We start from the raw sequence: 72,089 nt of genomic DNA, 5'->3' as shown, positions 1-72,089 counted from the left end.
ATGCAGCACCAGCTAACCATCTAATAGAAATGAATCAGAATTAACTGGGATCGAATTGACAAAACAATTAAAGGAAATTTATACGAACAAAATATTAAATCTTTGGACAATCTTAAGGTAGATCATAAGTAAATGTTTTTTAAAACAGAATTTTCTTATAATTTGCCAAAATGAAGATTTTACTATGCTTTTTTCAAAAATATAATAAAAAGTATGGGTCACCGTGCTATTTTGCAAGCTATGAGTCGTTGAAAATTGCCTAAATTTGGTTAGTTTGTTCACAAATATATATATAAACCTTGACGGATGCTGCTCTAAAATGTATACTTGCTAAAACAAAAGAGAAGAGAAGGAAAACCTACAGGTATCACTGTTGACAGGCGGATGATGGTAACTGAAGTTACCACGATCCCAATATGGCGGAGGGGAATCCCCGTATTGGCCGTAAGATCTTTCCCTCCTAACTGTTTTGTTTTAACATAGATGTGGATAACATTACTAAGCCGTCGTTTGGTTTTTAACATTTGCAATGAGTCTGTAAAATAACAGTTGTCTATTACTTAGAAAATAGAAAGTGAAAAAGTACGTACGTTGATGATGGTAACTGTTCATGTTATTTTTGAAAGATCGGGTTAACTTATTTCTGGAATGGTGGTAACTTGCCAAAAGGTTGTATAAGACGACAAACTAAGTACAAAATGTTAAGCAAAGTAAAATATACAAATAAATTGTATATGAACATGCAAAATTGTCAATTGACCCCTCTAGAAGTTCTTGCCCTTAAAAGACAACTTTACACATCATCTAGTTTGCTTACTTTAAAAAAAAACTCTCCTTTACAACTGCTGAATCAATTTTCAGGCAAACTTTGGCCGAATGAGCTTCAGAGTATACATTTTGTATTTTATTTCCTTGTACGTCCAAGAAACATAGTCACTAAGGCTAAAATGGACCATAGTGGTAAAATGCATTTTTTTTTTTTGCTTCTGAAGAAAATATGACAGATACAAAGAACATTCACATGTCATCTTTAAGCTACTCATTATTTATAGACATAATCATTGATGAAAGATTTAAGCAAAAATAACAGGTGAGTAATTCAGGCTCTTGTGTGAGCCTCCTGTTATAAATTAAGCGTTTTTTTTTTTATACAAATAAGAAGATGTGGTATGATTGCCAATGAGATAAATCTCCACAATTAAAGATCAAATGACACAGAATTAACAACTGTATGTCATACACCGTACGGCCTTCAACAATAAGAAAAGCCCATACCGCATACTGTGGCTTCACTTATTTTCATGGGTACCAATTTTCGAGGATTACGGAAAACTTGCCTGTTCGTGGAAAAGTGAGTTCGTGGTTGTGCCAAAGTCTTCATACAACCTAAAAGAATTTTGTATTTCGTTGAATATTTAAATTCGTGGTTCACCTGTACCATCGAAACCCACGAAAATTGGTATTCAACGAATAATAATAAATCCACAGTAGTCTGCTAGCTATCAAAGGCCACGAATTGAAAAATGCAAAACAATTCAAACGAGCAAACCAATTTATGCACTAAATAATAACCGACACACAAATACGTTACACAGCATCACACGACAATGTATGTTTCTCAGATAGTTTAAGGAATAAACAAAACCAATAGCCAAATGAGGTTTTATTTTCAAACTATAACATGATACCACTATGAAATAATAAATGTGATTAACCCACATGTATTATTGGAGGAGTTGGTGGTGTTTTAAAACCAAATATGATTGCACCAGTATAATCACACATTGTGGAATAGCATTTATTACTCTGTATCGTCTCACCAAAGCGATACAATTTTCCTTCGAATACACATCCAGACCAAGCAGACGTCGGAGTGAATGGTGTTAGAGGTGTTAAAGGTGTTTGAGGAGATTCAAGTTTGACTGTTGTTAGCGGTGTTGGTAGATCTCCATTTAAAGATAATCGACTAAAACAGTATTCTTCCCGATCTGTTCTAAGGTGCCCGCCCTCTACGCACACCAGTGCAAACCCACACCCCTCTCTCGTTGATCCGCTTACCACTACTTCTCCTATTTTGTACATTTTGCGATCATATAAACAGTCATACATTGCAGTAGCTATCATTTCAGCAGTGGGTGACATTGCAGTAGGTATCAGCTCGGTAGTTGCTTTCATTGTAGTGGCTTTCGCAAGAGAATATCCTGCTGTGTTTTGAACAACTCGTTTTTTCAGCAAGGTTTTTAGAACAGTTTCCGCTCTAGCATCTACAAAATCAACGTACTAAACGATACATTTATTAACTGAATTCCCTATCTATATAATATTACTGCTATCCTAAGAGATGTATGCCATTAATATTGAAATAACTAACAGTATGCATGATTGTGGAAGATTTTATGAATCTATGTTGGCAGCTCGATGAAGATCGATAAGACCCCTTTGGCTAAAATTCCCCAAAAGAATGGACACTTTAGTTCGATTCGCTTGTCTGTAAAGTGCATGACGTTATAAACAATAACGTGATGTTTGTATACATACCACTAATAAATGTATTAGTCCAGGATTTCGTTTACCTTTACTTAATTATTTCGTAGAAATAAAGATTCAAATTAAGCCAACTTAACTCTCGTGCTTGTTCATATATTAAGTGTAACAAAATCAGAGAAATAGATTGGAGTCAAGTATGCTTCAACTGATTTTTACACTGTGTGCATGCTTACGTTGAACTGAACGCCATTGTCGAGGTCAGGATGAGGGAGTCACGGTTGGGCTACCGCAAATCTAGCAAACATGCTAAACCCCGCCATTCTGTATGTGCATTTTCCTTTTGTAGCCATGGAGTTTTCAGTATATTTTCTACTTATGAGTTTGAATGGCCCTCTGGTATCTTTGGCCTCTCTTTTACTTTCAAGGTCTACCAAATTATCAAATAACACTTTAATGAGCCATTGCCCTTTAAATGACGTTTTTGTGATATTTTTTTCCTATCATCTCAATCACTATATTAAATAGGTATAACCTGTCAGAGACAAAAATTACCAGCAATAGAAAATGCTAATCTGAACTAAATCATTTTTATAACAGTATATTATTTGTGTAAAATAAGTTATTTTAGCTTAAAAAGTCATATACGACATTTTGAAAGCCCAGCGACGATATTCATATCCGTCATATTCTGCAGGAAAATTATCAGTAAATGCGCTCTTGAAATAAAAATCCAGTCTTGTATAATTACGTAGTTATTATATCATAAATTGTTTTCGCATAATATTATGCTTACTACTGAGAAAATTACATATGTACCTCCACTTTCCACTAGTGTGTGTAAAAGTCCAAAGTATAACATTAAAAAATGCAGTTGACATGGTTGATAGTACATGGTTTCCAAATATATGTTAGTAATACCACTGTCTTATCTATATATATGGTGGTGTTTAACGACCTTGACTGGCTATACAGCTGTCTTATCTTAAAGTTACATACACTTTAAATACTGACAGAAACGAATAAATGAAAGATTGCATTTGAACTGTTCCATTTGAAGAACAAGGGTGAGGGAGAGGGGGGTAAAATGATTTATTTTCATACATTGGATTTATTTTCATTTTAACAGAAAAAGAACGGGGAGAAGGAGAGGGTTGTCGTAAACGGATTACTGTTAATTATAAAATCAGTGGTAAAAGACAAATGTTAATTAATTACTCAGCCTCAAATTTCTGCATCGATAAACAATATATAAACTATGAAGCATTTATATTTTGTATCCGTTTTAGTAATTTTAACACTATAAGTATCTCGTTTAAACATCTTAGCTAACTTGTTGTAACGAGCTAGATTAGCAAAGTTTTTATAACAAGTTAGCTAATATAAAAAAGAAGATGTGGTATGATTGCCAATGAGACAACTGTCAACAAGAGACCAAAATGACACAGACATTAACAACTATAAATCACCGTACGGCCTTCAACAATGAGCAAAGCCCATACCGCATAGTCAGCTATAAAAGGCCCCGATAAGATAATGTAAAATAAGTCTTTATTACGAATTAAAAATAAAACTTCATCCTCACACTAATATGGTTTATCCCATTTATAAGATAAGCCAATTTACTGAAAGAAATATGATGAATGCATAATTCGGATCCGTATCTCGTTTCCCGCTGATCAACGCCACGTGACTCTTCAGCATTACAATGAACTAGCCACTCTTGTAGACATGTAAAACGTTTCAAAAACACACCCACCTCCCCTTGCATTCTACCATCTAATAACAATTTCTTTTGTCTGTTGTTGTTTTATTTTATTTTTTTAGGATGACCAGAACAGGCCAGATCTATAACATTATTGGACAAAATAGAGGAGACAAACAAGCCGATGGATTTGCTTGCTGAATCATACTTTCGAGAACTATATATGTTAATGCTAATTTTCATGAATGGCTATTACTTTAATCAGAATATTCAGATACCAGCAGTGTGAAAATGGAACTATCAATACGTGCTATTAGTTCGTTCGCCTGGAATTCATTTAACTTTTGATTTTCCTTTGTTAAATTCAGCATTTATCTTGATTACTTGATTTTTATTGTTCATTATATTGTAATGAAATCATTCGTCACAGTCAAAAACGTATGACATAACCACACAGCCTCCGTTGACTTCTTCGTTAAAACTCGACAAAATTGCAATGTTAGAAAATTTTGTTCTTCCCTCTGCTGTGCTTAAACGGCTGTGGGTAACTTTTAAAGTTGCCAGCCAAAGATGGCCGGACTATAAACTCGTTGAATTTAATTGATACAAAATCTACTTTTTGCGACGTTTTTTTTTGCACTATGTTAATATTTATAGGATTCTTGAATAAAGAAATCAATTACCATTACCACAAATTTGTTAATTTTGAGTTCATATTAATGTATTTGTTATACCACTGAGGTACATGATATTACTTATTAAGTCAGTTTCTCTTCCCATACCAGTGTAGAAGCGGATTTAGGCGGTGGGGTGTCCCCTTGAAGTTGTGGGAAGAAATGGTTTATTATATAAGGAATCACTGAGGCATGACTGGAGCGTGTCCCTCTTAAGGTAGTCAGTGCACCCCGCCCTGTTATCAAAATTTCTGGGTCCGCCACTGCACTGAGTTGAAAAAGACTCAAAAGTTATTAGCCGTCTACTAAATTGTCCTTTTTTTTGGGTATTTTTAAGTAATGAACTATTGTGACGAAAGGCTATGGGACGACTATGCATTAAAAAGGGCGAAGTCAGTAGTTACTGTCCCCTTTCCTATTTGAACCCTAAACATCAAAACATTGGAATTAAAAGGTACAGTTACAATTTCTTTATTTGTCTTAATACTTACCTTAAACTTCATCGTATTAATAAGTTACATTTTATTAAAGTTACAGTGAGGTTAATCATTTGATTATTTCGGACTATATTCTACTAGTACTTTCCAATTCAAGTAGTTATGCATATCTCTGACTATTTTATAAACTGGCAAATGAGTTAACTTGTATGAAGAATCCTCAGCGTGAGATGTAATAACAATATAAATGGTATTTTTATGGTCATCGGGTACCGTAATATCTTCATTGAGATAAGATATTATCGTTTCATTACTTTACATCCCTTGTTACTATGATATGCTCAATATGGCACAGTCCAATAAAGGTTGACTCATCCAGGGTTGATACACCCTCGTTACTAGGCAATATAGGATAATGGTATTGTCCAAAAGTGGTATATTCCAATCATCCAGGGGTATATAAACAGCCGTCAGCAGTCAGTCGGGGTCGGTATTACGATCAGATCACAAGTATAAGTGATAAGATAAATACCTGCTTATAGTTCCAAACATTGGATTCACTGCTCTAGTCTTTCCAATAACTGAAACTTAGCAGAAGTATTACCTTAAGCTATAAGTGAGCTGTATCGAGAGAAACAGAAGAGCTAGAGAGCTTAGAGAGCTTCGTTGATAAAGATAAAGCGGAAAGAGCGACAATTTGTGAGCCAGTGGAGCTACAGCGCTAGTGAGTCTGTTGAGCTAAGAGCTACAGAGCTAGTGAGCAAGTAGATCTTGCTATTTAATTGACCTATAGAGTCAGTAAGCCAGTAAGGCTGAATAATCATTGAGCTGGAGGAGCTTTAATGAGCAGAGAGAGAGTAAGAGAGAAATTATAAACAATAAGAAAATATACAAGTCTCAGATCTCGAGAATTAACTCGGGTACGGACCCCAGACACGTTACATAAATTGGTGGCTGCGGTGGGATCTGAGAAAACTTAGTACATCTGAGTTAATCAATACGATTCGGAAAAATTAGTAAGGAGCCAAAAGAGCTTTCTGAGTCAATTAAACGCTCAATAATATTTAAGATAATAAAATATTTAAAATACTGTTGTTGTTATTTCTTGAAAAATCAGAATGGCAAAACTATTTCCAGATGAAATGGATGAATTCATGAGCAAAATGAACGGATTAGAAAATCCTAGTCAGTCTACACCTAGACTACCTTCGCATCGCTTATCTTATGATTTCATGGAAGAGTCCGGGTATGCTTCTGGTCGACCATCGACAGAATCTGAACTTATAGATTGTGATATAAGGAAATTGAAAGAGCAGTTGGAGCAATTAGAATCCTTTAAGGAACCAACTGAGGACAGACTGTATCCAAATTTGCTTGATGATAATAAGGATTATGTACCATCAGGGGTAACTGTAAGATCAAAATATCGCTCTACAGATACTAAGAAAAATAATGAACCCATTATGAAGACAGATGATAAAAACTTGAGACAAAACAACTCTACATCAGTGCGAGTTAAACCTGCAACATATGAAGGTACCTCATCTTGGTTAGATTTTAAGTCCCATTTTGAGGCTTGCTCAAGTATTAATAATTGGTCTGAACAGGATAAAGGACTGTATTTAGCAGTCGCATTAAGAGGGCAAGCTCAAGGCATTTTGGGTGATTTGCCGATTGATAAACAACAAAATTATAAAGCGTTGGTTAATGCTCTGGAGCAGAGGTTTGCTCCACCAAATCAAACAGAGCTTTATCGAGTACAGCTTACAGAGAGGAGACAAAAAACATCAGAGAGCCTGCCAGAGTTAGGACAATCAATAAGACGATTAATTAATCAAGCTTATCCAACGGTTCCAGAGGATGTACGAGATACCCTTGCAAAACAATATTTTATTGAGGCTTTGGCAGACTCAGAAATGAGAATCCGTATTAAACAGTCAAGGCCTCATGGTTTAAATGACGCACTTAGAGTAGCAGTTGAACTCGAAACGTATAACAGGGCAGAAAAACAACTTAAAGACGGCCGTTCCTATTTAAGACAAGCATCACAGACTGAAGAAAAGGAGAGTCATATTGACAAAAATGAAAACTCTGATCACATTGCATTAACCGAGTTGATGTCAAAGATGGAACAAAAACTTCAAGAGCTGCAAAAGGACATGCGTGAGCTGAAGAATGACAGTAATAGTCGCCAGACAGAAGAACCTAGAACACAAAATAATAACGGACGTGGACGATTTAACAGAGGTGGATTTCGACAAAGAAGAGGTCGTTATAATAATGGTGGACGTGGATTTTATGGTAACACAAATGGGAATAGAGATAATTATTACAATGGACAAAGTAATTACAATTCTTTCAATGACAGTAGAGGTAGAGGTACAACACGCATGCTAAAAAGTTCACAGAACCAGAAAAACGGCTTGCATGGTAACATAGGTGTCTCGACAGCAGCTCATGCAGCTGGCATGTATGTTGACACTGACCTATATGGATTATCAGCTAGTTTGATGGTAGATACAGGAGCCACGGTAACTATTATTTCTGAGAAAACATATAATAGAATACCTAGGGCAAGACAACCAGATTTGATGAGTTCAAATCAACAAGTCTTCACTGCCAGTGGTGATCAACTTAAGATTGTAGGTAAAGGTAGTTTTCATGTGGTTTTCCAACACGGGAAATCTGTGGTTGTTGAGGCCATTGTGGCTCACATCACAATTGATGGTATCCTTCGACTTGATTTTATGAAGTCAACCAAAGGCAAGATTGATCTTGAGAAGAATAGTTTTGAAATTGATGGTACTCAGGTTATATTGAAATATGAGGGAATATTCGGTTGTTTCAGAGTTATGCCAAAAATAAAGACTACACATAGGAATCAACATCAAAAGTGTCCTTACAAAACACTTGATACAGATAACTTAAAGGAGCACTTAGTAGAGTGTGACATGAAGGTCACTAATAAACGTTATACGTGCACAGAAGGGGGTTGTTCATATATAAGCAACAGAAAAAGTAATGTTAAAAGACATAAGAAAGTGCATGTCAAAGATGAACCAAAAGGTGCAGACATAGTACCTGACATAGACTTGTCATCAGATACAGATGAATGCCTCAGGAAAGATCCGGGACAGATAATTGGTCCAATTAGTACAGGAGAAGAAACCAATTCAGATGAAAATAACAATGAAGATCAGACCAATAAGATTGATCCTATAACTGAAGCAACTAAGAAAGTTAAGGAAGATAACGTAGGTCAGTTAATAGAAGGGATGAAACAGGCTGACAATGCAGCTGTACAGGAAAACAATAAGGAAGTTAAATCTTCTCTTATAGTTAGGAAGGATGTAGAAGTTGGTAGAATAATAAGAAAGCCGACAAAACCCATCATAATGGCAACAAAGAAGAGACCTTTTCATGGTCTTTCATCTACAGAAGCAAATAAATTGAGTCCGAAGGATTTAAGACATGTGATACCAAGAGCCCCTACAAAAGTTGTTAATAGCGGTAAAGGAGTCGAGATTGGAACGCAGGCATCTGCTTCAACAACTGTTAGAAGAACAGTTACCACCAAAACAACATATGAGGAAAACGGAAGAAATGTTGAAATAATTGAGGTCGTTGAACAGGTCCTTTAATTGAGCGACCAATACAGTAGTGATTAACACTTTATTGAAGCAAGGCATGCTTAACGGATAAAGTACTTTTGGAAAATGAATAAATATATCAAAACATGTATTAATTTTATTTTATAAATATGTATGTGTCCGGTCGGATTGGGGACGTTAACTCCAAGGCTGGTGTACATTGAATGTCACACCTTGTGCACCTTAAAGATCCCTTTGTAGCAGCAGTGTCTTTTGGCATCGTGTTCGATAAGAGTAGGCTTCTTGTGAGCCGCTACATAGGCAAAATTATTTCATACCGGTTATTTTGTTATATCAGTATTTCCTGTGGCAGTTAAAATTATTGGATCCTTGTATCATCATTTGATCATTATCCCTTTGTCGGGAAATGAATGTGTCGCAAATTTGTTAAGGTTGGAAAATGTATTTCTAAGAGTTCAGAAGGTAATCCCTGTTAAAGGAATGATTCTGTCTTTACAAAGAAAATTCTTTTCGACTGACAACAAAATGCGAGGACGCATTTCTCGGAGGCGTGGGTAATGTGACGAAAGGCTATGGGACGACTATGCATTAAAAAGGGCGAAGTCAGTAGTTACTGTCCCCTTTCCTATTTGAACCCTAAACATCAAAACATTGGAATTAAAAGGTACAGTTACAATTTCTTTATTTGTCTTAATACTTACCTTAAACTTCATCGTATTAATAAGTTACATTTTATTAAAGTTACAGTGAGGTTAATCATTTGATTATTTCGGACTATATTCTACTTTCCAATTCAAGTAGTTATGCATATCTCTGACTATTTTATAAACTGGCAAATGAGTTAACTTGTATGAAGAATCCTCAGCGTGAGATGTAATAACAATATAAATGGTATTTTTATGGTCATCGGGTACCGTAATATCTTCATTGAGATAAGATATTATCGTTTCATTACTTTACATCCCTTGTTACTATGATATGCTCAATATGGCACAGTCCAATAAAGGTCGACTCATCCAGGGTTGATACACCCTCGTTACTAGGCAATATAGGATAATGGTATTGTCCAAAAGCGGTATATTCCAATCATCCAGGGGTATATAAACAGCCGTCAGCAGTCAGTCGGGGTCGGTATTACGATCAGATCACAAGTATAAGTGATAAGATAAATACTTGCTTATAGTTCCAAACATTGGATTCACTGCTCTAGTCTTTCCAATAACTGAAACTTAGCAGAAGTATTACCTTAAGCTATAAGTGAGCTGTATCGAGAGAAACAGAAGAGCTAGAGAGCTTAGAGAGCTTCGTTGATAAAGATAAAGCGGAAAGAGCGACAATTTGTGAGCCAGTGGAGCTACAGCGCTAGTGAGTCTGTTGAGCTAAGAGCTACAGAGCTAGTGAGCAAGTAGATCTTGCTATTTAATTGACCTATAGAGTCAGTAAGCCAGTAAGGCTGAATAATCATTGAGCTGGAGGAGCTTTAATGAGCAGAGAGAGAGTAAGAGAGAAATTATAAACAATAAGAAAATATACAAGTCTCAGATCTCGAGAATCAACTCGGGTACGGACCCCAGACACGTTACACTATAGAATTAATATTATATCCACATGTAGCAAGCCAACCAAACAAAAAAAAGCGACTGCAGAGACTTGCAATTGGTTAATATAATGGCACTGGCTACTGTAACATGAAAATGTAACAATAACAAAAATATTAGTGTTACATTGTAGACTAATTGCCGGATAATTATAATAGCAATATAATTGTGTTTAGATTTTCTTTAGTGTCTTCTTGTATTGCTTTTGAAGAGTTCTGCGTTCAATTCACCTTGACAGTCACACATCACAGATTCAAGGTTTAGTGTTTTCGTCAGTTAATTTCTCTCAATTTATTCAAGGATTTGCTATACAAATCCTTGGTTTATTTAGGTACTTTTTTGTAGATGTATTTATGATGAATTTTGGTTCTAAGTCATATCTTTTTTTTAAAACGAAAGTAGAATATTCATTTGATTTAGTCTATAGAGTGACTTGAGTCGATTATAGTAAATCAAGTTGACACAAAGTAAGAAATATTTGTTAATCTTTTGATATAAATATTATTTTATATTCACCTCACAACGGTTCCTTTTACATTATTATTTGTTTTTGCTCACTTTTGTCAGAGACATCTATAATACTAAAATTACGAGGTCCAATTTGTCAGCCGTCATCGGGTAAAAACGACAAATCAAAGAATTCAACTCTATATATAACTTATATAGGACAATGGTGTAGATTAAAAATTACACCACTCCAGACCCTTTTGTTTTCCACATAATTAATATTGCCAATAATTAACAAGTTCCGGGTCTAATCCGATACCGATACCAATAGTATATTCACCTGTTAGCTATAACCTAATTATCTTTACGTTCCGCATTTGACAGGCGCACCACCAAACGGTGTATTTAGGATTTTGCTATATACACGAGTCATAATCAAAGGGCTGACACTACTAAATTCAATCATTGTCAAATTTTTCCCTGTTGTAGCTTTATTCAGCAATCAGAAAGACTTTCTAAGATAACTAATATAGGACAATGCTGTTGATTAAAAAATACCCCATTCCTGGATAGCCTGGACCTTTTGTTTTCCAAATAATTAATATTTCCAATAATTGATAAGTTCCAGGTCGACGGGTTCAAACAGAAAGATTTGAAAGTAGAGAAAACTGTGTATCTTATAATCGACATGACTTTATCAGATAACAATACCAATTACTAAAATAAGACTTAGGCATAGTTATATACTTTAAGGGAGCTACCATTTGATTTTTAGGGGGGGGGGGCTAGGATGAAATTTGAAAAAAATAGGCAGGACAGGAATTTTGAGTAAAAAAAAAGGCAGGATGAGACAATTGCAAAAAAAAAAAGTCAGGATGACAATTTAGGTAAAAAAAAGTCAGGATAAACTAAAAAAAAAAGGCAGGACCGAATAGAGTGAAAAATAAAAAGGCAGGACAGAGATTACAACTAAAAAAAAATGCAGGACAAAGTTTTTCCTTCTAGCCCCCCCCCCCCCCCCCCCCCATAAAAATCAAATGGTAGCTCCCTAATTCAGTCACGGACCCGCGATATCACGGGTGTGTACTTGTGTATACTAAAGAGATTAGCGACTAGTAAATCTTGCTGACTTCACGCGTGTAAACTCGTACCCAGCATCCTCTAATCATATGATAACGAGATTAGCGGTAGTCTAGACAATCGATAATAATCACTCGGAACACCTTGTTGTTTTTCTTTGTATTAAGGACCAGGACAAAGACTTTCAGAATTAAAATCTTGTATTGTAAACAAATTCGCAGGTGAATAATAATGACGCTGTTTACATGTAGCATCAATCGGTCTGTTAATTAGGGGGTCCCATGATTAGGAGTATGTGGGAAATTATTATCTTTGCAGGAAATAACTGTGTAATGTCGAGAAAAAAAAAATTAAAAAAAATTATAAAATTTTATATTAAATTAACTTTCATCTCAATATTTATATCTATATTAAAATTGATGCTTGGTGGCTGTTGTGATATTCACGATGTCCAAGACAGATTTTTTATCGTGGGACGACAATTTAGATTTAGATATATTGTTCGGGGAATACACAGACACTGACCCAATTGTAGATAGTGACGACGACTTTGTTCTAGCGACAGGTGTGCACCCCCCCCCCCCCAAAAAAAAAAAATGTCAAGGAAATTGACAAGAGTTTAAGTGCAGATGTTACTGCTACTGATGGTTACAAATGTCTTGACTGTGACAAGATTCTGAAATCTATCTCTGGGTTCCGTGGACACACATCAAGACAACATGGAAAACAATTGAAAGGTAATTTAGGCGAAAACGTTATTTTTTTCTCCATCCTTTTAACAAGGACGCATTTGTTAAAAAAAAAAATATGCAAAAGTACATGTCCTTTAAAAGTATTTAAGGTCCTGTCCATGCATGCTATGTTAATTTTGTAATATTTCCCTAAGAAAAACTTTAAGAATCATCAATTCCGCCAAGATTGAATAATTATTGTGAAAACAAAATGTCAAAGTGGCTTGGTATTTAATTAAATGGCTTCGTGGTGCATATATGAACAACTTGACAAGATATGTTGGGCTACTTTACACGGTTCATTCCCTCTATTCCCACTTTTTATAAATCTGGAAAGAAAAGGTAAAATTTAATGTGGGAATAGAAGGAAAACTTGTGCAAACAAAGGATTATACTGTACAAACATGTTTTAATCAACTGTTAATTGACCAGTGTTTTTTTTTTATTAGAACAGGTAATAAGTTATTTTTGCATCTGTATGAATTCTGTTTTTTTTTAAACAAAATAAATAATGAAGTAAAGTTAACAGTTTTCACCCATTATTTTATATCTTTGATTATTGGTCCAAGTAATTATGTTTTAAGGTATACTTTTATTCCACATCTTAAGCCAACAGGAATCACCAAAAGCATTAAATTATCGTTAATTTAAAGTTACTTTGGAGTTTGAGAAATATTTATTTTGGATGAATGGCAGATATCCTTATTTCTTAAATTTGGAACTTTGAACATGAAATCTCCAATAGAAACTGGAAGATGGCAAAACATAGAAAGAGAAAACCGAAAATGTGTATTGTGTTAATATTCAGATGTCATTGGTGTTGAATACCATTACATTTTTAATTGTTCAGCTTTCGATAATTGTAGAAAACAATGTTTTGCATTTTACAATAGAAATAGAACAAACACATAGAAGTTTTATGACTTAATAAATTCCCCAAAATGTACAGAACTGAAGGAACTTTGTAAACTAATAAAGGAGATCAATAACAAATTGAACTTTTCTGGGTAAACAATTGTGAATGCCTCTATCTACTTTCGTACATTATATATTTATGTAATTGTATTGAAATATGTAAAATTATCTCTATACCTTTCTGTTATTTGGTTTGTGAGAATAAAGATATATACATGTATATATAAGATTATACTTGGTTATAATATTATTTATATCATGATTTATTAGTAAAGCAGACAATTTTTTAAAGTTACAAATTCAAAAATTTTAAAATAAATCTGACTCCAATCTATTTATCATAATTTTTCTCTATTTTTAAGTATTTATTTGATGAAAAAAGAAACATATTACAAATAAACAAGGTATTATACCTAAACAGTGTACCAAATATGTTATGCTTTAAAAAAAAAGTACAGGTAAATTTTAGGTGAAATTCTAATTAACCCTGATTGTTATAAAAACAAATTATTTATCAAAACATCTATTGTTATTTGCAAGTGGGAATAGAAGGAATAGTATTTTTAACAAGTGGGAATAGGAGGAAGACACCCTTTACACTGTGATAAAAAGTTTCAAGTTTTAACACCACTATATATGTCTCTGCTTTTGTACACTATTTTTATTTTTATTTTATAATATTTCCTGGTTTAATAGACACTCAAAGTTTTTTTTACCATGGCCCTTATCTTTCAAATAGCTTTCTTTGATATTGAATATTGATTTTTTTTTTAAGTTTTTGAGATCGGAAAGAACTTAATATGATTTCAAGCGAAGTCATTTATAATTATATATACAATGTTAAATATAATTAGCTTAGAGTTATAACAACAATCGTATAACAGAAAAGTTAACAATAACAACAAAGTAAGACTCTTTTGTCATTTGTTCAACTTTTGTTTGATAATAGAATTAAGTGTATCCTCAGTGTTTTCTTCTGTGTGAAATTGGATGCCAGTAAGGGAGCTACCATTTGATTTTTATGGGGGGGCTAGGATGAAAAATTTTGTCCTGCATTTTTTTTAGTTGTAATCTCTGTCCTGCCTTTTTATTTTTCACTCTATTCGGTCCTGCCTTTTTTTTATTAGTTTATCCTGACTTTTTTTTACCTAAATTGTCATCCTGACTTTTTTTTTATGCAATTGTCTCATCCTGCCTTTTTTTTTACTCAAAATTCCTGTCCTGCCTATTTTTTTCAAATTTCATCCTAGCCCCCCCCCCCTAAAAATCAAATGGTAGCTCCCTAAAGATGAGATTGGTTTTCATTGAGCCCACTTGAGCTCGATCCCATCATCCTCCATATTAAGTGAGACCGGTTTATCCTGACTTTTTTTACCTAAATTGTCATCCTGCCTTTTTTTTTTGCAAAGTGTCTCATCCTGCCTTTTTTTTTTACTCAAAACTCCTGTCCTGCCTATTTTTTTCAAATTTCATTCTAGCCCCCCCCCCTAAAAAATCAAATGGTAGCTCCCTAAAGATGAGATTGGTTTTCATTGAGCGCCACTTGAGCTCGATCCCATCATCCTCCATATTAAGCAATTTAGAATCTATTTTTTCACTATAATCTTTATGTTGTAATGCTGCAGTTTTACCAAGTTAAATATAAGCTTTTTTATGTGACAGCATAATCAATACCTTGAAACGATACATTTTACCAACAAAGTCATGAAAGTATATATGCCAATACAATATGTTATGGATATTTTCTTTTATTAATTTATAGTAATAGGTGACCCCATTCATAGGTGGATTAGCAGTTAGAGTTATTATATAATATATTAAGCATGATATGCTAAGGATGGTTGATATAAACACTGACATTTTATTTCCATAGAAATTTCTGTAGAAATAAAAACTATAAATCTGTGATCCACAGGGTCTGTTAAAACATAATTCTTTGTCAAATCATTGTACCTACCGGTACTGGTAAACCACAAAACAATAATCAGAAATTAATGCCTTTCTGTTGTGTTAGTATACTTAAAATAAATGAAAATAGACCTTCATCCCGGTTTGTATACACATGCACTGCTAAGTGTTTAGTTTCAGTCTGTAGAAACAGATTTAGCAACTTCATCTTACAAAAAAACACAACCAAAAATTTATTTTCTTTCTGTATTTTTGTTTTTGTATTCTTTATGTCTATTTGCAACACACATTAAGCATTGCACCCCATAAATGATCATAAATATAGATTCAACAGCTGCATCAAGTGTGTTACAATACTGTAAGATTCCTAGACGTCGGGCTAATGCTGAACTTTTATTTTTTTTTAAATTTAACTGAAGGTTAAACCCCCATCCATAATCTTGATCAAAATTCAAGAGAATAATTATAATTTGAAGTGAAGGGTAATACTATAATTACCCCAAAGTTTATAAATAGTAACATTTCTGAATTATACATGTTATATATTAACAAATTGTAAAATCTTTCCATATACATCATGTACATTGTTATATGACATGTATGATACTAACAAAAAAAACTGTGACGAAGTTTTTTGCTATAATTATATAATTTTCTGCTATATGAACTGTTGGACTATTAGCCATGCCAGGTCATTTATAGCTAACTATACATTATGTTGTTTCTTTATTATTGAAGGCTATTACAGTGCCCTTTAGTTCATTTGATCTGTAGTAGATATTTGCACACCATGTCAGTTAATAGGGGTGTTAATTATAATTGAAAAAAACAAATATGAGATACACCATTCAGAAAGTACTATTAAAAGATTTTCTAAATTCATGTGTTACTGAATTGTATATAGGGGCTCTTATAAAAATAAAATAAATAAATAAATAATCTTTATTTCAAGAGGATGATCCCATTAGTTTAAACTAATCTTCCTGAGAGTCCTCAAAATAATAATAACATATTTATAAGTACATAGAGTATTATAAAGTTATATTATACACAATATACAATTGTATTTAAATAATAATGAAAAAGCATATTAATTTGCACAATTGATGAAAAATGTGTAACATTTTGTTTTAAAAGATACAAGTGTATTACTCATTTTTATTTCATTTGGTAAACTGTTCCATATTTGAGAACCTGAATATGTAAATGTTTTCTTTAAAAAATTTGTTTTTGGTTTTGGAAGTTTGAATAGTTTTTCATCAGCTGAACGTAAGTTATAATTTTGATTATCAGTAAAATGAAAATTTTCTTGTAAATAGTTAGGAACCATACCATTTAATGATTTTTAAAAATACAAGTATTGCCTTTTGCTCTTAAGGGCATACAATACAGTTACAGGGGAGTTAATCCTGTTGCTATAGTAAATTGTTATTTTCGCGACGTCAAACTGTGACTACTGGGGAAAAGATGCAGTTTTCGACTGATTTTATCATTCAAACCGATTTAACTTGAAAACGAGTTCATGGACCTTTTTTAAAATGACATTTGGTTTGATTACATTAGAAGATTATATGTACCAAATTTCATGAAAACCTAAATAATGTAATTTTTTTTAATTTGATTAGAATACAGCAAAAAATTACGTTTTTTTTCTACATTCATGAACATTTGATAAATTTTTGAGTTATTTGTAAAAATAAAATGTACAAATTTATACAATATTTATATAAAACATAAATTACAAATAATTTAACAAAAAACAGCTTGTGTTTATCTTTGAAAACAAAAAAGTTATGTATTTCTGTCGAAAAGGAAAAATACGTCCACAAAACTGTACTTTGAGGAAATATTTGAAATCGGAACCTCAATGTACTCAAAAAGTAGCACATGATGGTATATTTTCATAACATATTTAATTAATCAGGTAAAAAATAGCCTTTAGCTAAATGCAAATTTTCAACAAAATTTCATTATGGGATCAAAGCTGTATCGTATGCCCTTAAAGTACCAATACTATTCCTTATATATATACCGGTAGTCTTTCCCAATTGAATGTTAAGCAACCATAAACCAATCAATTATGTATATTTGTTTGCAATATATATTCATACTTTATTTTAATCAGATAATTTCGATAATTGATAATCAGACAGGTCAGTCAGGGGTACTACTTGACTAGTTGTACAAGTAATTTTTATTTACTTGAAGAACTCTTGTATTTATGTAAATTTGTTGGATACAAGTGTATTTTGTACTTGTATAGGTAAATTATTTTTTGGCTTAGTTATGCCCCTTAGACATTCAGATCGTTTTACTTATACAAGTAAAAATGTCATGCTATCTGACTTCTTTTCTTGTACTCTAAGGACTTCGTTGCTCAAATAGAATTTTTAATTGTCTGACTCCTTTGCAAATTTCTTTACTAATTATTTAAGTGTAATTTCATGGACAATGAACATCTCATTTGTCTTTACCTTCAGAACACTCAGCTAGCATGCTCAATTTTTGTAGGCCTTGTTCAAATACTTAAGATCTTTGCGCAATCAGTTTCTTTGTTGAATTAATGAGATGAAACATTGAACTCTTATAAAAAATTATGATCTTATATGAGAAAAAGGCATGTTTTATCATCTCAAAACTTGAGAATTTTTGTGGGATTGCAAACAAAATTTACTTTTTTTGAGAAAATTCAGGGAAGATTATTCAAACATTATTATCAAATTATGTAAGTATGATATTATTTAAATAAAGATTACTTTGTAGTTCACCTGACTACTGGTACCGTAACATGTGTCTAACTGCTCTAAATATATGTTTATTGAAAGACACTAATATATACAATGCTTATTTTCATGTGGGAATTTTCCAGGTCTTAAATGGCCAAGGCAGCAGCATGTTACACGGACATTGATCATGGTGATGTTGAAAGCAGCATAGAAGATTGTGATCAACATAGTGTTAAATTACAAAATGTTGTGGCAAATGAGGAGGGTGAAACTTTAAATGACAATAAAAACAATCCATGCTCTGTTCTAGTTGAAAATGAACTTGAATCATGGCAAGAAATTACAGATAGTGGACATTATGGAAATGTGTATACTTTCACTCACAAAAAATCTAATGTGAATAAATCTGAAGTTCTAACTGAAAATGAATCGTCTATGCCAATTCAAATTCCAAATGTGAACCAGAAACAAGTTACAAATTTTAATGAATCAACTGAAAGAAGACATCTTGGTAAAGATGTAAGATCAATTTCAAATTCAAAAGAAGATGAATTATGTCTACCACATTCAAATGTTAGCCTAAACCGTGCCTTGTATGTTGCAGATACAGTTCATCGACAATTATCATGCACGTCACAGGAAGGTAAGTCTACTATTATAAAGGCATTAACCCTGGAATTCTTCTTGTTAAATTTGAAAGCCCTGATGCTTTATAGGAGCACATTCATACTCTTCCTTTAAAATAGTTAAACAAAAATACTGAATTCCAAAGAAAATTCAAAAACAGGAAGCCTATAAAAACAACCGAAATCAAATGTTATGAATCAACAGATGAAAAACAACTGCCATAGTTATGATTTTGTAACAGGCATTTTTCCAAAAAAATGTGGGTTGTATCATTTTTTTATCGCTAGCTAAAAAACCTCCCACCTATTTAACAGATATTCATAGTTCCTTAACATTGACAGAATTGGGTAAGTAACCAAAACAGTCATATTGGGATAATATGACGATAATTGGGACCCAGCAGTAAAAACAATGTAAATTTACACACAAAACATCTGCGCATCATGCTGACTTAAATAATCAAACAAATATACAAATTAATCTAACAAAGACAACAATGACATAGGTATAATATATAGTAATAACTCATCATAGACTATGAAATATGCTATATTATTATAAACAAAAACTGTGTAAGCAAGACACTGGTTTTTCATGTACAAAACAGCATGATCAACCAGGTATATAAGATAAAGTAAAACTTAAGTAAATAGAACTAAAAGTATAAACAAAATGAAACACCAATATTTCTTTATTGTTTTGTGACACATTAAGTTATACAGTGACCTGATATTTATCTATCAAAGGAACATCAGTAACCTGATATTTCTCTATTGTAGGTACATCAGTAACCTAATATTTCTCTATTGTAGGTACATCAGTTACCTGATATTTCTCTATTGTACTATAGGTACATCAGTTACCTGATATTTCTCTATTAAAGGTACATCAGTAAGTTGATATTTCTCTATTATAGGTACATTAGTTACCTGATATTTCTCTATTGTAGGCCTAGGTACATCAGTTACCTGATATTTCTCTATTGTAACTAGGTACATAATTATAAGTAACCTGATATTTCTCTATTGTAGGAACATCAGTAACCTGATATTTCTATATTGTAGGTACATCAGTTACCTGATATTTCTATATTGTAGGTACATCAGTTACCTGATATTTCTTTATCAAAGGTACATCAGTTACCTGATATTTCTCTATCAAAGGTACATTAGTTACCTAATATTTCTCTATTGTAGGTACATCAGTTACCTAATATTCCCCTATTTTAGGTACATCATTAACCTGATAATTCTCTATCAAAGGTACATCAGTTACCTGATATTTCTCTATCAAAGGTACATCAGTTACCTGATATTTCTCTATCAACAATGATCAAAGGTACATTAGTTACTTCATATTTCCCAATTTTAGATACATCAGTTTTCCCTATCACAGATACATCAATTATCTAATATTTCTCTATTGTAGGTACATCAGTAATCTGATATTTCCCTATTGTAGGTACATCAATTTTCTGATATTTCTCTGTTGTATTAAGTTAATCAGTTATTTCTCTATCAAAAGTTCATCAGTTACCTGATATTTCTCTATCAAAAGTACATCAGTAATTGATATTTCTCTATCAAAGGAACATCCAGTACCCGATATTTCTCTATGATAGGTAGATTAATTACCTGATATTTCTCTATCAAAGGTACATCAGTAACCTGATATTTCCCTATCGTAGGTACATCAATAACCTGATTTTTCTCTATCATAGATACATCAGTTACCTGATATTCCCATATTGTAGGTAATCACTTACCTGATATTCCCCTATTGTAGATATATCAGTTACCTGATATTTCTCTATCAAAGGTACATCAGTTACCTCATATTTCTCTATTGTAGGTACATCAATTTTCTGATAGTTCTCTATTGTAGGTTTATCAGTTATGTCTCTATCAAAAGTACATCAGTTACCTGATATTTCTCTATCAAAGGTACATAAGTTACCTCATATTCTCTTTTGTAGGAAGATCAGTAACCTAATATTTCTCTATTTAACATTTGAAGGTACATCAGTTACCTGATATTCTTCTATTGTAGGTACATCAATTACCTGATATTTCTCTATCAAAGGTACATCAGTAACCTTATATTTCTCCATCAAAGGACTTAGGTAGACCAATTACCTGATATTTCTCTATGATATGTAGATTAGTTACCTAATATTTCTCTATCAAAGGTACACAGCTACTTTTGCAGAGGTACTATTTCTGTACTAAAAATATGTAGTACTGGAAATTTACTTTTAATATTTAGTACTATTTCTTTACTTTAAAATTATTGTAATATTTAGGTATTTGTATTTTACAGTACTTGATTTGTACTAAATATTTTCGTACAGAAATAATACAATATTCCATGCTTGAAAATCATAATTTTAAGAGATTTAAAATAGAAAAACTTTAAAAATGCTGAAAATGTAACGGTAGTAACCAAAAATCTGTAGTACCTAAATTTCAAGTACAAATTAAGTACTGTAAAATACAGGTACCTAAATATTACAATAATTTTAAAGTAACAAAATAGTACTGAATATTAAAAGTAAATTTCCAGTGCTACAGATTTTTAGTACAGAAATAGTACTTATGCAAAAGTAGCTGTGTACATCAGTAACCTGATACTTCCCTATCGTAGGTACATCAATTACCTGATTTTTCTCTATCATAGGTACATCAGTTACCTGATATTCCCCTATTGTAGGTACATCACTTACCTGATAATCCCCTATAGTAGATATATCAGTTACCTCATATTTCCTGATTGTAGGTACATAAATTTTCTGATATTTCTCTATTGTAGGTTAATCAGTTATTTCTCTATCAAAAGTACATCAGTAACCTGATATTTCTCTATCAAAAGTACATCAGTTACCTGATATTTCTCTATCAAAGGAACATCAGTTACCCGATATTTCTCTATAATAGGTAGATTAGTTACCTGATATTTCTCTATCAAAGGTACATCAGTAACCTGATATTTCTTTATCGTAGGTACCTCAGTTACCTCATATTTCTCTATTATAGGTACACCAGTAACCTCATATTTCTCTATTATAGGTACATCAGTAACCTCATATTTCTCTATTGTAGGTACACCAGTAACCTGATATTTATCGCTCAAAGGTACACTAATTACCTGATATTTCTCTATTGTAGGTACATCAGTTACCTGATATTCCCCTATTGTAGGTACATCAATTACCTGATATTTCTCTATCAAAGGTACATAAGTTACCTCATATTTCTCTATTGTAGGAAGATCAGTAACCTAATATTTCTCTATTTAACATTTTAAGGTACATCAGTTACCTGATATTCTTCTATTGTAGGTACGTCATCAATTACCTGATATTTCTCTGTCAAAGGTACATCAGTTACCTCATATTTCTCTATTGTAAGTACATCAGTAACCTTATATTTCTCCATCAAAGGTACACTAATTACCTGATATTTCTCTATTGTGGGTACATCAGTTACCTGATATTTCTCTATCAAAGGTACATCAGTTACCTGATATTTCTCTATTGTAGGTACATCAGTTACCTGATATTTCTTCAACAAAGGTATATCAGTTATCTTATATTTCTCTATCAAAAGCACATTAGATACCCGATATTTTTCTATCAAAGGAACATTTATTACCTGATATTTCTCTATTGTAGGTACATTAGTTACCTCCTATTTCTCTATTATAGGTACATCAGTTACCTGCTATTTTTCTATCAAAGGTACATCAGTTACCTGATAGATCTCTATTATAGGTACATCAGTTACCTTATATTTCTCTATCAAAGGTACGTTAGTTACCCGATATTTCTCTATTAAAGGTACATCAGTCACCTGATATTTCTCTATCAAAGGTACATCAACTACCTGATATTTCTCTATCAAAGGTACATCAACTACCTGATATTTCTCTTTTGTAGGAGTACATCAATTACCTGATATATTTTTTATTATAGGTATATAAATTACCTGTTTATTCTATATTGTAGGGACATCAGTTACAAACAATGTTACTGTATTTCAGTCTGAGAACATCAACTTTTCTACAGGTATGTATGATAGGCATTTTAAATTATATGAAAAAAAATTGATAACCGCTTTTATGTATAATCATCATTATGGTGTGCTATATATTTATACTCTGCAGTTTTATGGATATATGGATATATATATATCCTTTCAGTGGGATTGGAGAATTTTTTTTCAGACATACTTAAATGTAAGGCTTTGAAAACACATTTAATATATTCAAGTCTATTTGCATTTCTTTAAGCACTAAATTAGTGGTCATGAAATCAACAAAAATAAGTACCATGCCAAAAAAAAATTGTACCGTGTGTAATAAGAGAGAAGAAGTTGCTTTAACATTTTTGGTAAAGATGAGTTTAGCAGAAAAAGAGTTTTTTTTTTCTTCATGACATTGATATGTGATTATATCAATGTCAAAAATGTACATGGACAAATGGCATTAACTATTTTGGACAAATTCCAGCAGACATTTTGGCTGCAGCGTCTAACTAGTGGCAGAACACTGAGTCTGTCATTGAATATGGTTGTCCCCATTTGGGCTTAAAAAATGTGCAAATATGTTTTTTTTATCAGGTTTTAAGGCATTACCTTTTATCTTAGTTTGATGCATGATATTGTATATATACAATGTTTTTTATATCTATTTGAAAAAATTCTTGCCTGAAGTAAAGTTCACTGAACTCATGTTGCCTGAATGGTCCAAAAATTTCAAATTTCTTATCGTAGTGGTATTGTTTTGCTTTGAACATGCTGAAATTGAAAAAAAAACATTTAATACCTGCAAATTTTTCATAACATTACGGCTCAAAGGTGACGAAAATCACACTGAAATGAAAGAGTTTTCATTTATCAGAGTCCCTTTGAACTTAAAGAAAAAATGCCATTGAATTCTGCATATGAACAGTTCTAACTTATTTAACATAGAATGTTTGAGCTAGAAATCCTGACCAATCTCTACTAACTTCACTTCAGTTAACAACCAGGCATTGAAAAATTAAAATGACCAGATGCATCTTTAGCTTTCCTGACCTAAAAGGCCAATGTGAGCTTTCCCAATCACTTGGTGTCTGTCGCATGTCGTCATTGTCAATTTACTTTAAAAAAAAATGTCTTTTCCTTTAAAACTACAAACCTAAATTTAACCAAACTTGGCCACAATCCTTACTTGGTTATCTAGATAAAAAATATTTGTCAGATGACCCTGCCTGACAACCAACATGTAGCTGTCAGGGCAAAACACAGAACATATGATAAAATATAAGTTTTGTCGATTTCTTGAAAACTGTTACATTTATAGAGTTTTCTCTTAAACGGATCATATCACACACTTAACATGTAAAGGATGCAAACCATAAGTCAATGGTCAAGGGCTGAGGGGTAAAGAAATTAATTTACATTTAAATGAGATGTGTCAATGCTAATATTTCTAGAGGGTGGTAAAGGGTTATTTTCGTGCAACGTTTTCGGCCTTTTTATTTCACGTATTTTCGTGTTTAAACGTTTTATTTCTCGTTTTCTCGTCTTTGGCTCGATTTGCGTGCTTCGTGTTTCCCCTTACTTATTTTCCGTGTTTCGTGTCAGTGCTCTTAATTTCTCGTGCAGGTCCCGAATTTGATTAAAAAGTCAGTGTGTTATAATACCTTCTGAAACTTGTGTAAACTTATATAAATTGATGTATATATTGTTACCATTCTACTTTTGCTTTTGCAATATGTATGGTATTAATCGGAAGTCCATCAAATTGCTAGCCTATGAATTCAATTTTTTATCAAGTAAGATGCAAGTAGCGGACGCTAAAAGGTGACCGCAAGGTCTTCATGTTCATTACTAATGGCTGCCTACAAGAACGAGTGGATATAACTTCTGGTACTTGTTTCCTTAATATTTACGATCTCATTTATCGTGCTTCGTTTTTCTCGATTTTTATTTTTCGTGCTACGTTTTTGCGATTTTTATTTCACGTGTTTCCGTGTTCAGTACCCCCCTTTACCACCCTCTTTCTACATACCAAATTTCATTGACCTACCACTAATGGTTCCCCTTTAACTGACCTAATCACAAAATAAAACATCTAAAGTATTATAAAATTTCAAAGTCATTAAACCATGACTAAAGGAGTGGGTTGAATAATCTGCTAAAAAAATTAATACAACTACATAGACCTAGATGTTCTTCTTAAACTGGCCTAATCACAACTTTATACACTGTTTACTTAGCTGCAGATGCTGTAACAGCATACATAAGCCGAGCTTTTTGACTTGATCAAGGTGAGACAAAAATAAGAAGATAGTTTAATTCAAGGCTAGTCTCGTAAAGTTCTAGTTCAAACCAGTGTATAAAATGCAGTCACTGAAGTGTAAAATTATATGTATCATATATTTGCTAATTAAATGATTTAAGCCTTAAAATAAACCAAAGGAGTAGGTTAAGGGCCGATTTTATCCTTAAACTTCAGTTCCATTTGATGAAAATTTTTGGAAACTTTTTAAACACTTAAGTGTCTACTTTTAGTAGATTTAATTAGTTTATGAGAAAGATTTGAACTGATTTAGACGCTCAAATGCAAGCTTAGATATTAAAAATCTATCAAACGTGTCAAATATGCCATAATAGGTCACTTTCCAGATGTTTTTTGTCAAAAATGAAAGTGGCATCTGTGTTCATCCTCAACCTGTAGCAAGTACTTCGGTACTGGCATGAAAATACGGATTTTTTGTGTTATTAAAATTTGCTGTTACAAAATGTTAGAAATTATTATAAATTAAGGAATGTATCTCCCTCGTGCAAAGCTCTGATTCCTTTCACGGATTTGGCTATACTTTTTGGACCTTTTTGATTATAGCTCTTCATCTTTTATATAAGCTTTGGATTTCAAATATTTTGGCCACGAGCATCACTGAAGAGACATGTATTGTCGAAATGCGCATCTGGTGCAGGAACATTGGTACCGTTAATGTTATTATATATGTTATGTATTTCCATCAACTAACTTGAAATACAACTTACATTTAAATATTATTAAGAATGAATACAAATGTGGCCACTTATATAAAATTGAGAATGGAAATAGGGAATGTGTCAAAGAGACAACCCAACCATGAAAAGACAACAGCAGAAGGTCACCAATAGGTCTTCAATGTAGCGAGAAATTCCCGCACCCGGAGGCGTCCTTCAGCTGGTCCCTAAACAAATATATACTAGTTCAGTGATAATGAACGCCATACTTATAAATCTCCAAATTGTACACAAGAAACAAAAATTAAAAATAATACAAGACTAACAAAGGCCAGAGGCTCCTGACTTGGGACAGGCGCAAAAAAGCAGCGGGGTTAAACATGTTTATGAGATCTCAACCCTCCCCTATACCTCTAGCCAATGTAGAAAAATAAATGCATAACAATACGCACATTAAAATTCTGTTCAAGAGAAGTCCGAGTCTTATGTCAGAAGATGTAACCAAAGAAAATAAACAAAATGACAATATAGTCTTCTCCCATAACAATTTATAACAATAGAATCAGTGGCGGATCCAGGGGGGGGGGGGTCCGGGGGTTGGACCCCCCCTATTTTTTGGCCGATCAATGCATTTGAATGGGAACATAGTAAAGGGTACTCTATATATAAAGTATTAGAACTGTGAAGATATGGTGTGTGATGATTCCATTTAAGACAGAAACCGTATAAAAATTGTCTCAAATGCTAAAATTGTGAAGATTTAAGTAATTCAACATGAACGTAATGATGCTAGTACCTGATACTTGCATGTGCATTGTATTGTCAAAAACAGCCCATATTTATGTAACAGAAGTATTCTACTTTCCAATAAATAGCGGAAAGTTTACATTTTAACAATTTTGTAAAACTGCTATATGTCATGTATTTTAAGGGCCAAAAGGTGGCCTTACTCGACCTACTGCTTTGGCCATGTTTCTCTTTAGTCACATTTTTCAATTCCTTTTGCTGAACTTTTAAAACAAAATACTAAATATCAGCATAAAATCATTTTCTGTAATCTTTAACATTGAAATAAGCACAATTGTAACATTACAGGACAATTATACACAATTATAATAAATTGTATAATTGTGATACATCTATCATGTCTATCAGAGGGTCGTAATGGGGGTACTTTCATGACGAATAACGGTAAAAATTCTGGCCAAATGACGTTTAGTTAACGGTAATTTTTGGAGTTTGCCGATAAAATGTACAGTTTTCTTTTAGACGATAAAAACATCGACTCTCTGAATTTGGTGAATCACGTTTGAATTATTTTTTTTTCTCAAAAATGACGGTAACGATAATTATTTGAGACCTGTGACGAATCACGATAAGGATATTTTGACGAATCACGGTAAAATTTCAACCAATTTGACGCTAACTGTAGCCGAAAATGACTGTTTGACGCCTGACGGTAAAGGGCATTACCACTCTCATATAATATTGATCAGATTACTAGTAGAATGGACAGTTTTTAATTATTTCTTTTTATATAATTCAATGTATGTCATGTATATATGTCCATAATAAATATACTGATGATGAATAAAATATTCTTACCTTCTTAATTCATGTAATTGTTATAGGAACAGCTGCTCCTGTAGGAAGAACAGACAGTCATACGAGTGAGACTTTGGATAATTTAGATTGTAAGTTACACATTTTTGTGGAAGTAAATACATTTTTTTGCCCTTGGTCAAAGTCACAGACAAATGAAAAATAAAGATTGGGAAATACTACGTAACTTATGTCTGTCTGCTTGTAACAAATTTCTGCCATACTTTCTCCGAACTATACAAGTCATGCAGTTTGTTTCAAAATAATTGGAAATAAAATGACGATCTTCATGGAAGGGAGACTTACATGTGCATCTTAAACATTAGCTATAATGGATTAACTTTGTGATAAGGTTACACATACAAGACATAGCTTTTGTTATTGATCTAACAGTTTATTATTTATATTGGTCCTAGTTTAGTTTTGTTGCATTTTAGTCCTGGATATGTTTGCAAGGGCCAACCATGGGTTTTATGACCCACCTACGATAGTAGTCTACTACTAGATGGGCATTATATTTTGTGGTCTGCACCCGTTCGTCCGTCTGTCTGTCCCGCTTCAGGTTAACGTTTTTGGTCAAGGTAGTTTTGGATGAAGTTGAGGTTCAATCAACTTGACACTTAGTACACATGTTTCCTATGATATGAACTTTCTTATTTTAATGCAAAATTAGAGCTTTTACCCCAATTTCAGGGTCAACTGAACATAGAAAATGATAGTGTGAGTGGGGCATCCGTGTACCGTGGACACGTTCTTGTTTTAATTGTTGGTTTACATATATTTTTAATGTGAAATATTGACATGATTGAGTGGGTTGGTAGAAAACCAAAGTGAAGTTTAAAGACATAAATGTGTATAAAAAGTAAAATCACAAAAATACTGAACTCCGAGGAATATTCAATCGGAAAGTCCTTAATCACATGGCAAAAACAATTGACAAAACACATCAAACGAATGGACGACTGTCATATTCCTGACTTGGTACAGGCATTTTCAAATGTAGAAAATGGTAGATTGTATAGAAGTATAGAAGTGTATTTAAATTTGAATGCAAAAAGTAATCATTTCATACACTGTATATCATCCTCATAGACAAAACACTATATTCTAGTTGGTGTTATATCAATGTATGCATAATAAAATGAATAGCAATACTTTGGTTTGAATGTATTTAAAAAAAAACTAACAAAGAAAACAGCCTTCTTTTCTCTCACACATAAAATGCATATCGTTCCTACATTAATTTTCCTCAAATACACAATGTATTATGTTTTAGCAAGAACAAAGGTTGTCATACAGAATCACATTAACACAGGTATAAGAATGGATAAAACAGTTGCTTTTCTAGAAGCCATAAGAAAACTGGAAAGAGTACAATTCCTTGTCATTACTGGAAATTTTGGATGTGGAAAAAAATCTATGGTTAAGGAATTATTGTACCATTACACTCATGAAGAGATAGCAGATAACCACTTGAATCCTGTTATAATATCATCACCCGAGCAATGGAATTCATGTATACATATACATCCAAACGATAAATCTATCATTTGGTTAGAAGGTATGTTTGGATCCAGTGGTACATTTGATAAACATACATTTTCAACAAACTGGGAATGCCCTTTGAAAAATATGTTAGAATTCATACAACGTTCTCCTTTAATATTAATTGTGACGACTATGCCAAGCAGTATTTGGTATGAATATGAAAATTCTCTCAGAGGTTTTCCATTTTTTAAAGACTTTGAAAGATTCAGATTTGATATGGAAGAAGAATTTACTTTTGATGAAAATGAGCGATATCTTATGATAAATGAGTACTTTAAATATGCATTGAAAGAAGATTTAACTAAGGTACAGATATGCTTAGACTATAGGGATGAAGACCTGGAATCTGAAAACCCTAGAATATCGGCCAGGACTCTCAGGCATGTTGCACGCATATATACACCTGTAGGATTTATTGAGTGTTGTTACAAATTTGTATGTAATGACCATTATTTTAGAAGGGGTGTTGATTTTTTTCACCACCCACTAGAGCTTTTTATCGACAAAGTGACATATTTACAAAAGCAGATGGAAGACCAAGAAGGAAAAAAGTACCACTTTTATTTGCTGTTGTTAATTCTTAGTCAGGATGGAAAGATTTTTATTGAACATGTTGAAGAAAACTTGATATTCAAAGAACTTGCCAAAATTTGTTCAATTAAAGAATCTCGAAGTTCTGAAATTTTAAATCATTTAGCAAATTTCACCATTAAAGGGTATAATGGTATTTATTTCAAATACAACAAAGAAGATAATTCATGTGAATTTGTACATAAAGCTTTTGGCGATGCAGTCTGTTTGACACTTGGATTAAACACTGTCTCACTTGAAGGTTTATCACTTGCTTTGAGTAAATGTAGTAGTAAATTTCTTATAGAATATATACGTGTTGGCAAATCAAATCACAACAGAGCAACTGCTACAGTTCGTGGGAATCATGTTAACAATCAAAATAGAGATTTATGTTTACGTATTTATCCAAAACATTATCAAATCTTATTAGAAAGATTTATTAAGGAGATAAAAGATGGAAATATTGACAATGTAGCAACACACGAAGCATTAGATGATGATACCTTTGTAGACTTCATTGAACACAATTTCATCACTAATAAATTTGACAGTTATGTAGAATTATTACAGAATGAAAAATCCCAATTTTATGGATTCTTATGGTATTTGTTTCACCAGGAAAAACCAAAATTAAGACTGGCAAGTCATATATTAATTCATCCACCTATAAAAGATTCATTATTAGAAAAAGAATGGTGGTTGAATACTCAAGAAAAATGCATGTGGGCTGCTTGTCATCTTGGAAGCAAAGAATCATTGTGTCTACTCAAAGAGCATGTGGACATTTCTAATAAACACATTCTAGTGGCAATCAGGGCTCATGGTGAGGAATCTGAATTTGTCCAAGAATTAAACAGATATAAAAATTACCAACAACTCAAAAGAGAAAGGGAAGAACTTAACCATTGCCGTAGAGAAGAAGAACTTCGAAGAAAAAATAAGTCCAGTTGTATTGTTCTTTAATAACTGTCTGTCATAAACAAATCCTTCCATTTTGTCAAAATGTGTTCACTTCTGGAGTTGTCTCCCTTTATCATGTTTATGTATAGGAACACAATAGTTTTTTTTAAACAAGTCAGTCTTTTATTGAAAAAATTACCAGAATTGATTTTTTTGGCCTTTAATACTATTAGCTTAGACAACAAAAAAATATAATATTGATAAGTGCTAATAATAACAAATGTATTATGCTGAGTTCACACGTAATTCGACTTTGATTCGCATTAACTAATTCGAATTAGTTTAATTCACATTCGAAACGTTTTACGTCTTAACATCAATTCTAATTTGAATTACAATGCGCGTCAATTTCGCTTTACTGTCCAAACGACGTTAACTTTTAATTCGTATTAACAAAAACGTATTTCTAATTCGAATTGGGTAATGGCTAATTCGAATTAATTCGAATTAAAAAAGAAGAGTGTGTGAACGCGATTAGCGAATTCGATTCGCATTCGATTCGTATTCAGTTCGAATTAAATGGCCATGTGAACGAGGCATTAAATGAATTCAAAAAACTGCATGTAAACACTTGTACGCCATATAAACCAAAAAATAATGCCCTTTATTGGAATAAAGATCATATATAATTATTATAAGGTACCAGCAAGATTAATCAAACATCTGAATACTGCTAGATTTTTTTGGGCATATGTCATGATGATATGATTGTATTATTGAATAATATGAATGAATTAATTTCCGTATTCTTTAAATATTTAAGTCATTTTTATGCTGCACCTAGGGGCATTATGTTTTCAGTATGTGTGTCTGTTCGTCCATCTGTCTGTCCTGCTTCAGGTTAAAGTTTTGGTAAAGGTAGTTTTTTGCTGAAGTTGAAGTCCAATGTTCCCTGTGAATATTACGATTTTTCTAATTTAAATGCCAATTAGAGTTTTGATCCCAATTTCACGGTCTACTGGATATATAAAATGATAGTGCGAGTGGGGCATCCGTGTACTATGGACACATTCTTGTTCTTTATCTTTTAAATAGCACTTATTCTGTAAAATTCTCATGAAAAAGATTTTACTATTATTTTTTCAACAATTTTTTTATTTTGTTTTTTTCAACAATTTTTTGATTTTGTTGCTCATTTTTCTTCTTTACATTCTATCATTTGGTCATTATTCTCTTTTCTATAAATCCCATACAAAGCCTCTTGCCTGAGCCTATCCCACATGTAAGTTATATGATTGATATAGAAATGATAAGGTATTAAAGAACTATGAATATGATGTGGACTGAAAGTCACTCCACCATGTTTGCAAAGGTTAGGGCCGATCAGGTGGAAGAGCTTTACATATTGTTTTATAAACACTTGTAATTATGGTTCAGCCAATCTGATCTCATAGATACATAGATATATATTTTGAAGTGATTCATTTCTGTAGTATTCCCTATTTTAATTGGACAAATTTATTTAACTATTAGTAGAAAATATTTTATGTATGAATTGCATATTAAGGAGATACTTTGATGAGACTGTCGTAAAAGTGAGAGGTTTAGCTCTATAAAACCAGGTTCACCATTTTCTATATTTGAAAATGCCTGTACCAAGTCAGGAATATGACAGTTGTTGTCCATTTGTTTGATTTGTTTTGTCATTTGATTTTGCCATGTGATTAGGGACTTTCATTTAATTTTCCTCAGAGTTCAGTATTATTGTTATTTTACTTTTTAGATAGAAAATCGTTTTAAGCTCACCTGGTCCGAAGGGCCAAGTGAGATTTTCTCATCACTTGGCATCCATCGGCATCGTCGTTAACTTTTACAAAAATCTTCTCCTCTGAAACTATTGGGCCAAATTTAACCAAACATACCCAAAATCATCATTTGAGTATCTAGTTTAAAAACTGTGTCCGGTGACCCGACCAACCAACCCAGATGGCCGCCATGGCTAAACATAGAACATAGGAGTAAAATGTAGATTTTGGATTATATCTTTGAAACCAAAGCATTTACAGCAAATCTGACATGGGTGTAAAAATGTTTATCAGGTCAAGATCTATCTGCCCTCAAATTTTCAGATGAATCGGACAACCCGTTGTTAGGTTGTTGTCCCTGAATTGGTAATTTTAAGGAAAATTTGCCGTTTTTGGTTATTATCTTGAATATATTATAGATAGAGATAAACTATAAACAGCAATAATGTTCAGCAAAGTAAGATCTACAAACAAGTCAACATGACCAAAATGGTTAGTTGATCACTTAAGAAGTTCGTGCCTTTTATAGTAAATTTTTAACAATTTTTCGTAAATTATTGCAATCTTTTACAAAAATCTTCTTCTCTAAAACTATTAAGACAAATTTAACCAAACTTGTCTACAATCATCATTAGGGTATCAAGTTTTAAAATTGTGTCCGATGACCCCGCACGCAATTCAAGATGGCCGACATGGCTCTAAATAGTACATAGAGCAAATATGAAAAAGATAGAGATAAACTGTAAATAGCAAAAATGTACAGCAAAGTAAGACCTTATAATAGGTCAACATGACCAAAATGGTCAATTGACCCCTTAAGGAGTTATTGCCCTTTATAGTCAATTTTTAACAATTTTCATAAATTTTGTGAATTGTTACAAAATATTTTCCATTGTAACTACTGGGCCAAGTTCATTATAGATAGAGATAATTGTAAGCAGCAATAATGTTCAGTAAAGTAAGATCTACAAACACATCACCATCACCAAAACACAATTTTGTCATGAATCCATCTGTGCACATAGACCAACAAGGTGAGCGACACAGGCTCTTTAGAGCCTCTAGTTATCAAACAAGAAAATAATAAGGTGACTGTGGAGCAGAAGGATTATTTGGACAACTAGCTATATTGTATTTATATTGTGTCATAGATCAAATTTATTTGTTCAGTGTAGGCCTTAAATTATAATTAAGGAAAATATTTTCTTAATGATTTAACTTTCAAAATGACATCTTTCTTTTACCGGTGGTCAATAACATAAGGCACTGGCTACGGTTACATGGAAATGTAACAATAATAAAAATATTATTGTTACATTGGAGACTAACTGCCGGAATGCAAAGTTGGGTGAGGAACCGATTAATTACAAATGTAACAATAATTACTGAGGCTACGGTTACATTATGTTATTGTTACATGAAAAACAGCAATGTACGCTAGATTGATTAAACTTAAATCTTCTATAGTTGTATTGCTTCATTCTTTCATATGTACTAAACAATACTTGTAATTTTTAAAATACTGATAAATAATAAAATATTATTATTCAACAAATGGTGTACAACTTGAATAGTTTTACTACGTATTAATGGTTTTGATGTTCTTAAAGATACTACTCAAGATTAGGAGTGCGACTGTCAAAGGCGAAAAATATAGTTCAATGGTTTCACTTTTTTAAAGTATTTAACTGCACACCTACTCTTATTACTGTCATTATACTTTGGAACAATTTTGTTTATGGTAAAAAAAAAAAATCTTGGGATGCGTTTTAAACGAAACTGAAACAATATCAAGACATACATTTCATACAGCTCTATAACTTGACGCAAATTGATAATCAAAAGCAAAGTTTGCTAACTGTAACTTAAATACTAAGAAATTCTGTACACGTATCTGTGGAGGACGTAATTTCGTTCATCAAAAATGTGTCGGACTTTAAAACAATTTACTGGATTTGTAGAAATTGTCATTGTAAATAAAAAATTACAGTAAATAAATTGTGTGTTATAAATGTTATGTAATAAATGTCCTCAACTTTTATTATTTAGTACATATTACTAGTCCCATCGTACATTGCTTTTTTTCATGTAACAATAACGCAATGTAACCGTAGCCTCAATAATTATTGTTACATTCGTAAATTAAACAGGTCCTTACCCAACCATGCATTCCGACATTTAGTCTCCAATGTAACAATAATATTTTTATTATTGTTACATTTCCATGTAACCGTAGCCAGTGCCATAACATAATGGCTAATTTTGTAATTGACTCTGTAATTTTTCTAGTTTCCAGGCAATAACTTGTGCTAATAAACTGTATGGATCTCTCTAAAATTGTACTGCAAGGTACCATACCTCTAAGGGAAGGCTGGGTTTGAGTTTGGGGTTAATTGCTTCAAGGGGAGGGGGAGACAAAACAAATTTGGGAGGGGAATTTTTTGTTCATAATTTTTTGTATTTTTTTCTTAAAATTTTAGCATTTTTCAATTAATTATACAAGATACAAATGTATATATAAAAGCAAACAATACTGATAGGAGAAACACAACAAACAGGATTTGTTAGTTATCATATGAAGTATTGTGCAATAGCACAGTATTGCGCAATAGCAAGACATATCCAATTGCATAGAATTGCACAATAGCAAGAAACATCCAATGGCATAAAATTGCACAATAGCAAGAAATATTCAATTGCACAGTATTGCACAATATCAAGAAATTTTCAATTGAAAGTTACCACAAATATTTTAACCCATTTAAAAAATTTAAGATCTATCACCACATTTATTTTGTGTCAGAAACCTAGCTATTTATTATATGTCAAAAATTTAATCACAATCCAAATTAAGACTACTATTAAGCTTGAATATTGTGTCCAAACTAATGACCCAACTGTTCAGGGTTCTGCTGTCCTATCAGGCTGCGCTCAGGGAAGCATTTTATTTCAAACAATTTCATTCCATTTGATCTTTTGTTAAGCTTAAAGCTTTAGATATCAATGATTCTTTTTTTTATATTCAACCAGTCTACAATTGGCTAGGGACAAAAATCTGTGTTAAAAGTGTATATTAAGAGAATCAAATTGGTATTGGCAAATAGAGACTATTTATGCAATAAGGAACTTTTCCTTATAATCTTTGTATATGTTAGCATGTATTCTACTATGTGCAATGGTTATTATTTATACAGTTTTCTGTTATTGTTATTCTTTATACACAGTTTTCTGTTATTGTTATTCTTTATACTAATAAAGATCTGATTTTATAAAATGTTTATATTTTTAATTACTTAAGTCTTATTGTTTTTTCAATGATTGGTTATTGATTTGGAGTTATACAGCAAGCATGCTTAGACCTTAAAACCTTTGAACTGATGCTTTCCAAATTTTAATTTATTGTTACTGATAAAAGTAGTGCCTGTTTTACGGACTATTGGCTTTAAGTTTAAAGATAAAGGTTTTCCTACAAGCTTTACATCAAACTTTACAAGATCAATGACAATGAGGTCAAGGTCGGACAAACCCAATCAAACAGACATGTACACCTTGCAACTATTCTATATACAAATATAGTTGACCTATTGCTAATGGCAACTGAATGCAGAGCAAACACAAAAATAAAGATTGGTAAACATGTCCACCTTACAATTACAATGTATTCCATACACCAACTATAGTTGACCTATTTTAATGGTAACTGAAAACAGATTAAAACAAGAATGTGTCCATAGTACACGGATGCCCCACTCGCACAATCATTTTCTATGTTCAGTGGACCGTGAAATTGGGGTCAAAACTTAAATTTGGAATTAAAATTAGAAAGATCTTATCATAGGTAGGGAACATGTGTACTAAGTTTCAAGTTGATGTAACTTTAACTTCATCAAAAACTACCTTGACCAAAAACTTTAACCTAAACTTCGCACTATCATTTTCTTTGTTCAGTGGACCATGAAATTGGGGTCAAAACTATATTTTGACATTAAAATTAGAAAGATCATATCATGGGAAACATGTGTACTAAGTTTCAAATTGATTGAAATTCAACTTCTTCAAAAACTACCTTGACCAAAAACTTTAACCTGAGGCGAACTGACGCACAGACGGACGAACGAACGGAGGCACAGACCAGAAAACATAATGCCCCTCTACTATCGTAGGTGGGGCATAAAAAAAAAGCTTGACCAATGAACCATGAAAAATGAGGTTAATAGAAATAAGAAGATGTGAGAGTGCCAATTAGTCAACTCTCATCCAAGTAACAATGTGTAAAAAGTCTGATGTACGTTACCTGTAAGAAAGACATGCAACATGCAAGTACACCTTACAATCATTCAATACACCAAATATTGTTGACCTGCTGCTTGATGTATTTAAAATAGACCAAATTTACAAAAAACTTAACATTGACTAATGAACTAGGCAAATGAGGTCAATGTCATATAATACCTGACAGACAAAAATGTAAACATTGCAATCATTGTATACATCAGCTAAAGTTGACCTACTGGTTAAATTATTTAAAAAACCACAAAACTTTACATCAACTAATGAACTATAAAAATGAGGTGAAGGTCAGATGAGACCTGCCAAACTGTCATGTACATCCCTTCCAATCATTCAATAAACCACATGTTGTTAACCCACTGCTTTTTTTTAGAAAAGTACTGTGTCATGTAACTTTAACCTTGACCACTGATTCATGAAATGAGGAAGAGGTCAGGTGAACCCTGTCAGACTGACATTGACATTGCAAGGAACCCATATACAAAATAAAGTCATCCTATTATTTTTTTAAGCAGTTGCAGAACAATACCTAGAGGCTGTATCGCTCACCTTGTCGACTTGGTCTATGTGCATATAAAAAACGAAGGACACATATGGATTCATGACAAAATTGCGTTTTGGTGATGGTGATGTGTTTGTAGGTCTTACTTTGCTGTACATTATTGCTCTTTACAGTTTATCTCTATCTATAATAATATTCAAGATAATAACCAAAAGCTGCAAAATTTTCAAAAATTACCAATTCAGGGGCAGCAACCCAGCAACGGGTTATCCGATCCATGTGAAAATTTCAGGGCATATAGATGTCTATCTGATAATTTTGACCATGCCAGATTTGCTCTAAATGCTTTGTTTTCTGAGATTTTAGTCAAATATATTCACTTCTAATAAAAATTCAAATGACTAAAATAGACATAATGATTGATGGGAAATAAACTAATAAAAAATGGTTTGTTATAGTTAAAAGTTTTAAAATTTTGAAACTGTTTCAAGCCAATTCCTGATAAAAAAAAAAGTGTACTAATTTAATTGTTGATTAATTACAGTTGATTATTGGAAATTTATAAGTAAATTATAGGCCTTACTTGAATACCTTTTATTAATTCATATTTATATTCATATTTCATTTTTTTAAAGATCTTGTTAATCCAGAGACATATATACACATGTATATATATATGTCTTTGGTTAATACATTAATCATTTATCTTTCAGATAAAATTTACAGAATCACTTTATGTAATGTTGATCAAAAGTAATTGGCAATATATAAATCTATCATCCTTATAAATATCAAACATCTAATATACACATTTGTGTATTCAATTATGAGGTCAAATACTTGTGTATTAAGAATTATATGGATATTGAGTGGTTTGTATAATTATGTAAGACTGAGGTTGATAGGTAATGTGGTCAATTTGATTGGCAGTTTAGGAGGTGGGGCATTGTAATTAATGGTCCACCTTGTCTCTGATTGTTTAGTGATAATGACAGTTGTCAATCATACTAGTTGAATCAATACCCAGTTACCTAATCAAAGTGTTTTTTAAAAAGCCTGCACATCAACACACCTTAATGACATACATTCTTGAATGAACTGCTCCAATAATATACCCAGTTTTTTTCAGTTTATATGTGTATTATGTACACATACAAATTATTTAAAAAATATAATTTTATGAACAATAGGGAACTATATTTCAGTGTGAATACATTTAGCAACAGTAGCTAACCTGTCCTGTTGTTAGGGAGGGTGGTGCCTAAGTAAAGATTTAGAACAAGTTCTAATCTTTCCAAAAACTGCATTTTACCCTATGTACTATTTTTAGCCATGTCGACCATCTTGGTTCACAGGCAGGGTCATCGGACACATTTTTTAAACTACATAAACTAATGATGATTGTAGTTTCAGAGGAGAAGATTTTTGTAAAAGATTACAAAAATTTACGAAAAATTTACTATAAAGGGCAATAACTCCTTAAGGGTTCAACTGACCATTTTGGTCATGTTGACTTATAAGTAGATCTTACTTTGCTGATCATTATTGCTGTTTACAGTTTATCTCTATCTATAATAATATTCAGGATAATAACCGAATAACGGCAAAATTTCCTTAAAATTGCCAATTCAGACTCAAGGCAGCAACCCAACAAACGGTTGTCCGATTGGTCTGAAAATTTCAGAGCAGATAGATCTTGACTTGATAAACAATTTAACCCCATGTCAGATTTGCTCAGAAGAGAAGATTTTTGAAAAAGTTAACAACGACGGATAACGATGACGGATGCAAAGTGATGAGAAAAGCTCACTTGGCCTTTTAGACCAGGTGAGCTAATAAAGGGGTAATTCTTCAATTTTCTTTGAGGGTCAATCTAAACCTCTACATACCTACAAACTTGAGTACCAAAAAAATATTTAATTGATCACAGAAAAATAACACATCAAGTTGTACATACTTTATTTGATAAAACAAAAAAAAATACATATTGCACACATGTGACCAGCACAAATATTATATCATGTGACCAAATATGTAGTCACATGGTATCACAGAGAGTTTACCTAACATTATGCAATACTACAGAATAGCATATTCAGCAAAAATATTCAGGCTTGATATTTAATACTAGCACTTAATACATAACAGCAAAATTTGTTTCAAAGGCCACAAATGAGGATCTGGATTGAGCTTGGCCCAAATGAGAATAATGTACCCAAAAAATATAGAAAAATGGACCCTACAAATATATAGAGTAGATAATGATTAAATGAGAATAATGTACCCAAAAAATAGAGAAAAATGGACCCTACAAATATATAGAGTAGATAATGATGGGCAAAATAAATTAAAAATACAGAAATTAAGACTCCCAGCCAGACCCTCTCATGTTTTACACTTTTGTTAATGGCAATATGCTGAACTACATACTTAACTTTTTATAATTTTGTTAGTAGACATATATTTCTTGAAATTTATTGAATGAATTACTTTCCTTTTGTTGCCACTACTGCTAACAAATCTTTCCTTTGTATTTAAATATCGTCAAAAATGTGCTTATTTCCGCCTAAAAACAAATGAGGGTATACCAAAATAAAACGTAAATTTCTTGGGGAAGACAAAGTACCATGTCATGCATTGATTTTCTGAGTAATTACTTTCTACATTATGATTTTGCTTAGGATTATAGAGGTGTAGTATATTTTAAAACTACGAGACAACTATTAAGCAAAGATGAGCAAGTGACTATTACACATGGCAAACTCATATCATTAGAGAAACAACTCTGAAATATTCATAATATTGAATGTAATACAAAATCAAAAGAGACAACCAAGTCTTGTATGAACAAAATCATATCCGACAACATAATAAGCAGGCATTATTTTATAATAAATATGTTAATTAAATAACTTCCTACATAAATATCTTTGTATGAACTTTTGATGGAGTAACTATTACATGTACAAGTTTTCCTACCAGGAAGATAATAAATGATATAACATTCTGTGAATTCTTTAATATTTGTGGGATTCAGGGGAAACACAAATTTAAATTTTCAACGAATTTTCTGAAGAAATGTATGCAGACTTTGCCAAATCCACATAATTAAATATCCACGAAATGCAAGTTTTCTTTAATCCACGAAAATTGGTGCCCACGAAAAATAAATGAATCCACAGTATCCATTTTCATGGATTTTGTAGTTCAGTAAACCACAAATTTAAATGTCTAACGAAATACACTTTACCTCAAGGCTTATCTACAGACTTTGGCAAATCCATGAAATAAATATCCACGCAAAAATATTTTTTGCGCAATCCTGGAAAATTAATATTCACGAAAAGAAATGAATCCACAATATAATGATTATAGGGTCAGAAAATTAAAAAAAAAAAAATTGCATGCTATGTTTTTTTGGGCTTCAATGATATAATACTTATATGCCATCATACAGGTTTTTTTTTTTTATAAAACACTCATGAAACTAAGATGAACCATTTAGACTTTTATACAGAAAAGTGTAAATATGTATTTAAAAAATTCAATGTTAGGCAAAAAACAAAAAGACTTCATATATTTCTATGTGTTAAGTACAAATAATATACCTCATAACTTTAATCTATACACATATAAAGTTGTAAAATTGTTCTTTTCACAGAAACTGAATTGCAAAAGAAAATCATTTCATATAAAGATGTTTACTGTTTACAAAACAACAAGTTCCTTCATTTTTGTTTTGCTCCTGCTGTTTTTTTAAAAGTAACACATACAAACATTAAGAACTTAAATTTTTCTATACTATTCAGATCCCTTTAACTGATTGAGGATAAATATTATACCTGCCTGGTAATGTTACAAACACAATTATTGGCATTAAGGAATCCATTTTGATTTAGTGTTTATTTATGAAATACCCGGTATAACTTTATAAGAGATGTGGGCGTTATGTACACGGAGACTTGGTATATATTACATGTTATAACTGTTACAATAAGTCCCAGATGTACTTCAGATAACAGAGCTGCAATAAGGAAAATAATTTGGCAAAAATCTTATTAAAGGTAACCAAAAAAATCTTGTCTAGCGAAAAGGGTGGCGAAAAAGAAAAATGACCCAGGGGGAAACTCTCACCTGAATTGTCACCTGATATTTTCCCTAAAAGGGTCCAATTTCTGATTGTATTGATATATAAACAAATTCAATGTTTTGCTACAGTAAAACATGTTTATTAGAAGGGGGTCTAAAACAAACATGTGCTATTAGTATAATTATTAAGTACAAATGTACTAACCAAACAAGAGACCTCTAAATAAGGCTATTTTTGCAGTTTTTGCAGTCTTGTACTAAAAGAATAAAATTTGAGACTGTAACATAAACGTGTAAAACCAATTTAAAAATATAAACACAGGTCTTATTTGAGGGTCGTAATGGGGGTACCTTCATGACAAATAACAGTAAAAAATTTGCCAATTGACATTAACGGTAATATTTGGTGTACGACGATTAAATGTACACTTTCTTTTAGATGATAAAAACATCGACTAACTTCCAAAAATGACAGTAACGATAATTATTTGAGACCTCTGACGAATCAAGATAATGGGATTCTGTAAAATTTTTACCAATTTGACACTAACAGTAGCCGAAATTACTGTTTGACGCCTGACGTTAATTAGCATTACTATCCTGTTATTTATTTATGTCTTGTGAACATCAGAAGAATATGAATTGAATTATTTAATATACTCTTGCTTAAAAGGTTTTTAATTAAAAACTTGGAACATTTGAACTCTTTGTTCTTACACATGATGGTGTATGAGTATTTAGTTTTCACCTTATGCATATCAAAAATTATATACATGTAACAACAAAATTTTCATAACCCTTTTACAACATAATTTTGTAAATTACAACCATTTTACAAAAATACCATACACAAAAGTTTAATCAGTTAACAACAAATATATAAGTGAGAAAACTAACCTTGTTCACTGGCGGATCCAGGGGAGGGGGATACTGGGGGTTGGAACCGCCCCTTTTTGGGGACGACCAATGCATTTGAATGGGGACATGTAGTTGGAATCCCCCCCCCCTTTTTGTCCTGGGTTAGGAACCCCCCTTTTAAAAATGGCTGGATCCGCCCCTGTTGTTGGTTAGATATTATCAAATTAAACACATACTAACACCTCATCAACAAAAATCAGGGTTGTTAAAGACATCAAGAATATACATGTTGTCTTATAAATATTAAAGATAAGATCTGAAAATGAGACTGTTTGAGCAAGCTCAGCATACACCCACGTGGTGTTGTAATTTAAAAGTATTGGAAAACAAGAAGTATGAATCAGACAGATCTGAAAAGCGCATGTAAATTAAAATTCACTACTATTGAGCTCTAAGGGGTGGATCCAGCCATTTAAAAAAGGGAGGTTTCCAAACTTGGGATAAAGGGGGGGGGGGGGGGGGGGGTTCCAACCATGTGTCCCTATTTAAATGTATTTATTGTCCAAAAAACAAATGGGGAAGGTGGAAGCAGTTACAACCCCCGGAAATCCCCCTCTGGATCCGCCACTGGCTCTTGACCAAATAAGGTGCGACCAAATAAGATTCCTTTCAAATCTGTAGCATAGAATTTATGTGTGACAATTACTTTTAGTTTCATTCAACACATAATATTCTAAGTATCTTCCAACATGAAGAAGGTTCCTGCCCACACTTTACAACTTGTCACTGTCAAGATGTTGATAAAATATTACATTACTCTGTTCAATGGTATGTGAGAAAGTATTGATGGAAATATTTGTTGGACAAGGTAAATACAATGAAGGATACTTCAAGAGGGGGGGGTGTAGTTATATAAATTATCATAAGTATTTAGAAACAACTGGATATGAGTCATGGATTATATTAACATGATAAACGTGCTAGAATTACATATTTCATATTGGAATGTCTTATTATATTGTATATGAATGAAATTGGTATATGAATTTAATATGTGGTAAAAAGGAATGAGTGACAACAAATTTATATATGTAAGTATTAAAAATATCTGAGGTAATTTTACATAGTTTCTGATAATAAGTACTTTAAGATGTAAGTTTTCGCCCTAAAGTTTTAGCAGATTATCTCCCACTTGTGTTTTCCCTGCAAATATTTCTTCAAGGGAAATTCATATTTTTCTACTAAAATTGCAGTCTGCATGTATGAACATTTATAGCTTTCTGTAAAGGGACTCAATGACAACTTTTCAAGCATAAATACAGACACACCACATTATTAATGTTCTGTATTCATGGTACTGTATTGGGTCCTAACTTGTATATCAGACTGATATAAAATAAAATCACCACAAGAACAGTGTAACATGATGGGGAAAAAATCGGAAAGAGAGCTTTTACTTTCAAATCCTACAATTCATGATTAATACTTTATACATAAAAAATAAAGACCTATCAATCTGGAAAGAAAATAAATAAACAATCTTTCTTTGACACAGTTTTCTCATGTAACCTACTTTCAATATCCCGGTTGAATCAACCATAAAATCTAGGTCAAGATCCTAATTTGGCAATTTTTTAAAGTTGATGTGACCATGACTTCAAGGTTAACTTCCTTACACTAAAACGTTAACGTGAAACTGTCCAATGTTCAGTGAATGGCACAAATCCTTATCTGGCTTTTAGTTTCCAGTGCAAGGAAGAGATATCTTATAATTTTATCATCTGATTTTATTCTTTGAATATTTTTCTAACACTCACAAAAAATCAGGTTTCCATTATAATCTATTCAAAATCTGTATGTTAAAAAAGATGCTCTATATTTAAACCCATACTTTTAATCTGATTTTTATTAGACAAAAAACATCATATTAACTAAATTTTTGTTTGATTTAAAAAATATATATCAATTTGAATTTCGACACATAAACTACCTTACTACATGTACAACTCTAACCTTTATTTGATATGCCTTTCATGTTTTTACTTATTATCATATAATATGCATTTTTATCATTTATTTGTTTAGTTACAAATACAGCAAATTTGGAATTTTTTACATTTTTTATTTTACATATTCTTCACAATTATACTTATTATTTATGGGTCTAACATCAATTCAAAGGTTGTGTAATAATTAATGAAATAACATTGAATGAGATCATCTACAAAATACTTTTTCACAAAAAAACGAAAGAAAATATTTTAGGTAATAAAATATCATTCAACTGTATGAAATAATATCAAGTTGACCTTTTGTTACGTCTTATGCTGCAAGGTCATGAATGCACCACAAGTATCAAACATAAATTATGTATGCATGTTTTTTCTACTTACATATATATGCCAATAATAGAAGAATATTATAATTCACAGAATAGGATTATACAAAAATAAATTAATCAAAGAGTCTAGCCTAATCAAAAACTCAAACTTAAACTATATATCAAATTAAATAAATAATAATAATTCATCCATATACTGAGGATTCATTTATTTTCGTCGGTACCAATTTTTGTGGATTTAGGAACTCTTGTATTTTCAGGGATATAAAAAAAAATCACAGAAAATGTGCCATTTGTTGAACATTTAGCTCCACACAATCCACAAAAATTGGTATCCAACGAATAATCATGAATCCACATCATATTCTCCATTCCATAACTTACTATACAACATATGAAGCATATAATCATACAATCAAAAATGCATTTAATATAAAAATTGAAAACAAAACATCATGGATCAACAACAATTACTGAAACATAGAGGAATACAACAAGTATTGAATTAACAATAAAGAAGGCTTTAATAAATTGTGGAATCTACTTCAAGGCTTTCTTCTTCAGGTATACAACCATTGTTCAATTCCTTTTTTGTTCCATTTTTTACAGCAGTATTTATTTCACAACTTTTTTCTTCAAGAGAACTAGACATTCTATCAGATCGTATATTATCAGATGTTGAGTCACTACTAAAACTTTCAATACTATCGAACATTTTGTTTCCGGACGTACTTTGTTCTGCCTCTTTGTGAATTTGTTCCGTCAGCTTCTGTACCTCTATTGTTTGTTCTAACATTGCAATCTTATCTTTTTCTTTACTTTTCCGTCGTTCTTCTTCTTCCTCCTCCAAACAGTATTGAAGACCAGCACAATAGTGCAGCATCATCATCATCAAAGCTTCAACTTTCTCATCAGATTTAGATATTTTTAGCTGTAAAGCCTCTTTCTGACTTGAATCTACGGACTCCATCTCCTCCTTAATCATTTCTGTTTTATTTTCCGATTCAATGTCTATTTCTTTCTGAAGCTTGGAAACCTGAAGGAAAAAAAACAACCTTTGGAATCTTTAGATTCTTTATTATTTTGCAATGATGTTTTCAGATTGTTTTTTAACTTGGGAGTTTGAATGTCCCTGTGGTATCTTGAGTCTCTCTCATGTTAATAGGTATTTGTAACATAAAAGTTTATAGATACTTAGGCAACAACTTTAAAATTTCTTAATCTTTCATGCAAATCAATTAATATTATCAGTTTCAGTTAATTTTAAAAATGTAAATGAAGGAAAAAAAATAACTTTAGAAGATTTCTAGACTTCTTTTTTTGTGAGAAATAATTTGTTTGCATTATTATTACACTCGGAACAGTGTGATACAAGAAATGTTTAATCTTGAAAGAAATAGATAAACGGCCACAACTATAAGAGAATATAGCATATGTAAAAATTGAGATCTAAATGGGGAATGTATCAAAGAGACAAACAACTCGACCAAAGAGCATGAAACATAGTACATGAGTATGTCACTCTATAAGTGTACATAATCGGTACTTAATTTTTGCTTATAAAGACACACCAAATAAACAAAAAATTACCATGGCATCAAGTTTTTCCTTTCTCTCCTCCAATGAGAGCTCAGCATACAATTCTTTTCCCATTTCTTTGGCAGCTGTCACAACCATCTCATCAAGGTTTTGACCTTTAGCCCTTTGCTTACTCAACTGTAACAAACTGGATTCTGAATCTGAATCTTCTGAGGAATCACCTCTGTACTTATTCTAAAAATAGAACAAGCTATTTTTAGTGTGTAGGGATTTTGTGTAAAAAAAACATAAAACTTTAAAATGATGTTTCAAAAAGAGTCACCATATAAATTTCCAATTGATCAATAACCTGTTAAATTACGTTTAAATGTCACGTTTCAAAAGTAATATATACAGTAAAAAACCATTTACAATACAATGTAGTAACATTAGTTCTTTCTAGCTTTTTTTAACTACTAACCAGTAATTTCATTTTACACAATTATAAAGTAAACTTGGTTCCATATTAAATATGCTATCCATAAATAGATACTGTGGATTCATTTTTATATGTTGGATACAAATTTTCATAGGTTTTATGAGTACAGGTGAACCACCAATTTAAGATTTCAACAAATTAAAGCTTTTTATCGGCTTTGTATGCAGAGATTGGCAATATTTAGAAATCAATTATCCACAATAATGCCAATTTTTCTCAATCCATGAAAAATGAATGCCCATGAAAATAAATGAATCCACATTACCATAGTCAGTAAAAAAGTGCAATTGTAATCATCAAGTGAGATAAATTATAACTAAAGAGTCCCTCATATTCTGCATTGTTTTTACATTTATTTTCAATTACATTTACCCCAAACAATTCTTCTGATAACCTTCTAGGCAGGACACCAGTGTTAAGCAATGTCTGGATTGATGTTGAGGAACGTGTCTGTGGAATGCTTGTGATATCAAGGAAACTCCCACATTTGTCATCATCTGTGCCTGGGGCAGAGTTCCTTCTGCGGATAAACTGTGGACTTGGTTGAGGGGATGGTTTAGGTGAAGGCTGGGGTGAAGGTGCAGGCTGTGTGATTTCTACAATTTTTAAGATGCATTAAACTATAAGACGAGTGCAGTTATGTTAGGGCTATTCCATTAAAACGTATGTGGGAGGTAGGAAGAGACTAACAACAAAACTATTTTTTAGATAATTTTGCATAATGGTTATAGAGGCATACTGAAAAAGACCCATGACCAACATTCAATAATGAAACTTCCCTTCCTACCCTCTAACATACATTTTAATGGATCTGGAATAGCCCTTATCAAAATTCATCAATTGGATGAAATACAGATTCTGTGTCCACACTTTGCTCACAAGGATCTGACAACACTCCTTTTGAATTTCTCTTATGAAAAGAAAGAATCTAGAAAGGTTTTTATTTTATAGTGTGTCTTTCTATGTTGTGATGTTAAACTATTGTTTCAGATAAGGGAGAAAGTTTGGTACCATTAAAATGTTTAATACCGCTGCAATTGTTGTACCTGTCCTAAATATTCAGCAGTTGTCGTTTGTTAATGTGGTTCATAAGTGTTTATTGTTTCTCGTCTTTCATATAGATTAGACTGTCGGTTTTCCCATTTGAATGGTTTTACACTAGTAATTCTGGGGCCCTTTATAGCTTGCTGTTCAGTGTGAGCCAAGGCTCTGTGTTGAAGACTGTACCTTGACCTTTAATGGTTTACTTTTATAAATTGTGACTTGGATGGAGAGTTGTCTCATTTGCACTCATACCACATCTTCCTGTATCTACAGAAAGTCAAAGAGATTGTTTTGAAATCTTAGTAATTAGCAGAGTATGAATCTGTATGTCAGTAAGATATAAAATAAATTTAAATAACAAATGAACATAGGACTGCTTATTCTTTACAAAGTAATTTTTTCTATGTGCTTTATCAATAGTTTGACTATACTCTAACAGTACAGCTTTTTATTTACAGCATATCCTTCTGACAGTGACAGTCAAGAGAACCGTGGTGTAGTGGTTAGTGCATCGGACTACTAACGCAAAGGTTCCTGGTTCGATTCCCGCTCTGGGATGAAAATTACAGAGACTGAAGTTTCGGATCTCCCTTGATACCATTTGCGAGTATGGTCTTGAGGAAACGATGATAGTCCGTTGCAAGGGGACAATAAATGGCTGACCTGTTTTAAGGTGTCAGACCACCAATTAAAAATCCCTATCTGTTCAACCAAATTTTGCAATATTCACTGCTTTTAAAATATTTTACCTTAAGTTTAACTTCAAGAAAAATGAATAGTACATGTATCACCTTTCCCCATGCCAATTTTCAACCAATGTTTAAAGTCTTAAAAACACAGGTACTACCAAAATAACTCCCGGTTTTCTGAAAATCTTAAATTAGTGTACTATGTAGTGCATTAATCCTGAATTTTTAATGCAAACTCATAGACAAGTGAATTTTGGCTCAAAGTGGTCTAAATGTATCTCCCTTTCACCAAAAGTTTCATTTCTGCAAATTTGTTGGTTAGTTTAAGTAAACAATGACATCAAATGCACTATTTTTTGTCCTAGTAGGCCTACTTTCGCATACATTCTAAATTGGAGGGAGTAATTGGTGGTCTGACACCTAAACCGAGAGCCATATCTCTTGCACTTAAAGAGCAGGCTTAGGCCGCTACAAAGCAGCACTGGCAACCAGAAATTAAAAAGGGATTAATATAAGTTGCAAAACTTGTTTCCCAATCCACTATAAATAAATATGTTTAAACTAGTGACAGTCAATGTAACATTTTAAGAAATGAACAATAATACATCATTGATGCAAATGTCAAGTGCTTTTGTTTATGTTGTTTTTGGTGAAGGGAGGATAATGAGACTTTTCATATGCATTAAGCTTACCTGTCTTTGCATTTTAAAGTATTCTGTTTAAAAAACACATAAACTTTTTAAAAATACAATATTAAAATAACTTGAAATTTCAATTAGATCTCTTATTGGGCACTAAATAATTTGCTGATTTTATTTTCTTCTGGTTCCTCCATACAATCTGTGGCCAATCATGTTACAAGATTATGAGAAGCCATGGCCCTTAAACTTCACCGTTTGAGATCCTTTAATTTTGTTGTAAAAAGCCGTACAGTGACCTGTAGTCGTTAAAACTTCTATGTCATTTAGTCTCTTTTGGAGAGTTTTCTCATTGAAAATCATGCCACATCTTCTTATTTTTTGATGGCTGATGCCACTTACAAATTAAAGAAAGTAAATATAAGTTATTCTCTATGACAAACCTGTTTTATTTTCTACATTAGGGTCTTTCCTGAATTTACTAAGAATTCCAACAGGTCCAGATTTATGGCCTTGTCTTTTTCTAGATTCTGGTATTGGAGCTTTCCATTTGTCTTTAGGATTAGACCTCATCATAGCACCATCCCTGTAACAAGCAAATTTCAGTACTGCCCACTAAATTCAAAAGTTATTGCGATGTTTTTATTATTGCAAAAAATGTGACAAGGTTATAATCGCAATAATTTAAACTCGCATTTTGAAATTTTGTATTTGAATTAAACAGGATTTTTCTCAATATTGCAAAAATTTAAATCCCATTTTTTGTGTAAAATGACAAAATTGCACGCAATAATTTCTGAGCATTGTTGAACTATCTGCCAAAGTGACGTGTAGTATGCTTATTTAAAATGGAGTACAAAATCATACATGTATGATAAACTGATAAACGAAACACGAAGAAATTAAGGATGACAAAATGCATGTACAAGGTGGGACTCACTCTTTTATCAATACATTAAATGATTAAACACGCTTTTTAAAACTGATTGTTTTCTATGTAAATATTTACAATATATAATTTACGTTCCGTTTTTTAACCGAGAATAGCAAAGCAGTTAATTATAAATTCATCAAGTATATCGCCGGAGTTACATAAGGTACATTTCCTTCCACTGTGGAAATGTTTTGCCATCTCTATTTTTCTCTAAACAAAGCATGGTTTTTAAGGGTCGAGAAGGTGGCTGTGATATACTTGCGAAAGAATTTGAAAAGTGAACAATGACAGTTTATAACACAAACCTATTTACTGTAAAATTCTAGCAAGATCTTTAGTATGTAATTTGGTTATTTTTGTAGTTAAGTATGGTTTCATTTCAAGTACAACGTTAATCCATCGAGTCCATTTCATTCATATTTCCTAATTTGTTCTCATTGCAAACACATAATGATTGTAATTTACCGATAGAAAAGGTATAAGGGTTAGTCCAGAACTATTTGAGAGGAGACGGTTGAATTAAATATTTCGCCGTGAAAACTGTTAAGATTTTTAAATTGATTTTCATAATTCTACTATTCCACAAAATTATAAAATCAATAAATTTTACATGCACATGTATATAACCTAGAATTGCCATCAGATAATCAAGATCACACTCAAGTACATGAATACTGATCAGTCTATTCAAATTTATAGTACGCATGTTATATTTTTATATTTTCGCAGGTGTGAGGTCGAAGGTTTGAATTGACTAATGAAAACGATTGTTCCTTAGAGAGTTAATCTAATAAAGTTTGACTGATTATGTCGCATGACCTTTCGCTAAGCTTGGCCGCAAATAAGTGTACTTGCAAAATATAAAAAAAAATATATCCTTTAAACCTATTTTGTACAGAGACATTTTTTATGGCAAATCATTGAATTACACCTACTTTGTACAAAGTGTCTGTGTCTGACATCTGACTACACATTTCTTATGACAAATCATTGAATTACACTTACTTTGTACAGAGTGTCTGTGTCTGACATCTGACTACACATTTCTTATGACAAATCATTGAATTACACCTACTTTGTATAGAGTGTCTGTGTCTGACATCTGATTACACATTTCTTATGACAAATCATTGAAGTACACCTACTTTGTACAGACTGTCTGTGTCTGACATCTGACTACACATTTCTTATGACAAATCATTGAAGTACACCTACTTTGTACAGAGTGTCTGTGTCTGACATCTGACTACACATTTCTTATGACAAATCATTGAATTACACCTACTTTGTACAGAGTGTCTGTGTCTGACATCTGACTACACATTTCTTATGACAAATCATTGAATTACACCTACTTTGTACAGAGTGTCTGTGTCTGACATCTGACTACACATTTCTTATGACAAATCATTGAATTACACCTACTTTGTACAGAGTGTCTGTGTCTGACATCTGACTACACATTTCTTATGACAAATCATTGAATTACACCTACTTTGTACAGAGTGTCTGTGTCTGACATCTGACTACACATTTCTTATGACAAATCATTGAATTACACCTACTTTGTACAGAGTGTCTGTGTCTGACATCTGACTACACATTTCTTATGACAAATCATTGAATTACACCTACTTTGTACAGAGTGTCTGTGTCTGACATCTGACTACACATTTCTTATGACAAATCATTGAATTACACCTACTTTGTACAGAGTGTCTGTGTCTGACATCTGACTACACATTTCTTATGACAAATCATTGAATTACACCTACTTTGTACAGAGTGTCTGTGTCTGACATCTGACTACACATTTCTTATGACAAATCATTGAATTACACCTACTTTGTACAGAGTGTCTGTGTCTGACATCTGACTACACATTTCTTATGACAAATCATTGAATTACACCTACTTTGTACAGAGTGTCTGTGTCTGACATCTGACTACACATTTCTTATGACAAATCATTGAATTACACCTACTTTGTACAGAGTGTCTGTGTCTGACATCTGACTACACATTTCTTATGACAAATCATTGAATGACACCTACTTTGTACAGAGTGTCTGTGTCTGACATCTGACTACACATTTCTTATGACAAATCATTGAATGACACCTACTTTGTACAGAGTGTCTGTGTCTGACATCTGACTACACATTTCTTATGACAAATCATTGAATGACACCTACTTTGTACAGAGTGTCTGAGTCTGACATCTGACTACACATTTCTTATGACAAATCATTGAATGACACCTACTTTGTACAGAGTGTCCGTGTCTGACATCTGACTACACATTTCTTATGACAAATCATTGAATTACACCTACTTTGTACAGAGTGTCCGTGTCTGACATCTGACTACACATTTCTTATGAATAATCATTGAATTACACCTACTTTGTACAGAGTGTCCGTGTCTGACATCTGACTACACATTTCTTATGACAAATCATTGAATTACACCTACTTTGTACAGAGTGTCCGTGTCTGACATCTGACTACACATTTCTTATGACAAATCATTGAATTACACCTACTTTGTACAGACTGTCCGTGTCTGACATCTGACTACACATTTCTTATGACAAATCATTGAATTACACCTACTTTGTACAGAGTGTCTGTGTCTGACATCTGACTACACATTTCTTATGAATAATCATTGAATTACACCTACTTTGTACAGAGTGTCTGTGTCTGACATCTGACTACACATTTCTTATGACAAATCATTGAATTACACCTACTTTGTACAGAGTGTCTGTGTCTGACATCTGACTACACATTTCTTATGACAAATCATTAAATTACACCTACTTTGTACAGAGTGTCTGTGTCTGACATCTGACTACACATTTCTTATGACAAATCATTGAATTACACCTACTTTGTACAGAGTGTCTGTGTCTGACATCTGACTACACATTTCTTATGATAAATCATTGAATTACACCTACTTTGTACAGAGTGTCTGTGTCTGATATCTGACTACACATTTCTTATGAATAATCATTGAATTACACCTACTTTGTACAGAGTGTCTGTGTCTGACATCTGACTACACATTTCTTATGACAAATCATTGAACACATACAACACAGGAATGCATCTTTCAACCATATCTGAAAATATTGAAATAATATTTTTTCAGCAAAAATGAATGATTAGCATAATAAATGTGTTAATTTGTGCCCAGTGTCTTTAAACACTACTGTTTTACCTATTTCTAAGCTTTTTAAAAATATGAAATCCATAAATCCAAACTTTTTTTACAACAAATATGTCATTATATTTTTGCTAATATACTATATAAATTCATGTTATATTTATATCATATGGTGTTCTAAATCCAATCTTAAATTGTCTGGATTTCATAACTTATCTGACCAATATGCATCTGGTAATTCAAATCAAAAAGTTATCTTAGGCATAAACAAAACGATTATTCATGAAATTCATATAATAATTGACCTTTAATGATATTTTGTTGTGCCTCTGATATTTACTATCAACCAGAATAAATTAAATATATGTTCTATAGATGCAAGTTTATTACTATACGCAGGGAGTGGAAATAAAACGAAATAAATAGGGAATGTGTCCATGGGACACAGATGATGCGATGCCCCTGCTTGCATAAAAAGTTATAAAGGGATATAACTCAAGAACTGTAAAAGACACTATCCAAATTTATACTTGATCATAATTTTATTGTATTAATCAAAGTGTATAAGTTTTATTACATTTGGGTGAGGCAAACTAAAGTTAGAGACCAGAAACATATATTTCAGGATTTTTTCAATTTGTAAAGGAGCAGAATTCTAGAAAAGTTGAAGTGACACCACCAAATTCACCTGTGTTTTGTGGTAATAAGCATTATGTATAAGTTTTATAACATTTCATTGAGGCAAACTTAAGATAGAGAACAGAAACAAAAATTTGTAAAGGAGCATAACTCTAGAACAGTATAAGTGACGCCATAAAAATTCAAAATTGATCTATGGTTCATGGTAATAAGTATTGTGTATAAGTTTCATAACATTTGGTTGAGGAAAACTAAAGTTAGAAAACAGAAAAGAAAAATTCCTGAATTTTTCAATTGGTAAAGGGGCATAACTCTAGACGATAAAATTGACACCCCCAAAATTCAAACTCCAGATCTATGTTTTATGATAATAAGCATTGTGTATAAGTTTCATAACATTTGGTTGAAGAAAACTAAAGTTAGAAATTTTTCCTATATGCTGACACAAAGTGTATTTTGTGTATGGAAAAACACTTTGTATGAAATTAATTTCATAGTATTATTCATATTTAATTTTAAACCCTCAAATAAGTTCGTCATACCAAAGTGTGCAAACACTAAATAATACAGTTTTTGTAAACAATTTTTCTCTGAATGAAAAATCCAATTTCACATTTCTGTTATTCAAGAGTATTTCGGTTGTTTGATCAGCGTTTGAGCTTTATTTCGTTTCTGAAGGTCTTTTTTTATTTTCTGTACACCAACCTTTTTCCCACAGAAATGGCAGTAAGTAGCTGAAGTAAACTGGGTAGCTGTAAAGTCATGTTTACCAATCTCTAATCTGAAATATATTTATTTTACATTATTGTACAAAAATTCTATTTTCTATTTGGGACTAATTATCTCTTTTTAAACTAGTTTTCTCTCTTTTTTTCATCTTAAATTCAGACATAGATATGCATCATATCATTAAGAAATTAGGTATGCAATATCTCCTAACAATTTTTGTAAGTCAAACCTGGTCAAATTATGGCTTTGACCTAGAAGTCTAAGGAAATGTATTAAGAACAAGAATGTGTTCTAAGTACATGGATTCCCCATTCGCATGATCATTTTCTATGTTCAGTGGACCTTGAAAATGGGGTAAAATCTCTAATTTGGCATTAAAATTAGAAAGATCATATCATAAGGAACATGTGTATTAAGTTTCAAGTTAATTGGACTTCAACTTCATCAAAAACTACCTCAACCAAAAACTTTAACCTGAAGCTGGACAGACGGACCAATTGGCGATCAAACGGACAGATGGACCCACAGACCAGAAAACTTAATGCCCATAAATGGGGCATCAAAATTTGTTTAAACGATATCATCAAGTACCTGCTTTTTTGTCCCAACAATAATGAATCTGGTAAGGAAACAAACTCTTCAGAACTCTCCTTGTCTGAAATGACCTTGACTTCAGGAACTCTCCTCTCTGTATCACCTGACTGATTTGATCCATACTTAAACCCTAGGGTGATATCACCATGACACATTCTGTGATCAAATCCTTGATGGCTCATATACTCCTGGAACTTTGTTCGACTGTAGAAAAAAAAGATATTTCATAGTAAAACACATAATTTATTTATCCAAGATACACAGGCAATAAATAAACACTTTTTTTATGTTCTTTATTTTTTTTTGTTAATATCTTATCAGAAATAAAGGCTTCAGACCATATGCAATGTGATTTTTTATTATAATTTATATTTGCAAGGGGCATAACACATTGCAAGAATTGAACACATGAGACTGAGAGAGTTAACATTGCAATTTTCTATCTGGTCCAGGTACATGGTTATTTCATAGTGCATTTCTTTTAAACAAATAAATGAAAATTAAAAAAATCCCACATATGCTTTCTCAATAATATTTTTACAGTGTGTTGTACTACTTTTTTGACAAATTATATTAAAATTATAGAAACTTCATCGACTCTAACTCAAAATATGGACAATTTTAAGTGAAGGGGGTCTTGAAATCTTTTGACAGCTTCCGAAGTGCTAATTTTTAACCTTTATCAGCTGGACCAAATCACTACTTTACTTAAGAATTCATGACCCAAATATTTTTACAATGTCATTTCACCATTTCACCAATATAACCAAGGAACACAACTCTTTTAAAAATGATTAAATGGCATAGAATTTCAACTTTGTCAATGACATTACTTAAATAAACCTGTGATTAAGGTTCCGTAAAAATTTGGCAAGAATTGATGATGCTTATAATGCAATTTTCCATATAATTTATTTTTTATTTTTCCAAGGGGCTTAACTCTTTCAAAAAAAATTGATTGGCACTGATTTTCCAACTAGTCCAAGACATTGCTGATATAAACCTATGATATAAATTTCTTGAAAATCTGGAAGGAATAGTGATAACAAGACCAGACAGACAGATGGAAAGACAGACGCTAGGAGGAGGGGGTTCAAGAATGATAACTATAAGTGCTTTTATAACCGATACCATATTCAATATGATTTAAAAGTAACTTTGGCCAAAAAAAAATCAAAGACAAAGTGAATATCTTGCAAAAGGAAAAACTTCAGCTAACATCCAGCTTTCTACTCCAATGGCAACACAATCTATTTTCAATTCCATCTCAAAATGGTCAATATCAACTTACTCTAGAATTTAAGATAAAATGTGATATAATCATTTATCATATGTTTAGTAGTAAATACAGTAGTTTTGAAAATTTGATAAATAGCCTGCTGTTCAATCCATATCATGCAACGTTGATGCGCACCCTTTATCGCATACCCTTTATCACACCTTTACCCTTTATCACACCCCTACTATTTTTTTTATTATTTTATTTTTTGCTTTAGAAATATTTTTCCTCAAAATAGGTACGGTCATTCGGACGTGATGCAATTTATTGAGTGACGTCATTGTTTGGTATGTACATGTGACATCAAGAACCTCAAGTTTTCATATTTTTTGGCACATTAAATGCAACTATAAAAAATACAAAACACACGAAAAAATACAATAATAAACAAAATATTTTTAAAACAAAAGCACGCAATTGTAGGGTAACCCAGGTGCTTTGGATAAGTAATAGAGCAGTTCTTTCAAGGCTTTTAAAACAAGACAAAAGTAGAACTGAAGGTAACCCATTGAACAGTTCATATACTGGTAATATAACTCTCCTGTTGAAATATATGATAAAGCGTATAAAACATGGCAAAATCCGTATCACATGCCATATCACCCTCGACCAATATCATCCCTCAGGCCTAAAGGCCCTTGGGATGATACAACATATGATACGGATTTTGCCATGTATTATTCTCTATGAATTCTGCTTTGTTAAAGAATGACATGGTGAAAAATTTGAATTTGGTAAAAGTCAAATTCTGAGTAATTTTTTACTTACCTAACCCCAGCTATATTTTCTGGTGGAACTAAATTAACACATCTTTGTGAATCTCTCTGAATTGTCAATAAACAATCCAATGATATATCTGCTAATGGCAAACTGATCTGTCAAAAATAAGAGAAAAAAAACTTTACACATGCATCATTTATATTTTTTTATTGTTGAAATAATAGCTTATAAAAACTCGTTAATGTCGTTTCATTCTCTGTGCATATTCTTTTTGGTACTTTACAAACTGACTAAACAACAAAAAACAAAATATTGGCTTTTTTTTTGTATGTACACTTCATACTTATATTGGTGATATGCTGACTTAGTTGACTTGGTTCAATTGTTGTCCACAAATGTTGCTCTTAACTTTTTATCTGTATAAAATTTGTTATCATCATCAGAGAGGTTAATTTCTGTGTTTTAAAAAGAACGATAGCAAAATTGAGAATGATTACAAATGAAAACTGCTTTAAATTGTCTCAATTTGAAATTTTTAAGAAAAGTAATCAATACTAGAAATAAATTTTCAGATAATATTTTTTTTATAACCGATATATTTACAAATTTAAGTATCATTTCATCAGTTTGGCAAGCATATATTTTTCTGTTTTCCTTAACAAACGCTATTAGCCTGGAAAGAAATACATGCAGTTTCAAAACATGCAAAATTGTCAAACTAAATTTTCCATTACTTACATGCCCTATCAAGGTTTCTCTCCCAGGTTTAATAACTTTCTCATGTTTATCAAGTTTTGGTGGTACCCTACACCAGACACAAACATTGAGATATTTATCTTCTGAGTTTGTATAAAACACAAAGTCTTCATTCCAGTCGGGATTCTAAAAAAAACAAATTTGAAATATTTTAGAATATTATTTTATTTGTATATCTTTTTTGGTCTTTAATGTTTTTTTTCTGTATTATTGACTTTCAGAGGCTAAAAAAATCCATTAGGTCTTTATCCTTACAAATATTGAACTCTACTGTTAGCCTAGAGCAACCTAATATTGGTAAAAATTATGATAACAGTCTAAGAACCATACTCTAAAATATAATCATGTCCTATATTAATGACATATTACAATTGGGATAGGGCTTAAGTGAATGAAGGCATGATACCAGATTTTTCTCACTATTGTGAAAACCCATTGCTGGCTATAAGATGTTTCCTGCTCTATAGGTAGGTTGCTATCTCTCCGACACATTCCGTGTTTCCATTCTCAATTTTATGCATTTGACAATGTTGTGTGTGTAATTTTGAGAAAATAGGATTTAACCAGAAGCTCTAAGAGCCTGTGTCACTCACCTTGGTTTATGTGCATATTAAACAAATGACACAGATGGATTCATAACAAAATTGTGTTTTGGTGATGGTGATGTGTTTGTAGATCTTACTTTACTGAACATTCTTGCTACTTACAATTTTCTCTATCTATAATAAACTTGGCCCTTTAGTTACAGAGGAAGATATTTTGTAAAAATTGACCAAATTAATGAAAATTGTTAAAAATTGATTATAAAGGGCAATAACTCCTTAAGGGGTCAACTAACCATTTTGTAGATCTTACTTTGCTGAGCATTAATGCTGTTTACAGTTTATCTCTATCTATAATAGTACTCAAGATAATAACCAAAAACGGCAAAATTTCTTTAAAAAATATCAATTTGGGGGCACCAACCCAACAACCAGTTGTCCAATTCATCTAAAAATTTGAAACTTACCTGTTGCGCCTTGACTTCTTTAGTCTTTTTCATGTCAGCAAGACCTAGCTTTTCAACATCCTCTGATTTGATACTGACGCCATCTGGTGGTAATGATTTGACTTCCTGTTCCTTAGATGTTGGATCCTGATCTTCCTCTTCATCTTCTGATGCTGAATCATCACTATTGAGCTGTGTATAAAAAGCTGACTTATACAATAAGTTATCTTCATGATTCACACTAAACTTACAAATAAGCTTAAAATAGAAGTAGTCCTTAATATTTGATAAGAAATAACAGAAAACAATTTCAATAGGTTTCAGAAAAGGTCAGACTTTAAATCGTCAACAAGCACAACAAGTTGCATTATGATATCAGATGCATATATATCTGTTGGCAGTTTTTCCAGAAATTGCATAAAATAATCTCACATTTTCATCCATTCTTCAAAAAGGCAATGATCAATGCATACAATAATATATAAATTTACAGTATTTGATTTGACATAACCTTCTGATTATTCATTCTCAGTATATTTGCTTTTCTGAGAAAATTGTATTGCTCCAATTCTACCAAGATGAAATAGAATTAATTTTAAATTCTATGTGCATTCAACTTTCATCAGTTCAGTGAAGAATATAGAATTTTTATGGATATATATGAAAGGGGGGGGGGTCAAAGGAGTCTTTATTAGAATTAAACACAAAATCACAATGATGGCAAGTACAAATTCATTTTTAAACTGTTATAAATTTTCAACAATAGATAAAGGAAGATGCGGTGTGAGTGCCAATGAGACAACTCCCATCCAAATAACAATTTATAAAAGTAAACCATTTTTGTTATAAATCAATAAACTTGATTTCAAACAAAAATGAGCAACTTATGCAAACAAGTATAAGAGAAGAATATCTGTGGGTTAAAACTTACCAAAACAAAGCCTGGATCACTGTTAGTACGATTTTTAATAAAGTCTCCAGATTGAGTGACAATTGGAAGTTCTGATGGCTGGTCATCTTCTTCTTCTTCCTGTCCATTTATGCTTCTGGTCAACTGTTTGGAATCCATTGATTTTGAGATTCTGTGACCTGTTGGTGATTTAGGAATATTCAACTCTGATTGGCTAGTTGTTGTCATGGAGACAGAACCCTCTGATACAGTGTGACTTTTGACCCTCCTTCTTAAGTACTCTTTCCCTGTGGTGACCAATGACAAAACCTTTCTATGGGGACTACTTGGAGTGGATAAAGATCTTCTGTCTCTGGTGATTTGATTGGATGATAAAGAATTTTCTGTTTCTCTTTGTTTATCATCTGAGTCACATGGTTTAATGACAATGTTTATATAATCATCTTTGACTGCAGGATCTTTTATTTTACTACTTTCAGAATCTTGTACCTAAACAAAATTAAATTATTAACAAAAAAATATGCTGAAGTCAGAATTGTCCAATTTAAAAATCATTATAGCGGTCCCTATTTCTAGCTAACATTTCAAATAAAATTGAATTGATTAAATCCCCCAGATAAAAATTAAGCCAAGGTTGTATGGTATGAAAAAGGGTCAGTAACCTAATTTTAAATAATAGTGTACTTTTCAAAACAGATGTAACAACATGATACTGTTACATGTTTTTATCGGTAATAAATGAACGTCTTTTAATAAATTTTCAATTGTTTTTAACTATCTATCATAATTTTTTAAATGATTCTACTTGTTTTTCCACATACATTTAAATTTTATGGTATTTATAAAATGTGAAGGAGCCGGATATTCTAGTAACACTAACTGATTTATAGGAACCAACCTTAATATAATCTTCAGAAGACCCAGTTTTAGCTCTCTCCAGTCTAAGCATAACACTAGAATTAAATGAAAATACAAATTGACAAATGGGTGTGAGATGATTCCTTTCACTGTACATGGCATTTAATTTATCTTCTTATTATTTACTGCAGAAATGTGCATCCGGTGCAGTAAATGGTTTTGTGCAGGAGAAAACTATGCAATTAACCGAATTATGCTTTTCAGCAGTATGCAATTAAGTGGAGTCGACTGTACCAGTATATGTCTGATCTACTTCTGAGTTGATACCTCACTTCTGGAGTCAGTTTCACCAAAAAACTTACGAGTAAGATTGATCGTAAGTCATGAACAATTAAGTATACTTACGACAAATCTTAATCGAAGTTTTTCTTGTAAAACCGACTCCAAGTCCCTGGGAGTATCAACAGACAAGTAGTTCAGTACTAAGGTACTAGCATAAAAACAGGAAAATTGTTTTATTGAAATTTGACGGTTATATAACTTAAGATATCAATTGAAATTAAGGAACATGCATAGTTTTGATCCATTGTCCAGGCTATATGTTTGGTACTTTTTGATTTTATATCTGCTCTTCAAACTTTGTACATGTATTAGATTTCGGACTTTCAAATAAGTTGGCAACAATTCAAGCATCACTAGAGACAGTATTGTCTTATCTACATCTGTTGCAGCAGAATTGGTAGAGTTTAATGTTGTTTAATTCAAATCATTCTGATAACAAACTAACTTGAATAAAGGAGGATAAAATGTTGTGTTATTTGTCATCATATTTTTTTAATTTCCTTTAATCTTGAAATATTTCCATATATATGTATCATGTGGGGTTTTCTTAGTTTCATATTCAATTTCTGAGTGCTCATGGTGCTTTATAAAGAACAAGGTCTATATGATGAAAGGACATCATGCTTACCTATCATTTACATTTCTGAGAATTTTTCCAGCTTGTTTTACTGATGTTATTCTTGTCATGCCTACACTTACTAGTACATCACCCTGAAAACAAAATAGACAAATTACATTATCAAAATTTACTACAGCCTATAATATAGGGTGTAGAGGAATGGAACAGCAGGAAATAATAGTTTTCAATGTCATAGAATATTATTGACACAAATCTATTACACTAACAAAATACATGTTAAAAAGTGTTTTATGAAAGGGTGATCTTCATTAATCTTTCAGGTGTTTTCTGACCCTTTACCATGATTTATGAGATGCCTTAATAATATTTACTTAGTGGTGTAATGTTTTTATTTTTTCATTTTGTATCTGTTTGAGATCTAACGAACCCTAAGTGGGGCATACAAAGCCTTGTATAATAACCCTAAGTGGGGCATACAAAGCCTTGTATAATAACCCTAAGTGGAGCATACAAAGCCTTGTATAATAACCCTCAGTGGGGCATACAAAGCCTTGTATAATAACCCTCAGTGGGGCATACAAAGCCTTGTAATAATAACCCTCAGTGGGGCATACAAAGCCTTGTATAATAACCCTCAGTGGGGCATACACAGCCTTGTATAATAACCCTCAGTGGGGCATACAAAGCCTTGTATAATAACCCTCAGTGGGGCATACAAAGCCTTGTATAATAACCCTCAGTGGGGCATACAAAGCCTTGTATAATAACCCTCAGTGGGGCATACAAAGCCTTGTATAATAGCCCTCAGTGGGGCATACAAAGCTTTGTATAATAGCCCTAAGTGGGGCATACAAAGCCTTGTATAATAGCCCTAAGTGGGGCATACAAAGCCTTGTATAGTAGCCCTAAGTGGGGCATACAAAGCCTTGTATAATAGCCCTAAGTGGGGCATACAAAGCCTTGTATAATAGCCCTAAGTGGGGCATACAAAGCCTTGTATAATAGCCCTAAGTGGGGCATACAAGCCTTGTATAATAGCCACAAGTGGGGCATACAAAGCCTTGTATAATAGCCCTAAGTGGGGCATACAAAGCCTTGTATAATAACCCTAAGTGGGGCATACAAAGCCTTGTATAATAACCCTAAGTGGGGCATACAAAGCCTTGTATAATAACCCTAAGTGGGGCATACAAAGCCTTGTAAAATAACCCTAAGTGGGGCATACAAAGCCTTGTATAATAACAAGCAGATATCTTAAATAATTTTTTCAATATACTGCCTTTCTGTTTAAGGCATAAAAATTACTGTAAATTCAGAAATTCAGAAATTATTACGATAAATGTGATAGGGATAAAATGGTAACAATTAAAACTCGCATTTTGTAACTTTTTTTATATGAATCAAACAGGATTTTTCTGAATCATTGTGAATATCGCAAACATTTAAATCACATTTTCTTCTAAAATGGCATAATCGCAATAATAAATGCACGCAGTAATTTCTGAATTTACAGTACATAATCTATAATTAATATTTAGTGTTATAAACTAAAAGAGGGTAGGTCAATGATGGCAAAATATTTGTTTAAATAATGTTTACATTAAACATTTTACTACATTTTGACACGAACAGTATCTACAAAATGGGTTTTGACAAATGACAATAAAAGATAAAGGTTAAGTTGATGCTAATGGTTGCTAAAACAGACAATTGACCTTTCTTTTTCTTTGGAAGACTTCTAAAAAGATGTGTGTAATTTGCAAATACATGAATTCTCTGAATAATCAATTCTACACTACCTTCCTAATATCAGTTGCTGATGCTGGAGAATTAGGAGTAACGTTGTCAACGACAACCACATCTTCATACTTCTCCAACATAAAATCATCTTTAAAAGTTAGTCCTATCGATTGTGCTGGACCTTTTATTATCTTCACTTCATACACTACCCATACTTTCTTTCTTAGCTCTTCATACTCAAGCCATCTTAATTTGTCTGAAATAGGTATACAGCATTTTTATGTTGCAGATTATAGTTTATGTAATGCAATATGTGACATTATTAATTTTTTTTTTTTAAACTGTATCTATTGTTGATTCATGAATATTCATTGGATACTAATTTTCGTGGATTTAGTGCAAATAGGAGTACCACGAATTCAAATGTACAACCAATTACCTAATTTCTAAATCAAAGAATGCAGACTTTGCCAAAACCACAAAATTTAAATATCTATGAATATGCAAATTTTCCTTAAACCATGAAAATTGGTAACCATGAAAACTAAATGCATCCACAGTATATACATGTACAAATGCATTAACATAATGGAAAGAACTTAGTACCTTTTCAATTTACTTTTTATTGAATATAAACCCTTCTCTTTTTACGGAAAAGCTATACATCTGTCTACACATTTAAAAGTTGAGCATATATTTATCTAGTTTACAAGTTCCATACAGTGTACAATTTTCAAATAAACCTTATTGATCCCTGCATCAACTGTAGTTGTTGAGAGGATTTACAGCTACCGTAGAGATAATAAAAAAAAAAAAAAAAGATGTGGAATGATTGTCAATGAGACAATTGGTGACCTAAAGTTGGTAATTTCTGTGTCATTTAGTCTCTGGTGGAGATTTGTCTCATTGGCAATCATTTTTGCTTTGTCTTCAACAATGAACAAAGCCCAAAAGGCATAGTCAGCTACATAAGCTACTTACCAACACTCAGCGTACAAAATAGATATCTCTCAGCCTGCTCTACTAACAAACTGGAACAGTTTATGACCTTCACCTCCAGTTGACCTTCACCTATTAGATTTCCTTTTAAAGAAATGTCTTTTGGGTTATAGGATTCATCAGGAGGGATAAAAAATGGCTTATATCTCATCTTGTAATGAGGCAGTGTGTGTCTTTTTCTAAGAATTCTCTTTATCTGTAAACATATCAAATAATTGTAAGTTAAGGTCTTGTCCATTACATTACAGCAATATAAGCAAAGCATTTTGTTAAAATCTTTAAACAGGACTATTAATACTTTTTCATATCTCTATTATTACAATTTCAAAATTTTTTCAACTAAAATAGATTAATATCAAATAAATATCTGTGTTAATGTCATAATATTATCAATTTAATAGGTATAAAATATGATGATCTTATTTACATTTTAATCAAAACAATAACCGAAAAATTCCCCTCTTTTTTCTTTGTATTTTTCTATTGAACAATTTGAATTTATATATTTTATTTTCAGACTTTATTTAAAACAAAGTTAGCCTTAACGTAGAAAGGACTCTTCCTAACTAGAAGAGAGTTGAATTTGCAAAACAAACCTGACTGATGATCAGAGAGGTAACTTGTGGTACAGGACGGCCTCCAAATTTAGATTCCACCTCAAATTCTACAACTGGATCCTTAACAAAAAGTCAACAAATTCTATTAATAAAAATTGGAGTAAAAACAAAATTTTGAAATTTATAGAACACACAAAGGCACAATCCATCAATTTTTTTTATCTCTATTGCAGATTTACAAGGTTTGGATTTTAAATGTAAAACTTGAACATGCAAATATGAGTTTATGAGTGTAATTTCAAATAGTATATCTGTGTACATACAGCACCATTGTTAACTTAAGCTTATAAAAAAATGTTAGTTTTTTAACCTAATTTCTGAACAATTAACTGCCATTTTCATCATAGCAGATTATCTCCCTTATTACATTGGTAACTTTGGTATCATTAACGCCTTGTGTTCATGTTTCATTAGCCATATGTTGTGTTAAATTATTTTTCCACAGTGGCTCCCAAAATATTTCATTAAAAACTGACTTCATTGATTATACCTTATAGATTTACTTAATAGTGAAAATGTCAGATATCATTGAATACAGCTGAAATCATTTAACATACACATGATACAGCTACGCCAACAAGTGTAATTGTATTAAACTATTATATCTTACATGTTTACTAAATTTTGAAGATGTCAAATAAGATTTATATATTCTAACACTGCTTTAACATGTTTTAAGAAAAAAATGTTAGAATTTTCAATGTGAAATTGAATTAAAAGCAAGTATAACCACTTGAAACTGCTGTCTCCCAAAAAAAAGTCAGTAATAACTGAATATGAATTGCTATAAACATACTTCATAAAATGTAAAAGACCAGTGTGTATAAGGATTACGTGTAAACTGTAACCTTCCAATGCCCTTCAATTTTGTAACAGTCACAGATAAATATGCCCACTTTTTGAAAACTAAATCTATTTCTATGGCAAGTTGAAATCCCCCAGTATAGTCAAGATCTGCCATAATGTCCAATTCCTGCAATGAATAAATATATATAATTATAATTAAAAATCAAGAGAAAATAAATATAATTGACAGGGCATTGTTTTTTATTTCATTTAAAAATATGATGAATTTACTAATATTTACATTTGTACAACAATATAGTCAAATAGTTGTTTCTAAAGGATTCAACTGTATATCTGAAAACAGATAAAATAAAATAGTTATGTTTACTAGGAATTGTAGGGTGAAATTAGGTCGTTTACTGATCATTTTCTAATGTTCAATTAAACTATGACTAAAGCAACCATTTTCTGCATTTACAGATATTTTAAACGTTAGAGGGGGAAAAATCCAAAATTGCAAAAACATCAACTAAAGTACCTCTAAATGTGGTTTTGGCTTTATTGTATTTTTATTTTGCTTTCTCATTTACATGTACCAGAGATAGCTATTTAGTTGATAGTCCCATCGCTGCTTTATAACATTTCTGTGCAATTTTACCATAGATCAAAATTAGGCAGGTATTACTTAGCCAAAAGTCAAATCAATTGCTGGAAGGTTGTGATAAAAATAACTTGCACATGTATGATGAATGATCTTTTTGAAAACTTTGATCATGTGAGATGTTCATGATGTTCTGAATCAGACCCAGTATGGTACATGTATAATAAAAGATGAATATGAAATTAATAACTTTGTCATAGGTTAAATAGCAATAAACAGATTATCATTGGCCATCTCAACTTGATTGCTTTTCTCACTTTCACAACTACTGGCTCAAGTGAGAAAATCTATCTTGTTGAGATAATCAACGATAATCTATAAATATTGTATTTTAATAATTGAGTACCATACCTCTAGCGATTCATCCTCTGACAGTTTTACTGTGTCTACAGCTACACAATTTATAACTGGAAATGTTGGTCCTAAATTGAAATCTCTTAACTAAAATACAAAAACATAAAATTCATAATACAAAACATAGGTGTGATTTGTCCTAAAAACTGTGTAAATAAATTATATGAATTTGGTTCAATGATCCAAAACATGCAATATCACAATTTACGATTTAGGAGAACAGTGAATCCCAGTAATAGTATTTACATATACACTTTTATTTGGCTTTGCAGAAGTAATATTAGTAAATTTTATCATTGTAGTAAATGAACCATTTCTAATATATATTCTTCAATTGTCTGTTATCTTTCTAAACTAAATAGAAGGCAAGTCATTTTTTGCAATGAATTTAGATGATATTTTATAATTCAATGTCGCTTGACCATGAACTAGTGGGAAGGGCATGAAAATGGTTTACATACTGAGATGAATAGATAATTACTTGATAGAAAATATCATTGTTTATTGTAAGTAGATCATATCAATCTAACTGTAGCAGAAAACTTAACAATTGTAGATGTTGTTGTCGTCACAGGAGAAGCAATTCATATGTGTTCCTTTCCCTTACTTTCATCTCAGGCAAGACAATAAACAGCTGCGCCATGAGCGCATGATATGCCCGACGTCTTATGTGGAAGTTTTATGCAATAATCATAAATAGTTCCTGAGAAAATTTTAAGCAATAACAATTTATTGTTTTTGAGACACCCTGTTTTTTTTTTTTTACAAAAAAATAAATATCACTAAAATAAAATTTTGAATCAAACCAAAAAGTATCTAGATCTTTAGATTAATATAACAAAGAAGTGTGTAAAGTTTCAAGTAATAATCATAAATTGTTTTTGAGATACTGCGTGACATGTAAAAAAAAACATCCCCTTTTTTACAAAATACTCATTAACTCAAAAATAAAATTTTGAGTCATCACCAAAAAGTATACAGATCTTAAGATTAATATAACAAAAAAAGTGTGTAAAATTTTAAGCAATAATCATAAATCGTTTTTGAGATACGGCCCGAAATGTAAAAAAAAACCTCCCCCTTTTTTACAAAATACTAAATAACTCAAAAATGAAATTTTGAATCATCACCAAAAAGTATACAGATCTTAAGATTAATATAACAAAGAAGTGTGTAAAGTTTTTTAAAGCAATAATCATAAATCGTTTTTGAGATACAGCGCGACATGAAAAAAAACCCCTCCCCCTTTTCTACGAAATACTCAATAACTCAAAAATGAAATTTTGAATCATCACCAAAAAGTATACAGATATTAAGATTAATATAACTAAGAAGTGTGTAAAGTTTTAAGCAATAATCAAGAATGGTTTTTGAGATACTGTGCGACATGTGAAAAAAAACATACCCCTGTTTTAGTTACAAAGTGCCGTAACTCAAAAAGAATACAGATCATTTGACCATTATAAGAAACAACTATATTAAGTTTCATGAAATTTGGATAAGTTGTTCTCAAGTTACGGTGCGACATGTTTATGCTGGACAGACAGATGGACAGACAGACAGACGGACGGACGGATACCGGACATTTGTATACCATAATACGTCCCGTCAAAATTTTGACGAGCGTATAAAAACCAGTGCACTATTTTCAGACTTACTGTTATCTTTTCTATTAATTTTCCTGTTGTACTCTGAAGCATATCGTTGAATTCTATGTTCATTTTCTTTGTTACCCATCTGAAAATTGAAACAGAAATACAGGCTATGAATATACATATCTGGCATACAAGTATATCTATCAAAACATATATATTGAATAAAGTCACTGTCAAATCATGTGTCATCAAGGCTAAGGAACCTGTTGTTCAAGGGTTGCCCTTTGTTGATGTGGTACATCATGGTACATACAATGTAAGTATTTCAAGTTTTTTTTATATAGATTAGACTCTGTTTTCCTGTTTGAATGCTTTTACATTCCTAGTCATTTTGGGGGCCCTTTATAACTTGCTGTTTAGTGTGACTCAAGGCTCCATGTTGACAACCATTCTTAGACATTTTTTTTAACAAATTGTGACTGGCACTCATACCACGTCTTCTCATAAATGTACATGTACATGTATCTATTTTCTTCTAATCTTAAAAAAATGTGACTTGTAACAGTATTTATATTTTTTTTTATTTTCAAATCATTAACCATGTTAACAGGTTAAAATTAGCCTAATATGTATGTCTCCTTTATAAAAGTTGACTTTTAAAAGCATGTGAACTGTGTGGCTATTAAAACTAGCTTCAATCATGAATGTGTGAAACCATACCTTCGAACACGATTTGTATCTCGTAGCTCTTTGAATAAAAACTGAATGACCAAATTTAATGCTATACATGATTCTTTGCGTCCTTTCTGATCCTGATCATGTATTACTGCTAGCAATTCCTGTAAAACATTATCAGAACATGCATCATGTTACAAACCTTTTACATGTAATGTTTATGCATGGTGTGACAGGATTGCTTCCCTTAGAAAAACTTAGTAGATACTTAGTCAGCCGTAAGCGGTTGAGCTAAGGAAGTACTTCTTTAGCTCAGTCGGTTAGTGCGCTGCCTTGTAACACAGAGGTCTCGGGTTCGAGTCCCGGTGGAGACAAGCAATTTTGTAATGAAATTTGTGCTCTACGGTTACATTGGCGCCCAACAATAATAACCCACTGTTAGAAGAATTACCTAGCCAGGTTAAAATATAAATATAAAAAAGATGAAAATATCATCATTATAGAGTATAATGACTCTTGAGGTGGGGGCGGTGTGACGGGATTGCTTCCCTTAGAAAAACTTAGTAGATACTTAGTCAGCCGTAAGCGGTTGAGCTAAGGAAGTACTTCTTTAGCTCAGTCGGTTAGCGCGCTGCCTTGTAACACAGAGGTCCCGGGTTCGAGTCCCAGTGGAGACAAGCAATTTTGTAATGAAATTTGTGCTCTCCAGCTACAATGGTATTTCTTATTTATTAAAGAATCAACTCTTTATTTTTTTATTTAATGAATGTTCAACTCTTTGAGTCCTAAAGAATGTTTTCTTGTATACAGTATACATACTACAAAATGTACATAGTGTGTTTACCTGGAACATGAACATGAAGACCAAAACTTGGTCTATACCTGCTTTGCTACATGCATTTTATTGAGGTAACAAGTGTACTAATGAGTTTTATACAATAGCGACATAAAATTACCACAGTGATCGAAAATACAGAAAGATTATAGTGTCAATTGCAAGTTGACACTTCTAAAGACTAAAAATACTAAAGCTTAAAGATGAAGCATAAGGATGAAGAAAATTTCCAAACTATATTTAGTTTGACTTGAAATAAGTACTTTCATAAATATCAGAGCTCCAGATAAGAATTCACAAATTGGGTTTTTTACCCACCATTTTCTTATATAATTGGGTGATAAAGTTTTTTGATTGCATTATCAATTCCAAGTCACCCCTCATGTTAATATCAAATTGGGTTTTTCACCACCAAGCTCCTTAATGTATTGGGTTTTTTCATCAACACAATATTGAATATTTAGGCAATATCAACCCCAGATTTTTTTCCATCTTAAATATGTTTCTTTCTTTGTTTAGCTGTTTTATTTGGTTTAGGGTTCGGGTTAGGGTTATTTGCTAGCTGTTTTATTTGGTTTATTGACTGAGAAGCAATTGTAGGTTTGATTTGTGTTCCGTTTCAAACCTTCTGCTAGTTTTGTATTTTCTCATATAAACTGTAAAAAAAACGGATATTGTGTATTCACAGGCACTCGTCCTATACCTTTATATAATAAATTCTGAGATCAGTGCCTGTGTGTGTATTCATTAATTAACCGTAAAATGAAGAAAAAAAAAATAGTATATAAACTCTAATTATACTTGAATGTTTTTGTTTTATTCCAATTTTCATAAATCTGGGTTTATTTGTCTTTTATTAGAACTTTTGGTTTCTGATGCTTTATCATGTCATAATTGATTTGGCCTTTCATCTTTCCAACTGATTTCGTTTTTGAGGAAACCCTGCTTTTATTAGCAATGTTCTCGTTAAGGTACGCACACACGCCCGTGTGTTCGATGGACGCTTCCTAAAAACACTGGCTGAGTCTTGTTATCATCATAACTTTCCCTAAGCTTTTCAAAAGAAGCAGAAAACATGCTTCTATTCAATATTTTTACCGGACATTCACTTTTGTTTTAATTCAATGTATGTTATGATAAATCCCGAGCAATGCGAAAAAAAATATGACTTCATGACACACGCTAATTGGATAAACGCCGAGAAGATCGAAATGTTTTCAAAAACACGTGTAGCTATTGAGCAACGGAAAACTCTAACAGGGACCCATTTCAGCTACTTGATGCAGGGATCTATTTTTAGAACGAAAGGAAATTTCCAATTATAAATATTATAAAAATAGTTTACGCGACGACTGTAAACAGATAAGGGTAAATAACGCAAATGGTGGCCAATAAAAGGGTTGAGAACTTATGGTTTTGGAACATAATTGGGTTTTCCTTTGAATTAATTGGGTTATTGAACCCTGCAATGGGCAATTGCATTGGGTTTTTTATTATTTGTATTGCGTGATCACGCAAATACGCAGCTTATCTGGAGCTCTGAAATATACTGTAATGTAAAACTTAAGTAATGAACATGTTTGAATGTAAATTTTCTTTGAACAATAGTTTTGTGAAATATTAAACAGAAAAGACGTTGACCATGATGACAGATGTTGTAAAAATTTTAGGTCTCAAACAACCTATAGACTTTTTTGTTTTCTATCTCCTTTTTCTCACCTTTGGCAATTTATATTGACAGAACTGTGGTTTGTGGGAAATTGGTTCTACAGGAATGGCAAGAAGTCGTCTTCTGATGACAAATGTCTGGATTAGAACAGTAACCACAACACCAATAATAAAAGAGGCAAGACACAACGCCACCAACATTCCACTTTTCTTCAGCTCACCATTATTATTGATACTTAATGAGTTATTTGTTCATGTATGACAAATTAAGAAAATTGTCAATGTTTTTGTTTATTTTCATTTTTCTGTCTGCAACTACCTCCGCCGTTTTGGTGTGTATTTTTTGTGCTTTGGTGTACTTGTTTGTATTATATACATAGATTGAGTTTTAAGAGGTGTGTCTAGAACATATTCAGATTTATTTTGTGTTCCAATTCCACATCATGTTGTCACAAAAATAAATAATATTTCGATTTTTCTGCTCCTGATTCATGTGAATGAAGAGTTCTAACAAGGGGACGTAATTATTCGCGCGAGAATTGTGCATCTGAATACCGACAGTAGGTTGAATCCAACGTTAAGCAGGGGCGGATCCAGAAATTTATTAGGGGGTGGTCACCTTTTGAAATCTTAAATCAAAATTCAATTTTTTTATTGGTATCATGAAAATAGTTACAACTATATAAGACAAAAGTTACACATTATTTATAAAATTGATTCCAATTTCATTTTTCTTGGATGCCTGCGTGCAAACATGTCAACTATAACATCCAGTTCTAATTCTAAATTGTAATGCACGTGCATCAGTGCAAGTCCATT

General features: G+C 32.0%; 3 protein-coding genes and 1 long non-coding RNA gene across 5 annotated transcripts; 1 reads left to right on the top strand and 3 right to left on the bottom strand.

Annotated features, from left to right (window-relative positions):
* Positions 1 to 1,650: 1,650 nt before the first annotated feature.
* LOC143085608 (uncharacterized) lies at positions 1,651 to 3,447 on the bottom strand. Its single transcript, XR_012981379.1, has 2 exons — positions 3,304 to 3,447; positions 1,651 to 2,264 (listed from the first exon to the last, which is right to left on the bottom strand). It is a non-coding gene; the product is annotated as an uncharacterized LOC143085608 (long non-coding RNA).
* Positions 3,448 to 9,454: 6,007 nt separating this feature from the next.
* LOC143085606 (uncharacterized) lies at positions 9,455 to 31,433 on the top strand. 2 transcript variants are annotated; one of them, XM_076262066.1, is made up of 5 exons: positions 9,455 to 9,575; positions 18,460 to 18,959; positions 22,947 to 23,006; positions 27,573 to 27,635; positions 28,820 to 31,433. In XM_076262066.1, the coding sequence occupies exons 2-5, from the start codon at positions 18,467 to 18,469 to the stop codon at positions 30,625 to 30,627; spliced, it is 2,424 nt and encodes an 807-aa protein (XP_076118181.1). In that variant the 5' UTR covers positions 9,455 to 9,575; positions 18,460 to 18,466; the 3' UTR covers positions 30,628 to 31,433. The 2 variants fall into 2 exon arrangements, with proteins under 2 accessions (XP_076118181.1, XP_076118180.1); XM_076262065.1 differs by lacking the exon at positions 9,455 to 9,575 and adding an exon at positions 10,908 to 10,976.
* A 12,176-nt stretch (positions 31,434 to 43,609) lies between these two features.
* Positions 43,610 to 71,825, bottom strand: LOC143085605 (PDZ domain-containing protein 8-like). Its single transcript, XM_076262064.1, has 21 exons — positions 71,322 to 71,825; positions 68,813 to 68,931; positions 68,156 to 68,234; positions 66,495 to 66,584; positions 65,493 to 65,669; positions 64,676 to 64,756; positions 64,062 to 64,275; positions 63,140 to 63,336; positions 61,389 to 61,471; positions 60,459 to 60,513; positions 59,582 to 60,049; positions 58,672 to 58,842; positions 57,645 to 57,788; positions 56,955 to 57,061; positions 54,905 to 55,111; positions 54,290 to 54,365; positions 52,807 to 52,901; positions 49,281 to 49,423; positions 46,839 to 47,062; positions 46,040 to 46,222; positions 43,610 to 45,485 (listed from the first exon to the last, which is right to left on the bottom strand). The coding sequence occupies exons 1-21, from the start codon at positions 71,469 to 71,471 to the stop codon at positions 44,973 to 44,975; spliced, it is 3,576 nt and encodes a 1,191-aa protein (XP_076118179.1). The 5' UTR covers positions 71,472 to 71,825; the 3' UTR covers positions 43,610 to 44,972.
* LOC143042910 (uncharacterized) lies at positions 50,450 to 52,495 on the bottom strand. The gene is made up of 18 exons (XM_076215419.1): positions 52,457 to 52,495; positions 51,889 to 51,927; positions 51,819 to 51,854; positions 51,749 to 51,784; positions 51,679 to 51,714; positions 51,609 to 51,644; positions 51,539 to 51,574; positions 51,469 to 51,504; positions 51,399 to 51,434; positions 51,329 to 51,364; positions 51,259 to 51,294; positions 51,189 to 51,224; positions 51,119 to 51,154; positions 51,049 to 51,084; positions 50,979 to 51,014; positions 50,839 to 50,874; positions 50,777 to 50,804; positions 50,450 to 50,454 (listed from the first exon to the last, which is right to left on the bottom strand). Exons 1-18 carry the CDS (start codon positions 52,493 to 52,495, stop codon positions 50,450 to 50,452), a joined length of 615 nt encoding a protein of 204 aa, XP_076071534.1.
* Positions 71,826 to 72,089: the final 264 nt, after the last annotated feature.

This window comes from Mytilus galloprovincialis, chromosome 8 (genome assembly GCF_965363235.1).
Source record: "Mytilus galloprovincialis chromosome 8, xbMytGall1.hap1.1, whole genome shotgun sequence".
In the NCBI taxonomy this organism is placed as follows: Eukaryota; Metazoa; Mollusca; class Bivalvia; order Mytilida; family Mytilidae; genus Mytilus; species Mytilus galloprovincialis.
The sequence above is the reverse complement of the archived record's forward strand: the minus strand, read 5'-3'. Positions and strand labels throughout refer to the sequence as shown.

What these genes read in the sequence shown, in the direction of transcription:
- LOC143042910 (XM_076215419.1), bottom strand. Translation starts at nt 52,495, where the DNA reads ATGTGTAGTCAGATGTCAGACACAGACACTCTGTACAAA. An exon ending in ACACAGACACTCTGTACAAA is followed by an intron (nt 51,928 to 52,456) that starts GTAGGTGTAATT and finishes AGAAATGTGTAG; the next exon opens with TCAGATGTCAGACACAGACA. An exon ending in ACTCTGTACAAAGTAGGTGT is followed by an intron (nt 51,435 to 51,468) that starts AATTCAATGATT and finishes AATGTGTAGTCA; the next exon opens with GATGTCAGACACAGACACTC.
- LOC143085605 (XM_076262064.1), bottom strand. Translation starts at nt 71,471, where the DNA reads ATGTTGGTGGCGTTGTGTCTTGCCTCTTTTATTATTGGTGTTGTGGTT. An exon ending in ATTTTGTACGCTGAGTGTTG is followed by an intron (nt 63,337 to 64,061) that starts GTAAGTAGCTTA and finishes TACCTATTTCAG; the next exon opens with ACAAATTAAGATGGCTTGAG. An exon ending in TTGTTGGGACAAAAAAGCAG is followed by an intron (nt 54,366 to 54,904) that starts GTACTTGATGAT and finishes AATATATTTCAG; the next exon opens with ATTAGAGATTGGTAAACATG.
- LOC143085606 (XM_076262066.1), top strand. Translation starts at nt 18,467, where the DNA reads ATGGCCAAGGCAGCAGCATGTTACACGGACATTGATCATGGTGATGTT. An exon ending in ATCATGCACGTCACAGGAAG is followed by an intron (nt 18,960 to 22,946) that starts GTAAGTCTACTA and finishes TCTATATTGTAG; the next exon opens with GGACATCAGTTACAAACAAT. An exon ending in GACTTTGGATAATTTAGATT is followed by an intron (nt 27,636 to 28,819) that starts GTAAGTTACACA and finishes ATTATGTTTTAG; the next exon opens with CAAGAACAAAGGTTGTCATA.